The sequence below is a fragment of the Rhinichthys klamathensis genome, unplaced genomic scaffold, assembly GCF_029890125.1.
Source record: "Rhinichthys klamathensis goyatoka isolate OS25496 unplaced genomic scaffold, OSU_Roscu_1.1 h1tg000079l_1, whole genome shotgun sequence".
NCBI classification, from domain to species: domain Eukaryota; kingdom Metazoa; phylum Chordata; class Actinopteri; order Cypriniformes; family Leuciscidae; genus Rhinichthys; species Rhinichthys klamathensis.
The window spans coordinates 4,257,085-4,329,173 of NW_026606621.1; the positions used below are offsets into that span (position 1 = coordinate 4,257,085).

Below are 72,089 nucleotides of genomic sequence, written 5' to 3' on the forward strand. Positions count from 1 at the left end.
ATTATTATGGATATTTTATTATTATATTTATTTTGTTTTTCCATATCAATGTTCAGAAGGTATACATGCAAGAATAACAACGAAAAATGTTCAGGCACAGTGCTCAGGCTATAAATAAAAGATGCACTTTTTGCACTTTGTTACAAAATGGTGTCTTGATTTTTTTTTTCTGTGAAAACAGACCCAGTGTCCACATATGTGGACATCATTTTTTTCAAAAAGTGCTTCATGTTCAAAGATAATATCTGGTTATTATATCTATTGGTCCCTCCTAACCCCAAAAAGCTAGAAGAAAACTAAAATGCACGCCAAACCAAAGCTCAGGTCTGAGGAGGTTATAGAAGTCAGATGGTTCTCTCATACTGAAGATTCTGGTGTGATTTGTAATAGACAATTTTCAATAAGTAGAACCCCTTTCTTTTGTGTAGCCCTTTACCTAGGTATAGAGTGGAGGTGGTTACACCTGGTTCCGGCTGATCTAAACTATGCAGCCTAACATTGAATTATAGAAGTCTATAGTGTGTTATGTGTATGCTAGGCCAAAGAGATGTGTTTTAACTGACAGACTGTGTCTGCTTCCTGGACAATGTTAGGAAGATTGTTCCAAAGTTGTGGTGCTAAATAGGAAAAGGATCTACCGCCAGCAGTCGATTTTGATATTCTAGGTATTATCAACTGGCCGGAATTTTGAGATCGCAAAAGACGTAGAGGACTATAATGCGTTAAGAGCTCGCTCAAGTACTGGGGAGCTAAACCATATAGTGCTTTGTAAGTAATCAGCAATATTTTAAAATTTATACAATGTTTAATAGGGAGCCAATGCAGTGTTGACAGAACCGGGCTAACATGGTCATACTTCCTGGTTCTGGTAAGAACTCTAGCGGCTGCATTTTGGACCAGCTGTAGTTTGTTTATTAAGCGTGCAGGGCAACCACCCAGTAGAGCATTACAATAATCTATCCTTGATGTCATGAACGCATGAACTAATTGTTCTGCATTTTTAATTGAGAGCATATGACATAATTTAGATATATTTTTAAGATTAAAAAATACGGTTTTACAGATACTAGACACGTGACTTTCAAATGAAAGATTGGTATCAAAGAGCACACCCATGTTCTTAACCGACGATGAGGACTTGACAGAGCAGCCATCAAGTGTTAGACAGTATTCTAGGAAATTACGTGAGGAAGTTTTTTGTCCAATAATTAGAATCTTTAAATAGTTGCTAGTCGTCCATTTTTTTTATATCAGCTATGCATTCCGTTAATTTTGTGGATTGGTAAGTTTCGTCAGGGCATGCAGAAATATAGAGCTGAGTATCATCAGCATAACAGTGAAAACTAATACCATGCTTCCTAATGATATCTCCCAAGGGTAGCATGTACAGAGTGAACAGCAACGGTCCTAGTACTGAGCCTTGTGGTACTCCATACTGAACTTTTGACCGATAAGACATCTTTTCATTTACTGCTACAAACTGATAACAGTCAGATAAGTATGATTTAAACCATGCTAGTGCAATTCCACTAATGCCAACATAATTTCCGAGTCTATTTAAAAGAATGTTGTGGTCGATAGTGTCAAATGCAACAACCACGATCGGATGATAAGAGCAAATCATTTGTGACTCTAATGAGAGCTGTCTCAGTACTATGATATGCTCTAAATCCTGATACCATTTCTTTCTAAAAAGGAACATAGTTGTGAAGATACTGCCTTTTCTAGTATCTTTGACAGAAAAGGTAGATTCGAGATCGGCCTGTAATTGAGTAATTCTGTAGCGGTTAACATACATGTTGTCGATTTAGATGATTTAATGAGTTTAGAAAATTCATCCTCTCCTATAGCAATGAATGAATAAAAATTTTCGTCAGGGAGACTACAATGCACTGCCTGATGCAATACTGTAGTAGACGGGGTTGTCTACTACAGTATTGTTATAATTTCATAGTTATAATTTTCATAATTCATAGTAATTCATAGTTATAAATTTCTCCCTGATATTATCAATCTTGTAAGCAAAGAAGTTCATAAAGTCATTACTGCTGTTCTGCTTGGAAACGTCTGGGCTTGAAGCTTTATTTTTCGTTAGTTTAGCCACTGTTTCAAATAAATACCTAGGGTTTTGTTTATTATTTTCTAATAGGGTTGAAAAATAAGCAGATCTAGCAGTTTTTAAGGCCTCTCTGTATGCAACCGTGCTCTCTTTCCATGAAACTCGAAATACCTCTAGCAACTGTGTCTAAAGTGCTGGAAAAGAGAGAGTTAAAAGTTTCTGGCGCAAAATCGAGTTCTTCTAAGCTAACTGGGATGCTGAGATGATGAAACTGATCAGGGCTGCGTTTCCAGATAACGATGGATATTAGCACTTACGAGCGACTTTACGAACGTTCGTGTTCATTTCACTTGCGTTTCACAAAAACGCACTTAGCATGATTGCACGCAGCTGTGCTTTAAGTGATACTTAAGAGTCGCTGTCCGTTTGTCAAGTGCTGAAATGTCACCTTGTAGAATGGCTTGTAATTGTAGCACATGCTTGCATTTTGAAATGTTTAGCCTAATTGTTTTAATCTGATGTGGATTTTCTACGAGGCCAATAATCTGTAAAAGCACAAACCTACGGGTGGAGACACTAACAAAATGGCTGAACCAAAAAACGAAGAAAATAAATTTTTCAAAAAGAGGATTAATGTTATTTTAGTGGAGGTGGAGCTATACAAACATATTATTTTCAGCAGGTTTAAGGGCAGTCATACAAATAAACCAAAACAAAAAATCTGGGAAGATATTGCTACAAAACTGACTGCAACTATAGGGCATTAAAAGATCAGGGAAGGAAGGTCAGGAAGAAGTGGCAAGACTTTGCCAGCCTTGCTAAAAGGAAAAGGGCACTGCAGAGGACAACATTTAATAAAACAGGAGGTGGGACCAATGATTCCCCCCTTCTTACAGCAGAGGAAGAAAAGGCCTTGTCTCTACTTGGCACAAGTGCTTCAGATGGGATTTGTGGTGGTATTGGCATACATGGAGGAGTAGGGATACTCAACCTCAGCCTGAGTCAGGTCCTTCATGCTCAGAGGTACTATCAGTTTAATCTGCCATATCCCAGCACATTTCCTAGTCCTCCAAACAACCCTCCCAGGCCTCAGCCTCTATCTTCAGTTGTCCAGACTGTGGAGAAGTCAAGTCAAGTCAAGTCACCTTTATTTATATAGCGCTTTTTACAATACAGATTGTATCAAAGCGCTTCACAGTGATAACATGAAAACAATATAACAAAGTTTGTTTCTAAAAGAAATTACGTCAACGTCCACCTTAAGTAAGGCAGATCAATAATATTATTGAATATTAAATGTTAAATGTCCCCAACTAAGCAAGCCAAAAGCCAAGGCAACAGTGGCAAGGAACCAAAACTCCATCAGGTGACAGAATGGAGAAAAAAACCTTGGGAGAAACCAGACTCAGTCGGGGGGCCAGTTCTCCTCTGGCCAACGAAGGAACAGTGCATGATTCGGGCAGCATTACAAGTCAGATTGGATCGGAACATTTAGAGTATTTTTTGGAAGTCCAAGTATGCACGCCGGTCTTAAGACGAGTTGTTGAGGATCAGTGCCGTCCACCATAGAGAGTCCATATCGCCCGTGTTGAGTCGTCACTTCATAGGCTTTGTGATTGGAGCATCTGAAGTCTCCGTGAGAGGCTGGATACAAACTGGAGCTGACGAACGCCATTTTCTCGGGACTCGCGTCCCGAGATAACAGCAGAAAAGCAAAGGGAAAATAATTAGCGTAGCTGCTGTTCATAATGATGATTTCCATTACACAGGCGTAAATGACAAAACATGAAGACAGTGACTCTTGCATCCCAAAATCACCCCCCTCCGTCCCCCACTCAACTCAGCCCAGCTTACTGACCTCTACGTCCCTCCTGCTGCTGAGACCTAACCACAATCTCACAATCTCTCCGCAGCCCAACCATACGCGCCAACCCGTTGACTAAGGCTGTCGAGCCCCACTGGTGCGTGAATAGGCAGTTTCAGTGGACAACGGTTCCGTATGGCATACTACCTACCGCAACACAATATCTGCCCAACCACCCGTCATTCACGCAATATACACAGGAACGTAATGACTGCAAATACTATGCAACCTATACAGATAACCTACAGTCTCTTCAAGTTTTATAGTATTAAATGCATTTGATCTGATTCAGCAGTATTATAAAAGGTAAGCATTATGTAAATGCTTGGCTAAAAAGATGCGTCTTTAATCTAGTTTTAAACTGGGACAGCGAGTCAGAGCCTCGAACAGTATCAGGAAGGCTATTCCAGAGTTTAGGAGCTAAATGTGAGAACGCCCTCCCTCCTTTGGTGGACTTAGATATCCTAGGAATGACTAGAAGCCTCGAATTTAGTGATCTTAAAGAACGCGATGGATTGTAGGGCGATAGAAGGTCCATTAAATACACAGGAGCTAAACCATTTAGGGCTTTATAGGTCAGTAATAGTACTTTGTAATTGATACGGAACTTGATAGGTAACCAGTGTAGAGATGATAAAATTGGTGTTAAATGATCATATTTTCTTGACCTAGTAAGAACTCTAGCGGCTGCATTTTGCACTAACTGTAGCTTGTTTATTGAGGATGCAGGACAACCGGCTAATAAAGCATTACAGTAATCTAGTCTCGAGGTCATGAATGCATGAACTAACTTTTCTGCATCGGAAACAGATCGCATGTTACGTAATTTAGCAATGTTTCTAAGATGGAAAAAGGCTGTTCTTGTAACATATGAAATATGATTTTCGAAAGACAAGTTGTGGTCTAGTATAACTCCCAGGTCTTTTACCGTAGAGGATAAAGTAACAGGACATCCTTCTATATTAAAGTTGTATTGTAAGTGGTTTTGTGGATAGTTTTTTGGACCAACAAGTAATACCTCCGTTTTATCTGGATTTAGTAGCAGGAAATTATGCGTCATCCAGCATTTTATATCTTTAAGACACTCAGTCAATTTTGATGAGTTAGTGTTTTCATCTGGCCGTGATGAAATATATAATTGAGTGTCATCAGCATAACAGTGGAAATTAATTCCATGTTTTCTTATAATATTACCAAGTGGCAGCATATACACTCACCGGCCACTTTATTAGGTACCCCATGCTAGTAACGGGTTGGACCCCCTTTTGCCCTCAGAACTGTCTCAATTCTTCGTGGCATAGATTCAACAAGGTGCTGGAAGCATTCCTCAGGGAGTTTGGTCCATATTGACATGATGGCATCACACAGTTGCCGCAGATTTGTCGGCTGCACATCCATGATGCGAATCTCCCGTTCCACCACATCCCAAAGATGCTCTATTGGGTTGAGATCTGGTGACTGTGGAGGCCATTTTAGTACAGTGAACTCATTGTCATGTTCAAGAAACCAATTTGAAATGATTAGAGCTTTGTGACATGGTGGAAGTAGCCATCAGAGGATGGGTACATGGTGGCCATAAAGGGATGGACATGGTCAGAAACAATGCTCAGGTAGGCCGTGGCATTTAAACGATGCCCAATTGGCACTAAGGGGCCTAAAGTGTGCCAGGAAAACATCCCCCACACCATTACACCACCACCACCAGCCTGCACAGTGGTAACAAGGCATGATGGTTCCATGTTCTCATTCTGTTTACGCCAAATTCTGACTCTAACATCTGAATGTCTCAACAGAAATCGAGACTCATCAGACCAGGCAACATTTTTCCAGTCTTCAACTGTTCAATTTTGGTGAGCTCTTGCAAATTGTAGCCTCTTTTTCCTATTTGTAGTGGAGATGAGTGGTACCCGGTGGAGTCTTCTGCTGTTGTAGCCCATCCGCCTCAAGGTTGTGCGTGTTGTGGCTTCACAAATGCTTTGCTGCATACCTCGGTTGTAACGAGTGGTTATTTCAGTCACTGTTGCCCTTCTATCAGCTCGAACCAGTCTGGCCATTCTCCTCTGACCTCTGGCATCAACAAGGCATTTCCGCCCACAGAACTGCCGCTCACTGGATGTTTTTTTCTTTTTCGGACCATTCTCTGTAAACCCTAGAGATGGTTGTGCGTGAAAATCCCAGTAGATTAGCAGTTTCTGAAATACTCAGACCAGCCCTTCTGGCACCAACAATCATGCCACGTTCAAAGTCACTCAAATCACCTTTCTTCCCCATACTGATGCTCGGTTTGAACTGCAGGAGATTGTCTTGACCATGTCTACATGCCTAAATGCACTGAGTTGACGCCATGTGATTGGCTGCTTAGAAATTAAGTGTTAACGAGCAGTTGGACAGGTGTACCTAATAAAGTGGCCGGTGAGTGTATATTGAGAATAGCAGAGGGCCTAACACCGATCCTTGCGGCACTCCATAGTCTACTGACGTTATCTTTGATTTTTCCCCATTTAAACAAACAAAATGGTAACGGTCTGATAAATACGATCTGAACCAGCTTAATGCCTGTCCCTGAACACCAGTGTAGATTTGTAGTCGATCCAAGAGTATTTTATGATCGATAGTGTCAAACGCAGCACTAAGATCGAGTAAAACTAATATTGAGATACAGCCTTGGTCAGAAGCTAAAAGTAAATCATTTGTAATTTTAACTAGCGCAGTTTCTGTGCTATGATGCGGTCTGAATCCTGACTGAAATTTTTCATATATCTCATTTTCTTGCATGAAAGAGCACAATTGAGCGGACACAGTCTTTTCTAGTATTTTAGACATAAATGGAAGATTTGAAATCGGTCGGTAATTTGCTAAGTTATTTGGATCTAATTGCGGTTTCTTAATGAGAGGTTGTATTACTGCCAGCTTGAATATTTTTGGAACATGACCTAAAGATAAAGACGAGTTAATAATATTAAGAAGAGGCTCTTCCACTACAGGTAACACTTCTTTCAGAAATTTAGTTGGTATTGGATCTAATAAACATGTTGTTGGTTTAGATGCAATGATAAGTTTATTTAGCTCTTCCTGTCCTATAGTTGTAAAGCAACTAAAAAGAAGGACAAAGATGGCATGGGACCACATGATGGCCAACCAAGAAATAGGCTACATGGCTGGTTTTCGTGCACGTCAGCAAGTCATTGACAGATTTTTTAGTTCATCCCTATATTTCCCCCATCTTTGAAGCATATTACATCTTTTATTATTTTTTTTGTTCATTCATTTAATTTAGATTAAAATGATTAATTAAATGTATTCCTTTTTTGTTGTTTTCTGCCCTTTTTAGTTATTTTTATTTATAAATTAATTTAAACAAAAAACGAGTAATAAAGTGTACAATAAAGTACAATCAAAACCTTATATTATAATCACAATAATCACATTGGACTTGAATAAAGTTAAAGGTGTAATCTGCCGGTTGTCCTGCAGGTGACCTCATAACTATGTCTTCTTATGATGCACTTGGGGATTTACGATTACTCCAGAGCACTCGTAGATCTACGATGATTTTCAAGTGCTACTTAAGTTACGATGCTTTTGGGAAACAGACCGTAATATTAAGATGAGTCGTACGATCATTTTTACGAACTTTTTAGACTTATGATGTTTTTGAAAAACGCAGCCCAGTAAGATTATTTATAAAGCAATCTTTAGTGGAAGAAGTGATCGGTCTAACATATTTATAACACGGAGTCGGCTTTGCAGCCTTGGCTAAATGAAGTTTACATGAGACTAGATAATGATCTGAGATGTCATCGCTCTGCTGCAGAATTTCAACGGCATCAACATTGATTCCATGTGATAATATTAGAGTATGATTACGACAATGAGTAAGTCCTGACACGTGTTGTCTAACTCCAATAGAGTTAAGAATGTCTTAAAATGACAATCCCAATGCATCTTTTTCATTATCTACATGTATATTAAAATCACCAACAATTAAGACTTTATCTGCAGCGAGTACTCGAAGAAAGTCAGCAAATTCTTTGATAAAGTCTGTATGATGGCCTGTATACAGTAGCCAGCACAAATCTCAAACGTGATTTATCATTTACACTAGACATTGTTACATTTAAGCACCAACAATTCAAAATAATTATATTTGTATCTAGACTTCTCAGTAATTCTGAAAATATTACTATAAATTACAGCAACACCTCCCCCTTTGCCTTTCAGACGAGGCTCATGTTTATAACTGTAATCTTGTGGGGTTGACTCATTTAACGTATTGTAATTGTTTGGTTTTAGCCAGGTTTCTGTCAAACACAGCACGTGTAAGTTATAGTCTGTAATCATATCATTAACAATAAGTGCTTTTGAAGTAAGGGATCGAATATTCAGCAACCCGAGCTTTATCATTTGTTCATTTGTATTATATCTGTTTTTTACATCTGTCAATTTGAACATCAATTAAATTTTTACCCTTAGATGGCTTTGGAAGTTTTTTGTATTTCCTAATTCTGGGAACAGACACAGTCTCTATGTGATGATATCTAGGGGACAGAGTCTCTATGTGATGGGATTTATCTGACCTCAGTAACGTGAGACAGCTAGCAGATGGTCGGTTTAGCCAGTCTTTCTGCTTCCTGACCTGAGCCCCAGATCGTCATGTTTGAGCTCTAAGTCTATGTGCCATATTACTAGAGAGAAGAGCAGCACCATCCCAGGAGGGATGAATACCATCTCTTTTCAACAGGTCAGGTCTGCCCCAAAAACATTTCCAATTGTCTATGAATTCTATAATATTTTGTGGACACCACTTCAACAGCCAGCCATTGAGTGAGGACAGTCTACTAAGTATCTCATCATTCCTGTCCTGCGAACAGGAAGGGGGCCAGAGCAAATTACAGTGCCTGACATCCTACTTGCGATTTCACACACCTCTTTAACGTTAATTTTAGTGATCTCCGACTGGCGAAGTCAAACATCATTAGTGCCGACGTGAATAATAATCTTAGAGAATTTACGATTAGCATTAGCCAGCACTTTTAAATTTGCTTTGATGTCAGGCGCTCTGGCTCCCGGTAAACCTGTGACTATGGTGGCTGGTGTCCCTATTTTCACATTCCGTAGAATCACCAATAACTAGGGCACATTCAACAGGATTCAACAGTGGGTGTTTCACTGAGAAGGGAGATCCTGCTTGATGTTGTAATCGGAACGGAAGAGCAGTGTTTTGTCCCGCGACTACAGGGAATGAAAGTAAATAATGATTCAAAACAGAAAGATATACAAAGCTTACAGACGCAAACCAACTCAGCAGCAGCAGCAGCAATCCTGTCAATAGGGCTGGAGCGGTATGGATTTTTTCTAACCGCGGTTGAAAAGCAAGATATTCCCGCGGTATAGCGGTAAACCGCTTTAAACCCCCCCCCCCCCGATAGACTTCCGCGCACTCACCAGAAGGCGTTTTTTCTAGACAGACTTTGTTAAATATTTTCACCTACATCCGAAAAAAAGTCCGATTTTCATTAAGCTGTAATTTGGCATGAACCAATCACTGAATAGATTTCCTAATTTAAGAATATTCTCAGATACATTCGCATTGAATTCATCATTTTCAGGAGAATTATGATGTTGAACGAAATGAAAGATGAACAGCTTTTCCAACATGTCTTAATTACAAAAATGATATTCCATATTTATGTTAACATAATATAATGTTATTTTTTATTTAATCTATGTCGATTATATGAAAAGTGAACACCATGAGTAAGATAGGATCATATGGGTCAGACATGATTTTGACCACTTTATTAAGTTTTGTTTTGTAGAAAGCCTTTCTTTAAATTAAATTTCGTTTTGTATAAATTGTATCTTAATTTTAATCACTGTTTCATTAACTAATTGCCTGGAATTATACAAATATAGCAGACATATAATCAGGACGGTGGAAGCGACGGTGCGATCTCTTGCGCGTGAACTGGAGCTCGTCTCATAAATGAACCGAAACTTGTGCGCCCATCGGAGACGGAGTTCACTGCTGATATTCTGAGGATACAACATAGCCAATAGGCTATACTAGGGACTTTAGCCTTTAGATATCTTTGCTGCATGCGCAGTCTCCTTTCTAGAACAGCCAAGAGCTTTCTAGCCTCGCGGCAGCAGCGCTTTGCATCGGTCATAGACCTTAAAACTGATCAAAAAATTCAAAAAACGAAAATTGATCAAAAAACGTTGGTGCGGATGGATGGCGGACAGATGATGCGTTTTGTGCTGCGGTTCCGTTGCGGATGAAATAATAATAGCCCATCCGCGCATCTCTAATACGAATGTAATGCTATGTGTCATGGAACATTGCGCTCCCCAACTCGCGAAAGGGATTTGCTCCATCTTTTGATAAGTTTTGTTTAGAAAACCTTGAATCCATGTAAGACACACTATCATTAGAAATAATCCATGTCATTAGAATCAATGAATCCATATCATTAGACACAACGTGCACACATGTGCAGGCCAATGTTTTTTTTTGTTTTTTTTTGCGGTGATGACGGTGACGAGCTCAGACCCGCGGTTGGAGTCACGTGACCGCGGTAATGCGGTAACCGTCCCAGCCCTACCTGTCAATCCAAATTAAAAACACTTACATTTACACAGATTGTATCATGTATATGTGTGTAATGTATGCATTTACACAGCAATTAAAACCTCAATTATTAAGTGAATGAATTGAATGAATCAATCTGCTTTTTATTGAATATTTAAATATGAAATGATAAAAAAGAAACAATTTAAATATAAAATAAAAAAATCCTGTAGGTGGTGGCAAGTGACTGCAAGTGTCCGAATATGACTACTTTAGTAGGCGAAAAGCAGTATGTGTGCAGAGTAGATTTGAATTTGAAATTTTGAATTCACAGTATTCATCAAACAGTAAGCAAAAACTACACGGATGACCCACTACTGTCGGGGAAATTCTGAAGCGTGAATCTGATGAACAAACTTTCCCATGAAAGTTTCTATCCCATGAGGCCACAAGAAGATTTGTGAATGACGGTGAAGCAACGTAACTGATGCCGTAGGTCACATGACTGTGACAACAGATGTATTACATCCAAACATTCATTTATAGAATTAACTATTTTTAACGGTCGCAAAGCAAAATTTAAACCAAATGTAATACTTACTATACAGTAAGTGATTTTGGACACACTGACTGCCTTAATGAGTGAGTTGAGTCATTCATTCAAGTGATTGGTTCCAACAGCTGATTCATATAATATTGAAAATTATTATGAAATTATTGTGACATGTATGCAACATATTTAAAATTCTGATGCATTATTTCTAGGTCATCAAATGTCAGTAAATTTGTACCATTGAGCACTGTAACAGAGCTGGCTGAAACTATTTTATTTTAATATTTTATTTTCTATTCTCAAAAACATACAACTGACATGGAGGAAAAAAAAAGAAACTCAATGGAAACCATGGAAAAATGTCAAACATAGGGTAAACTGAGTACAGTTGTAGCAATTTTTGCTTTTTACTGCACAAAGACTGAATGAACATGATTTTAAATATCATGAGATCAATTTATCAGTCTACCACCAACATGTATGTCAAAAACCTACATAGTTCCTATTTAACACAATTAATGCTTGAAGAAGCACTTTAGTTACACCTGTCAGTTGGAACACCCCAGGACTTTATGCTATTAATCATGTTTTTAAATAATGGAACGACAATCTCAAACAAAACTAAATATCTATACAATTATTTTGTTACTAACTTGGCAAAACAGTGATTACATCATCCTCAAAAGTAAAAAAGATAATGATAGACTGAAAAAGTGTTTTCCAGTTTTGTATGCAATATGCATCAGATTGTTATAGTGAGACGGACTGAGCTGAGACTTCTTCTCCTGTTTCTCTTGCTCCAAATTAAAACGAAAAATTGGACAGAGGTCCGCCTCCACAAAATTGTTGGTGTTTACTGATGATTAGGCTATTATATAATTTGATGAGTTGTAAGTTGAAAAGTAACATTTGCCCCTCTTCTGTTCAGTGAAGACTTTTCAAACTTTTAAAACCCAGACATTTCAGCCATATTCACACAATTCCTCAGCCCATGACATCAAATGTATTTTGGCATTCAATGTGTGGGAAAACCCACTATTCCACAATTGATGAAGCCATCTGGATGAGTGGTGAAATGTCTTTAATAATTAGAAATGTTCGTATAGTCCTATAAATACATTTCTATTCATGGATGACCTGCATAACTGCCAGTCCTTTTTGCAGTCTTGTATACAAGGACACATGACACAAATGTATTCCCCTATAACACAATTGAGTACAGTGTTATTTTAATATGAGCTGTGATTGCCCAATGAATTAAGCTGCTTTCTAAAGATGCGAAAAGAAAAACAACAAATTGTCGATATATTTTAATAGCCATTGCTTTTCGATTAAGCCCATCATATTTATAGATTTAATTTGCAATTAATTGAGAACAAGGTGTATTTTTGGTAAAAGCAGTGTTGTTTTTCATGAGTCTCGTTCTTAATAAACAACTGTCTGACCATCTGATAATTGTATAATGTTATGCTTGTAGGGTTATGATGCTGTAATCATATCTGCTGATTGTCTGTACTCTCCTGACTAACTTGGCCAGTCTTAAAGTCCTTGTGTTTCGTCGTATCATCTCCTCTATGGTCCGCAGCGGCTGCAGGTGGGACGACGGTTTCTTCCGTAGTTCGTACCACCAAAAATCTAGAGCAGTCATTAGAACTATCCCGAACTATCTCTGTTGTGTTTGTACTTAATTTGTCATGCGATTTTACATTTAAAGTCGCTTCATCAGCCTTTTCGTTCTCTAGGCTGGTCTCCTCTAATTTACCTGAACCTTTATTTGCATTTTCATCTAAAGCTGTTTCATCAGTGGGAGACAGTGCAACTGAGCTCAAGCCTTCTCCAAGAGAGACAGATAACTGATCCGCAGTGGTTGACCCCTCCTTGTCCTCCTCAAACACTTCTGCTCCCCCTTTGGTCTCCACAGGATCAGCGCCCTTAAAGAAGCCGAGCAATGTGACGCTCTTCTTCCGTTTGCCTACATTTAGGACTTTGCCGTTGGTTGCTCCAGTGTCTTTGAACATATTGCGGATGTTGTATTCCTCCTGAGGTTTTTTGGAAGCGTCTTTAAATCCCGTCCTGCTATCAGAGAGCGTTGTGTCATTCGACGTGTTTCCTGGCTTAGAGGCAGAAAGATTGATCGAACCTTGCAGGCTGTTTCTCTTCTCCATGTGGGTGACACGAAACCTGTGAATTTAGGTAAGTATTAGTTAAGTTAGCTTGGCTGTATTCTGTACATAATGCAAATAGTGCAAATCTTAATTTTAGTCTACTATTATCTTCCATCCAAAGCAGCTTCACAGTAACTACAGTGTTAATGATGCAGAATTTATCAGCTTTGAAATGACTTTAATTTCAGCTGTAAAGCGGCTCGACAGGAGAGACAATAGTGTCGTTATTCAGTTGACATCAATTCAAATTTTGTTCTCATCTGATGTCAGTACAGTCAGATTGATAATATTGCTGGATATTAAATGTCTTCCCAACTAAACAAGCCAAAGCCTACAGTCGCACGGACCCCAAATTCTATCAAGTAATAGAATGGAGAAAAGAAAAGAAAAAAAACCTTGGGAGAAACCAAGGTCAGTCGGTGGGCCAGTTCTCCTCTGGCCTTTGTAAAGGAAGGGAAATATGTTATTACTTTTGCTAACACTGTAGTTCAGGGTCCAATTCTCACTATTAACTAGTTGCTTATCAGCATGCATATTACTAGGATATTGGCTGTTTATTAGTACTTATAGAGCATATATTAATGCTTTATTCTGCATGACCATATTCTACATCATTTATACCCAATACCTAAATTCAACATTAATGAGTAGTAATTAGGAGTTTATTAAAGCAAAAGTCATAGCTACAGTAATAGTTAGTTAATAGTGAGAACTAGACCCTAAACTAAAGTGTGACCTTAATTTTTGAATTTTACTTAAACCATTTGAAATTATATTTAGGCCTGGTTTCACAGAAAGGGCATAGACTAAGCCAGGATTAGGCCTTAGTTCAATTAGGACATATAAGTCGCTTTTATAAATGTGCCTTTAAAACATTACTTGTGTGCATCTTGAGACAAAACACTGGCACTGACATATCTTAAAGGGTTAGTTCACCCAAAAATTAAAATTCTGTCAGTATTTACTCACCCTCATGTTGTTCCAACCCCGTAAGACCTTCGTTCATCTTCGGAACACGAATTAAGATATTTTTGATGAAATCTGAGAGCTGGATCACTCCTCCATACTAGTCCATAGGCTTCTTCAGGGATTGAACTTGCCGACCTCGAAAAGTTATTAAAGACATCGTTAAAATAGTGACTACAGTGGCTCAATCTTAAGTTTATCAAGCGACGAGAATACTTTTTGTGCGCAAAAACAAACAAAAATAACGACTTTATTTCAACTATTCATTTCCTTCTCTTTGGGCCTCTAGTCAGTTAACGTAGTGTGATTCCGTAGAGCTACGTCACACGTAGGCTCACTATTGGCCGACGCTGGTCATGTGCGTGATGCGTGTGACGTACAACAACAGAAGCTTACGCTATTACACTAGTGAACTGACTCCAGGCCCACAGAGAAGGAAATTAATAGTTGAAATAAAGTCGTTATTTTTGTGGGTTTTTTTGCGCACAAAAAGTATTCTCGTCGCTTGATAAACTTAAGATTGAGCCACTGTAGTCACTTGGACTATTTTAACGATGTCTTTAATAACTTTTCGAGGCCGGCAAGTTCAATCCCTGAAGAAGCCTATGGACTAGTATGGAGGAGTGATCCAGCTCTCAGATTTCATCAAAAATATCTTAATTCGTGTTCCGAAAATGAACGAAGGTCTTACGGGGTTAGAACAACATGAGGAAGAGTAATTACTGACAGAATTTTCATTTTTGGGTGAACTAACCCTTTAAGATATGCTTTCAGTTGCAGCTCAATAATGCTTACGCTTAAGCCTCATCTGTGAAACCGGGAGTTAAAGTTTTTCAAAACCATATAAAACATTAATACAAAGAGTACATGTATATTAAATGAAATATTTTAAAGATCTTTATCGCAGATACTCTTATTTTGTCATACAACTAATATTTACATTTTTTTTTAGTCCCACTGTCCAGCATACATGGGAACTCCTGTAATGATGTTTAAACATGTACAAACCATGCACCTCTATAATCTAGTCAAGAGTCTATTCATTTTTGAAGAAGCTCAAATATACAAATGTTTCGATTCCACATATTTGGTCATGGTCATGGTCATACTTCCATTTGTGGTATTTCATGTTTTTAAGACTTTAGCATTATTCTAAATGTGGAACAGTAATAAAGAATGAGTGTGTCCATTACTGTAACTTTTTGACTGGTATATAATAATATAACAGATCCTCACCTTCCCACAGAAAACACAGTCTGCTCCGCTAGCCGAGCTTTGCTTCTAGCCACACGGCTTTTGCGTCGTGTTTTTAATATACGTTCTTGCATACAGTGGACACAAGAGCTGATTTCACCACCCAGATGAACTGTATGATGGTGAAGGGGAAGACCACCTGCACCATCTTTCTGATGTAACCTGGTTAGAAAACATGTTTGTTTGTAAAACGGTAACATTTGTAGTAAAATTACATTTGGATTAGTTTAGAGGTCATTGGCCCCACATACCTCACAATGATGCGGGACAAGTAAAGCAATGTAAACTAATTTACACATCTACATTACTTTACCTGTCCTGCATCACTGTGAGGTATTTGGGGCCAATGTTGAACTGAGTACTAAAATAAATTAGTTGTTTATACTTTACAAACTAAAATATCTGAAAACAAACTGGAAGATCTTAAATAATCTCAATGTAGGCAGTTCACATCATATCATATAACATATTTATACAAAGTTGATATCTCCCCTTTGAGTCAAATATTATTATATTTAACACACTATAGAACAAAATAAATATTCAAAAATCACAAATGTAATGATTATACCGTGGATCTTGATGTTCACAAACATTTTGCCCAGTAAACATGTCTTTGAAGGCCTCCATATTTGCTGTGACAAAAATAGCAAAACAAGTGGTGAAAATGGTTTAAATACAAGTAAATACTGCAGAACAGAACAGAACGAATTGTCTGTACCTTCATTTTCAATGATGCATTTCAGAATCTGTTCCACAGTGTCTTGGCTGTCTTCTGATTCATCTGGACAAAAACAGTTTTCTAATTTTGTCATATAAACATAATTATGGATGCGGGACAAGTAAAGCAATTGGATGAACTGACCAAAATCTTACTGTGTATTTGTTCAGTTTAAAGGGGCTATTTGTAAGAATTTTCATGTATTAATACCTTTTTGCATTGCCAATGTGAACAGCTTGTTACTGTGTCAAAAAGTATTTATATCCTTACATACTTTATTGTTGTATTAAAGTGTAAAATGAACTGAGTATTATGTGCAATCTTGCTACTCTGTTTGCAATCTCTTGTCTTATGGCAGTGTCTATTTAATGCAATTAAACAGTGCAAATAGCATTGTTGGCAAAGGTAATTTTTACCAACTTTACCCACCATTTCTCATATTTAGTGCAACATGTTCTTGCTATTTATTCTTGTGCAAACAGTATGTACCACTATTTATATAAATAGCATCTACCTTTTTTACACCACCATGTTTTATTAAAGTCAAGAATTGTACTGTGTGTTATTTCTTGAGAGAGTGATCCTCTCTCTTTGCACGGCAAGGGCAGAAATCTTTTTAAATAAGTCTATTATTATAATTTCGCAGTTATGGTTGGCAGAAATTTGTGTGTGTGTCTGGGTGGGTGGGTCATCTATTGAAAAATAATGCTTATTTTTAGACCATATGAGTAGATTATACAAGCAAATAATAATAAAAAAGTGATGGTGAGGGTTTTAAGGATGACTAGGTATTAAGCCAGGAATTTGGAGATAAATAAAACCTCCATGGGATAAAGATACAGAAAATATAAAGATAAGAAACTATATTTAAACAGTATGGATTTTGGATAACACTTTAGTTTAGGGGTCCAATTCTCACTATTAACTAGTTGCATTTTAGCATGCATATTACATATACATATAATAAGGCATTAAAGTACATATTAATGCCTTATTTTGCAATACCATATTCTACATCCCTTAATCCAGCTTAATCTGGTACCTAAACTTAACAACTACCTTACTAAATATTAATAAGCAGTAATTAGGAGTTTACTGAGGAAAAAGTCATAGTTAATACTAAGAATTGGACCCTAATTTAAAGTGTGACCGTATTTTGTATAAAACATATGCATATTTTTGTAAAACAAAGGCTGAAATGACTTGCCATCTTTGTCTGTCCCCGGTTTGTCTTCACAATTTACTTGATCCTCTTCCAGTTCACAGCGGTAGCCCTTCGTCTTCAATAAGTGACAGATTAAGAAACCCAGAAGGCCAGTGATGAAGAAGAAAAAGACAAGGAGGAAGATTATGTATGTTGGAGGGGGATCACCCACATTGGGTATCTCTTCGTCTGTCATCCCACTGTCTTCTTTGCAAAGGCAGTTGGCTGCAAATTGGACAAAAGGATGGCAGTTACATTTATACAGCACGTAATGCTCACACAACCTAAAACTATTTTCTCTCCAGCATTGAGAAAGTTGTCTTTGTCACGCCATCTGACTCTCTTGGCTCAGAGAGATAATCAGCCACTCAGATCCATCAGGGTATATTTCCTGTTAGCGAGTACCTTTATCTTGCCATCCAGGCGTGTGGTGAGAGGAGCTTGGCCCACACCCTCTGTTTTCACTCAGAAACTGATATATGTTCCAACTTCAACAGCCTGCAAAACATTTCTCATTCTGTTGTTTTAACATTCAAGTCAATTTAAATTATTCATGAACGACGATAAAACCAATGGAATAACTTTTTGAGTACAGCATATTTTCCACCCATATTCACATGTCCACTCACCAAAACAACAGTTTAAACGAGGCAACTGGATTGATATTGGGTTTTCCAGTTTATTCCAATTGCAGTTTCTATGTGATGTGTTTGTCAAGTGTATCACCAAATCTCCTTGCATTGTAAAATTCTAGCATGAAAGTTCACCCGTAAACATACCAGTCAGAGGGGTGTAAGGGAGTCGTACAAAAATGCATATGAATTAGCCACCTATTCGCCAAAACGTAACGAACTGCCATGAGGTTGTGTAGGGGTCAACAAATAACAGGCTTGTTTTTCACCGCAGCATACAAGTAGAGCAACAGTATAACTGCAACAGGATTGAAAGAAATTCTTCTGTTGTATTGTGTATTTCCTTTAATAATGGCTATTGTTATTCCTTGTTCGCCCATTGATAATTGTTACACATTTAATCAACATAACAAATATAGCTGCTTAAACGGTTCTAATTCAATCAGATTTACTGAATGCCTGCTTCAAGCCTGACAGACGTCTTTTTACCCCTTTATTTTATGTTTCTCCATTATGGCTACATTGCGAAAGATAAGATAACAAAGAAAACACTGTTAATAACAAAAAGAGTAGTGAATCTATGTGGCACATCTATGTGGCAAAATGTTCAATTAAACAATTTAGTGCTCATAAATCAAAAATATTTGACCACGGAACGCGCGACCATAGATCACAAACAATCAAGCAGAGAGCTGATGAAAATGTTTGAAGTTCTTTTAGTGAACATGAATCAACAGCTGCTTTTCTACCGTCGTGCCGAGTGGTTATAAGAACCGTAAGGAACAGTTCTACTTATATTTCCACTTGAGCCTGGTTCAACATGGCACGATTACAAACCGTTCTCTGCCCAAAACTCTCAGTACGGATGGCTAACCTTGCTGAACCATGCTGGTAGAAAACACAACTGAAGCATTTGTATTACATTCCAAAAGGCTCTGTTATCCGCCCCACAGTGGAAAAAGAAACCAAATAGGTGAAAAAAGAAAAAAAAATCGGCGGTATCCTTTTTCAGATTGCTGAAAGCTACAGAAAATATAAAAAAATGGATCACTGCAATTTGCAGAAAAAGCCAGAATCCAGTTGTCACTTTCAGTGGCTGTAATGAAGCGCTTGACAAAGGAGATACTCAAAATAAATATTTAATCCAAGAATCAAAACTATAAACAAGAGAATTCAGAGGAAACACAACCATGAACACACTTCAAACAACAATAAAACAGAAAAACAAATCAAAAACATTAACAAACAAACTCAAAACGTGACAGTACACGGAAGTACTCCCTCCCGGAAGGAGCGTCCTCGTGCCGTAATAAGTCCAACAGGGGCTGGAGAAGGGGGTGGCCAGGGGTGGGATAGGCAGGACAAGAGGTAGCTGCCGGTAGCTCAGAGAGCCTGGGAGGGGCCAGCAGTGCTGGAACGGGCGTCTCGCGCTTCTGGGTTCTACTTCAGAACGCTGGCTCATTATTGGCCACGTCTCGTGGTGATCACATGAACATCGTTGGCCAATAAGGAGCACGGCGTTCTGGCGTAGAACCCGGAAGCGCTGCACTGTGTTTACAACTTGATCAGCGTAGGAGACTGACACGGAAGAGAAGTTGTTGTTCAATAAAGTCGTTATTTTTGTTTGACTTTTGCGCATAAAAAGTATTCTCGTCGCTTCATAACATTAAGGTTGAACCACTGTAGTCACATGGACTATTAAAATGATGTGTTTCAAGGCCCTTTAAGTGCCTTGAAATTTTCAATGACGTTGCTGCCTATGGTTGTTTCAAGAAACCTCTCAGATTTCATTAAACATATCTTAATTTGTGCTCCGAAGATGAACAAAAGTCTTATGGGTTTGTAATGAGGGTGAGTAATTAATGACAGAAATTTCATTTTTGGGTGAACTAACCCTTTAAAGGGGGGTCAATCCTTTAAATACAATCAGCTTTATAAATCAAGCTTTATAATGGGAGTGAATGGCTGGTGAAAATTTGAAGCCCAAAAACGTGTATCCATCCATTATAAAAAATACCCCACACGGCACTGAGGGTTAATAAAGGCCTTCTGAAGAGAAGCCATGGGTTTTTGTAAGAAAAATACCCATATTTATAACTTTATAATCTAAAATAACTAGCTTCCGCCAGACGACCGTACGCACACTACGCAAGTCGACTTGCGCCACAAGAGTAACCCGTGACGCATGTATGACGTAGGATGTAGTATCGTAGGCTTAGACGCCTCTCGCGGTTTAATCAAATAGGGCTGTGCAACAAACTGAAGCTCCTCTTATTATATAGAAATCCTCCTACATTTCTCTACAAAATTTCTAATTGGCGACCGGTGTTTTGTTTCGCTCTTTCCTCTGAGCTTCCGTGTTCGTCATTACATTGTGCGTCGGGTCAGGGGTTAGTTTTACACCAATGCGTACGGCCATCTGTCAGAACTCGGAAGCCAGTGATTTTATAAAGTTTTAAATATGGGTATTTTTCTTCCACAAATGCATGTCTTCCCTTCAGAAGGCCTTTATTAACCACCTGGAGCCATGGATTACTTTTATAATGGATGGATGCACTTTTTTGGGCTTCACCAGCCATTCACTCCCATTATAAAGCTTGGAGGAGACAGGACATTTTTTAATATAACTCCGATTGTATTCGTCTGAAAGAAGAATGTCATATACACCTAGGATGGCTTCAGGGTGAGTAAATCATGGGCTAGTTTTAATTTTTGGGTGAACTATACCTTTAATCACTCACCCTCTTGTAAGACTTTCGTTCATCTTCGGAACACAAATTAAGATCTTTTTGATGAAATCTGAGAGATTTCTGTCCCTCCATTGACAGCTACGCAACTACCACTTTGATGCTTCAAAAAGTTCATAAAGACATTGTAAAACGAATCCATTGAGCGGTGTAGTCCAAATTTTCCAAAGAGACTGGATCACTTTATATGATGAACAGATTAAATTTAGGCTTTTATTCACACATAAACATTCAGGTGAAGTGATTGACACTATTGTCCAGAGGTGTGTGAGTCGCACTCACAATCATGTCAGTTTTATGTTTTGTGTCTAAATGATTGCACGGTTTTCAGTCATTTTGTGCAGTTCAAAGCACAGTCGTGAGTCAAAAGATCACATTTTATTTAGTGTCAAAATGATTGCAATATTGTTATTATTTTGTGCGCTTGATCGCGGGATTATGATGAATATTCATGTTTAACCAAGAGGTAAAAACGTGACGTCCCGTGGGGGAAGTGTCCTATGAGACACAATGCTCTTCTGTAAGTTGTACTGTATCATAAACCTTCTGATGTTCATATTTCATCCTGTAACTGGCAAAGAGGAAGAGAAGATGCTCCACGTGCTCTTGATCCGCCGCTTACACTGAGGTGCTACAGAAATCTATCTAATCTAATCAGAAAAACTTTATTTTTTCATGGTAAGGATGACTTTTGCAATGAATTGGCCTTATCATATAACGTAAAGACGAAAGTCTTATGGGTTTGGAACGACATTAGGGTGAGTAATTAATGACAGAATTTTCAGTTTTGTGTGAACTATTCCTTTAAGCACGTAATCATTTGTTTTACTCTAGTTCTTGCAGTTTTCCCTACTAGCGCCAGCCAAGTTGCCACTCAGTTCTAAGAGGGCATGTTCTGGCGGGAAAGTGATGTCAGTGCATAACCTATTAATGACTTTAGCATCAGGTAAATAAAAAATAACGTTATACCAGTAACCATCTCGTCTGGCTCAAAGTCATTCTGTGGAAATTGCTGAATTAGTCATGACATTGGATTAACTTACAAAGCGTGGCCACTGTTCAATACAGAGGAAAGCTAAGCATGAGAGAGCTACTCTGCAGTATGACTCAGCATTCTCATGACCTCCACATCCAAACACACACACTGATGACACTGCATGGGTTATTCTCATCCTCACATCATTGAAACCTGATCTATAATATGTAGCCTTTATACCCAAATGTAATTCAAATATATTCAAATGCAATGCATTCAGTCTTTTCACACTGGTTTACTTAGAACAGTTGTAAACAAAATATGTACATATCCTGCCTACATGAATCTAATTTATCAAAAATATTGTTTAACATAAGACAACTGCTCAGCTACTGATGGCAAAACGTACTTATCATATGCATGCAACAACAAGAATAGAACATTTCATGAAATGCATGGAAATGAAAATAGAGCAGAGACACTCTATAGACCTGCCTGCATACATGAATAATTCAACTTTATGATCAACTACTGAATTAATTTATGAACACTGTGGACAATTAAAATACTGTATAAGAGAAGAGTCTGAACTAAACTTGTGCAGCCAATAAATTTCCATATTAACATTATCATGCAATTTATTATAATACTAGCCTATATTAAACTGTACAGTTATAATAAAACAGACAAATAAAACAGACGAAAGGAGAATAGCCTATTAATGCACTCAGGTAATACTTTAAGGAAATAATGTGTAACATGTCTTTCGTGTTGAGCTCTTTGTCAAAGCTTTCTAGATGCGCAGAGGAGGATCCCACATATCAGCTACTTTGACTATCAAGAAATAGCGAAACTATTATTTTGAGGATCAAACCAAATGGGTTGCTCGATTCACTGCAAGTGTAAGGTTTAGAAGTGGAGTTCATATTTCATATTGGAAATGAAAGGTTGTTAAAGGAAGTGTTGTTGTTGTGACGGTGTTCAGTAAAAGTGCCGCTTGAGAAAGTCTTCTGTCTCCATTCTGCTGTTTATTATCATAAAGAGTGATCTACCACCACATACCGAACCCTCACGTTACACAAGTAGTGAATATACCGACAAAGACTGTCAAATGCGTCATTGTCAACCATTCTGTTTATTATTATTTTTTTATTAATGTTATTAATAGTTACCACGTTTTTTTTTTTTTTTTTGCTTGCTTACGCGGATTTTCGAAGATGCGTGCCAAGTTAAAAATAGTTCAGACAAGAGTCTCGGGAGCTTTGAGTTCTGTTACATTCCGTTGTCTTCATCTTCATCTGTTAGACGTAGGCTAAGCACGGGTCCCCTGTGAACTGATGCTCACACAAAATAAATGCGGCGGTTTTGATTTATTTGTTTCCTGATTACTTGAACAGATTATTGTCGCCTATATATTTCATATAACAACCTTCAAAACTGAGAAAGTCAGAGACCACATGACATAGCTACTGCTACCTTTAAAATCGCGATATTTTCGAAACAAGAACATTATACTCAGGTAGGCTACTCACCAAAGCTTTTGACGGGCAAGGGATGCGCTTATGATGCCTCCTCCAGCATGACACTGAAGCTGAAACAGCAGCAGCTGGACTCAAGAGCTGCAGTCCACATATTTAAAGGAAGACGACACGTGAAATGCTCTCTATAGTGGATTCAGCTCTCTGGAGCAGGTCTTTAACGTTTGCAGGGGATTATTACATTAAAGGGATACTCCACCCACAACTTGAAAATTCTCTCATAATTCTCTTACCCTCATGCCGTCCCAGATATAGCGATATGACTTTATTTCTTCATGAACAAAGATTTTTTTTTTTTTTTTTTTTTTTAAACAGTAATATCTAATCTATCTATCTAATTCAACACTCGCAACAAATAGTCAAGTCACCTTTATTTATATAGCGCTTTTTTAAATAAAGATTGTATCAAAGCAGCTTCACAGTGATAACATGAAAATAATACAACAAAGTTTGTTTCTAGAAGAAAATTGCGTCATCGTCCACCAGCAAGGCAGATCAATAATATAGTTGAATATTGAATGTTCCCAACTAAGCAAGCTAAAAGCCAAGACAACAGTGGCAAGGAACCAAAACTCCATCCAAAAATCCGAAAATTCAGAGCTTATACTGCACATTAATGTTTTTGCTGCACAGTAATGTTTTTACTGCAGAGTTTCCTTTATAGTGAAATTACTTCTGGTCAAATGCTTTAGACTTTAGACTTTAACCTTTTATTGTTCTCTCTATATAGGGACAATTTGTTCTGCAGCATGGAAATAACCACCACATACAAAACAAACAGATACACAACATCAATAATGAATTAAGAAAGAAATAAAAAAGATTTAATGCTGTACACCTCCATGCTTCTGTTTTTGGAACCAAACGTTGAGGTTATCCGTTTACTTATGTCGCATAACCTGCTTTCTGGAATACACAAGTAAAGGATTCAATCATTTAAGAAACAACAGAGGATGATGAAAAAAAAACCACAGTTTTGCTCTGAATAAATAACTGTAGGCTATGTCATCCATAGCAGGCTAGTTAAAGGTGTATAAACATGTAGTTTATTCATTAAGTTGCTTGAACATCATATTTATATTTTGGTCACATCGAATTGCTCGGTAAATGTGTGTAATCTTTTTGATTATCAGATAGCAGCAACGTTAATACATTTCTGAGAGCCTCGTTGCTTAAGAAAGCTTTATATTACAAATAATCCTGCCGTAGGCCTACCCGAGGCAGCACAGCAGTGTCAGGATTGGCCTTGGTTTTCTGTGACAGAGCCATTTTTTCTCTAATAGAGGAGACCTGAAACAAACACGTGCAAAGAGTAGACCTACGGAAATTGTGCAATTATTTATTTTTATTAACTTTTTACATTATTTTTTAACATAAGAGTGGGCATGGTCATTTTAAAATAGAATGTGTAAGGCTTTCGCTTGCACAGCTGTCTTTTAGCCTTGTAAAAGTCATTCCTTATGTCGCTTGCTATTGCAAACTGGTATTTGTTATATTATTTTAATTTATTATCATAATCATAAACAGAATAGTTTGTAGAAAAAATTGTTTTAACATTTTCTGCACTTAATTCTTCTAATTATTTTCCTATTGCAAATAATGAAACGGTCTCTCACAAATACAAAAAATAGTTTACTTGCATATTGAAAACTGAATGGTAAGTGCTCTAAAATAGTATAGTCCTAATATATAAAAAAAGGTAGAAATGTGGTCCTAGGAGGTTCTAGGAGGTCCAAGATGTCTGCAAGCTGAGACACAGACACTGCTGTTACATGTGGCTCTACAATTGGATATTGCTTTCCTAATGTGCATTATGCCATATTATTCTTAGTTCCACTAAATACCACAAATACCACTAAATGCCCTAACCTATTATTAGATTATATTACAACATATTACAAACAGATTTACTTTTACCTTCAGTAACAATACTTCGCCACTCAATTGTCACATAATCATCATAGTTTTTTTTTATTATTATTAATTAATGGCATCATCTAGGCTAGGGATAGGTTTCAAACAGCAACCTACACCATGCATATGATGAAGAAAAACAATTGTACCATCAAAAATTAAATCAGGGTATGCAAATGTGCAATCAACAACAGAAAGAATACAATCAGCAATCAACTGAGTTTAGTACTGTCAAGTTTACTACCCAAGTGTTCAGTGTGTGGTAATATCTTATCTGCATCCATAACCTCATGATGCATCAAGACGTTGAAATACACTCCATAGGGTGATGTACAGTACTATGACATCTGTGCAAATATGCTGGATCACTGTTCGATCATCCAAGGTTAACTCATCTCAATGGAAGAAAATCAACAATCAACAACCTGCTCAAAAAGTTATCTAATTACGTTACTCGAATTACTTGTAATGCGTTACCACCAAAACTGGATTTTGCTTGTAAAAATGTAATTACAGAGATCTCTAATTGGAATGCTCACTAGTAAACATTACTGAGAACATCAAAAGATAATTTGGCCTTCCATAGTCATGTAGCTTTTCAGTCACAGGGCAGCGCTGAAGTGTTTTTCTCCATATCTTTATGTGTGTGGGAGAAAGAGCAGGATACAGAGAAAGTATATTTATGAAGAAAAAAAAGGAACTTGTCATTTTTATCCTATTGTCAAATTTACTTTACTTTACAAATTAAATTTACCAGTGTTTGAATGTGTGTGTGTGTGTGTGATCAAGCTTTATTGAGCTCATGACAGGTATGCAAGCTGTCACAGTAATGAATCCCTTTTTTATTTTTGTTTTTATACTCTCTTTCCTGTCTCTTCTTAAAAGTCATTAAAATCTACATTACAAACACAAACAGTGCTCAGTTATTAATAAATAGTCTGTCACAATTTGAGCATCCCATTTTAAGATTCTTACTTTTTGTATGTCTTTCTTTTTGACACATTTCACACAGTATTTTGGCTGTTTGTGATATTCAAACTGTAGAATTTTTTAAAATATGTTATAGTATATTAATCTTGGCTGTTGATATCCTGCTGCTCCATTATCTCTGGTTCTTCTTCAAATGCTTGGTTCTCATAAATGTGTTGTGTCTGGATATCCGGGCCATAATACACACGGTCTGATGTATGTCCAAGAGCCGCTGTCATAAAGAAAAATCAATAACCATGAGCCATCAGTATGCACCATATACAGATTAATCCAGCATGACATTGATAATGACAAAGGGCATAGGATACTGCTGAATTTATGTATTCATATATTGTGTTTAATTTATTCATTATTCAGATACAGTATATTACCTTTACCTTTACAAATCAATGTTTTTAGTGTTACTGCTGAATTTTATGTTTCTCTGGAATTGTAATTTCTTATTTTATTGTCTTTTTCTATAATTGGTTACTGTTTGGTATCGCACACAGTCCTTGGTTTCAAGCATCAGTACTCAATAGTAAGTGTTGATGAGTCTCCAGCTGAGTAGATAAGACAGACAGGGCTTTGATTAAGCCAGGATTAGATCGATTAGGACATTTAAGTGGCTTTTATAAACAATGGCAAGATGCTTTCAGTTAAAACAGCTCAAACATGCATTTTAGTCTGGGAATAGGCTTAAGCCTCATCTGTGAAACCAGGGGTCAAAGTCCTTTGTTAAGATTAGAACACTGCACTATTTGATGAGAACTGAACTGAGCTGGACGATAACATCACTATTCCCTTTCAAAGGCATGGTTTTGACACTATAGGAATGCTCCTCGTGAACCAGTGTCTTAAGGAAGTGTGCCAAACGCCTTTCTTGATTGGCTACTGGCCCGCCGGCTGGCTATATAAGGGCTGCTAGAGAACACGTCATCAGCATCTTTGTCTTCAGGAATCCGCTTGTTTGTGTGTGTGTGTGTATCTCAAAGAAAAATAAAGGAAACAAAATGAGTGAACGCAGGTTTTAAAAATGTGTGCCTCCATGTGAGAGATATATCACGCCAAACGACATGCATGATTTATATGTGATATGTCTAAGAACATAGCATGCATGGTCAGACCTGGTGGTGGCTTCGTTCCCGACTGGCTCTATTTACGGGTAGCGCCCCGTGGTTCAGGACCCACTGCTGTCGAGGCAGTGCAGTGTTTAGGATAATGGGGCTCGCAGATTCCCTTTCCCAATCCTCTGTCAGCAGTTTTGAGGCTCTTACGCCAAATCCGAAAGCTCTCCGGCTTATGGTTTGGCGGAGAGTATGCTGCATGGCCGCTCTAGTTCAGAGAAATTAGACATGATGGGAATTGAGGCGGATGTATTATATGAGCCAGCCTCCTCATCGTCAACCGCGTACAGGGAATCCCAGGATGTCTTTCGAAAGAGTAGGGGTGTAACCCCGGCATCCTGGCCAAATTTGCCCAGTGGCCTCTGTCCATCATGGCCTCCTAATAATCCCCATATATATATATACACTGATTGGCTTCATCACTCTGTCTGCTCTCCACCAGTAAGCTGGTGTGTGGTGGGCGTTCTGGCGCACTATGGCTGCCGTCGCACCATCCAAGTGGATGCTGCACATTGGTGGTGGTTGAGGAGATTCCCCCTTCCATGTGAAGCGCTTTGAGTGCCTAGAAAAGCGCTATATAAATGTAATGAATTATTATTATTATTATTATTACTACACGTGATAATTTCTACCCGCTATGCCACTGGCTGCTCGCTTGCTGCTTTTGCCGCAAATGTTGGCATTTATGGCTTAACCTATCGGGGCTAAAGGAGAAGGAGAGATCATTCCTCCTTGACGCCCCGGTGGCGCCTTCCAAATTTTTGGGCACCGCTGTTGAGACTGTGTCCCGCCACAGGCAATGTCCTTAAGTTCCCCCTTCTGAGCCTGTCGCTGGGTCCAGTTGGTGACAGGAGCAGAAAGTGAGTGTGGCCGCTAGAGCTCCGCCTTAGAGAGGTCGGGGATCCAGGTGGCAACCTAGCTCAAGAACAAGTAAGGACAGATAATCGACTCCAAGAAGCAAGAGAGGTCTAAATGCTGGGAGTCCTTTTCGGCCTTTTTCTTATCCTCTTTTTCTTTTAATCCCCTTTTTTTTTTTTTTTTCTCCCCACCCCTTTCTGGGTTTTGGGGTTCAAGAGGTTGTTTAAAAAAAGAGAAAGAGTGTAAGGGAAAGCATTTTTATTCCCTTAAAAGGAAAGAGATTAAAAGACAGGGGTGTCTGTGTTGGTTCTGAGTACAGTTAAAAATGTTTTCTTCTAAAATGAATGATGGATGATATCGCTGTATCTTCACGAATAAAGAGTACATGTACAGCTTTATTTTGCATTATGTTCAGGGGAACGATACAAGGTTATTGGCGACGGTAATCTTTTTGCTGTCACTTCCCAGTAGGGGGTCGGATGCTATTTCATGTACAATAGACACCCGATGGAGCTTATGATGCAGTGACGAGGTTGTTTGCTTCCCCTACACTTTTACTATAATGATTAATGATTACTGATCGATCCCTAACAGTATCTCGCTCCGTGGCACTAATGACTGTGCAATGCTAGACGAAGAGATCTGGGCACTCTTTTTCAGGCAGCTGGGAATGAAACCGTTTTTCCGAGATTATACAGTGATAAGAAGCATGTTTACTCCTTCTGCACATAGGCTAGTGCACATAGGCTTAGATAACATCAGATGAGAAGATGGGAAATATCGCTTCTCGTATGGCACTTCTTCATTTACTGCCTTCTGGAAATGTGCGTGCACCGTGCGCAAGTGAAAGTGATATACTTTTGTAACAGCATTGACAGGAGAGGACGAGAATGCCTTGCATGCAGCTCTTTTTGCACAAAATGCTCAGTTTACATGTGAAAACGTTGAATATGGGCTATTCCGCTTCTAGAGTCCTACATCATGATCTGGTATCTCCCTAGTTCTGTGAATGCAGAAATAGAAGTAACATCTGTGGATGGGATCAGGAAGATGGGCAATGCCACCTCTAGTGTCCCACCTCCTTTCCTACTACTTGTTAGGGATGAACACAGAATGATATACTCTTTATGCATTCATATATATGTAATAGTGAAGTAATATAGAAGTATTATGTTCTAGGCCTAGGGCATAGTTGGGGAAGATGGGCTAATCCGCTTTTCGCGTCCCACTTCCTCACGTCACCTTTCCTTTTATATCACGGAGATGAAAGCACTGGTTCGCATATGCAGGGTTGCCAGACGCAGCTGAAAGAAAATGGGCTATTCTGCTTCTTGCGTGCCATTTCTTTAGTCATTGTCTGCTCACTGGGGCCAATCGGAAGAAGAAGCATTTATTTCATAGCGACTGATTCACTAGCGGATATTGGTGAGAAGTATGGGAAATTCCACTTCTTGCATCCCACTTCTTCACATGCCGCTTCTCTGTAAAGAAAAAATAAAAAATAAAAAAATCTGGAGATAGAAGTGTATGCTCCTTTCATATTCGCATAGGAGGGTAGTTAGACATAGCTGAAGGAGGATGGGCTATTCCGTTTCCGTTTCATCAGCCATTGTGTCCCCAGTGTTGCAAATTGCTAATTTATCAAATTCTATATCTTTGACGGACTTAGAGGGGAAGATGGGCTATTCCGCCTCTCACGTCCCACTTTTTTACTGACCACTGTTACAGAAGGTATGCTGGTATAGGCTGGGTAAGAAGTTGGTAGCGCTTCTCGAGTCCGACCTCTCCACCTATCACCACCTCATCGGTTGTCTCTCCGGGTTGAGCTCCCTTATTAGGGAAAGGTCAAGTTAACCCTTCACATGGTTAGAAGGCCCTTATGTGCTCACTGGGGAAGAGAAGGAGGATGTGTAAGCTACAGAGGCACTCCATCCTCTCACCATATATTTCAGGAAGTACTTGCGAGCTCTCTCTATCGCCATCAGTGCTCCTCCCCCTCTTCCCCCACCAAGGGTGGCGAGGGGTAATATTGGAGGGGTCGACTTGAGTGCACCAGGGGCGATCAGCTCTCTGGTCAGCAGGTGCGTTGTGTGGCAGCATCTTGGCCACTGCTAAGAGCTCGCTGAGAGACTTACAGCACAGTGGGCAGGCGTTTTGTCAGTATGGAGCAGTGGGTATTTTTTTCCCATAGTGTCAAGACCATGACGCAGTGCGAGTTCCCTGAGAAGGGGAACGAGACACTGTGTCGCGTTGCCATACTTCCGGCATTACTACTCATCTTCCTTCAGACAACATGAAGCTGATGACATGTTCTCTAGGCACCCCTTATATAGCAAGCCTGTGACATAACCTGACGGCAGTAGTCAATCAAGATTGGCGTTTAACACACGTGCTTCAGACACTGGTTCACAAGAAGCATTCCCAGAGCAAAAACACCATTTCACAGTGTCGCGTTCCCCTTCCCCCAGTCATAAACCAAGACGTTTTCTGCAGAGCTGCTTTACAGCTGAACTGAACTCATTTAATAATTGATTATCTTTATAACAGAACTGAATCAACTCTAAACTGACTTCAACTGAACAATGATTTTTTTTTTTCGGTTTCACTTTATTTTGATATTCCCTTTAACACATTTTGTTGACTATAAGTAACGTTACAAGTACATGTAGAAGTACAACTCTCATTTGAGTGTTAGTAGATTATTAGTAGAGTTACTTATAGTCAGTATAATGTCGGTTGGAGAACCATCACAATAAAGAGCTAGCGGACATTAAACAGACAATCTACTAATACTCTAATGAGAGTTAGTTGGCATGTAGTTGCAAAGTTACTTATAGTCAACAGAATGTTTAAAAGGGACCATCAAAATAAAGTGTTACCATTTTTTATTTTTAGAGCTGCTTTACAGCCAAATTGAACTGTGTTTGCATCATTTCCTGTTCATGACTAAAGCTGCATTGAAACAATCTGTATTGTATAAAGCGCTATAAAAATAAAGGTGATTTGACTTAAAGGTGACTTATTATAAACTGAGTAAATTAACCTTTTACATCTGTAAGTTATTGCTATCTTATAAAGTAATAAAAAATGCATTAATACAAGCCAGCAAGCGGTGGAAGGCTATTCACAACAATGTTAATTTTGAATTACAAATCAGCAGGTAAAAATATACAAGAGACCAATGAAACACCATTATGTATTTTTCCCATTAATTAAATATGTAAAATCTATAAATCATAAACATGTAGGCTATGTAAATATATTATCTGACATAATAATCACTAAAAACTAAATATTTGCTGTAAAAAATAAGTAACATTAATGTGCATATGAAAAAAAAAACTTTTGTCAACTTTTAGGAGTATGTTGTCTGTAAGTGCTGAGCTGCAATCTGATAAAAGTCAAGTCAAGTCACCTTCATGTATAAAACATCAGCAATGCAATGAAAAGTGTTTTGTTGTTCATTTCTAACACCTACATCATAGAGGAACACAATTTAAAGGACAGCAAATGTTTTTGTGGTAGCCTTTACTCACTTTCTGCAGTTTGAATGTGTGAGTCTAATGTGTTGTGTTGGTCTGCTGATGTGACTGTCATTACTGTAGCTAAACAGAATGAGTTGTTTGATGGTGCTGATGAGGGCTGCTCATCTATCTCCTCATCAATCTAAACACATACAACAATAAAGAATCTCATGTTAGTAAATGCAACATCATCTGTCTGAATAAAGATGGTTCTGTGTGTATTGGCAAACCGACCTTGGATTTGAGGATATTATATTTACACATGGGACAGGTGGGGTGTTCCAGGAGCCATGGCTCAATGCATTTCTTATGGTATAAATGTCTTTAAAAACAGAATGTATTTCATATTAGGCATTTCTTTCATATTTACAAAAAATTAAAACAACTATGTTAAGTGTGTATTTCTTAAAGGGTTAGTTCACCCAAAAATGAAAATTATGTCATTAATGACTCACCCTCATGTCGTTCCAAGCCCGTAAGACCTCCGTTCATCTTCGGAACACAGTTTAAGATATTTTAGATTTAGTCCGAGAGTTTTCTGTCCCTCCATTGAAAATGTATACATGGTAGACTGTCCTTGTCCAGAAAGGAAATAAAGACATCATCAAAGTAGTCCATGTGACACCAGTGGGTTAGTTAAAATGTTTTGAAGCATCAAAAATACATTTTGGTCCAAAAATAACAAAAACTACAACTTTATTCAGCATTGTATTGTCTTCCGGTTCTGTTGTGGATCCGCGTTCAGTGCCGCCGCTGACGTAAGACGCTGCTGACGTGTGTCTGGTGCACCCGAGCTTCGTTTACAGTCTGAGGGAGACGCACGCTGGAAACAAAACAATCTTCGCAAACATGTCTAAGGATTTCGACACAGAAGAAGACTTGCATTTTTTTGCCCAGCCATATTTATTTGAACCCGAATACACGGACGCACCAGACACACGTCAGCAGCGTCTTACGTCAGCAGCGGCACTGAACGCGGATCCACAACAGAACCGGAAGAGAATACAATGCTGAATAAAGTCGTAGTTTTTGTTATTTTTGGATCAAAATGTATTTTCGATGCTTCAAAAAATTCTAACTAACCCACTGATGTCACATGGACTACTTTGATGATGTCTTTATTTCCTTTCTGGACAAGGACAGTATACCGTACATACATTTTCAATGGAGGGACAGAAAGCTCTCGGACTAAATCTAAAATATCTTAAACTGTGTTTCGAAGATGAACGGAGGTCTTACGGGCTTGGAATGACATGAGGGTGAGTCATTAATGACATCATTTTCATTTTTGGGTGAACTAACCCTTTAATATTATGTTCTACTGTTTTCTCTGAATGAACCTCAAAAAATTTTAATACATATAACATGACAACATATTTTATGTTTTATGTCTTCTCTAAAATATGCTTTGTATGTGCAGGGCACAAAAATCAGACCTTTCATTCAACAGAATCTCTGCTTGATATAATATTCAATGCTCTAAGATAAGGAAGTTACAATAGATAAAATAAATAAGGATGAATAAAATCTTTCAAAATAGTCTCATCCAATGCATCGAAATTAACATACTATACTGACACTATTCTGAATTTAGAAACGTCTGTAATGTTGAACTAAAATCATATGTGGATTTCCTCATACTGCACCTGCAGGGTAGAACTGTGACCTGTTCATTATGTGTGAATGAGTCAGTGCACACCACACAGCTCGTGTCCTCTGTTCCAACCTCCTACAGACACATATGATGCTTTTACTCACTGCAGTTTAAATGCTCTCTGAATTTATTTTACCGTACACATTTATTTATTTTAGGATTTAGCAATGGGACAATACCGGGTCACCTGTCCGCAGAGTCCGCACTTGTAACTTTGCTATTGCTTTTTCAGTCACTTTTTTCATCTCCCTCTGCACAGAAATGGATGACAGAGCAGAATTAGCAATAGAAAAAAACCCTTAAGAGATTTTAGAATATCTGGAATATATCTGAGTTTTTTATATTGAATATACTAAATATTTGAGTAGATTTGACTCCTACAGTGAACTTAACCTTAACTGAATACTTTACCTGTTGCATACGAAGTTGTCGGTTTATGTACATGTGTTTGGTAAACAGGAAAGCGAAGTAGAACAAAGTGATGGCTGTTATTCCAATGAAGGTGAAAGACAGGGCATATGCCCATGTAGCATTGAGCCACAGGCCATGTGCATTGGCTACAGCAATCACCATATAGACGTCTGAGCCATTCTTGATCAGGTTAGTGATTTCTGTGCCTAGAATATTGCCAACCATTATGGCAACTATGTCATCAGCATCTGTGGAAATAAAATATTATCATTAACCATGACTGGTTATTTTTGAGATCAACAGCATAGCATCCCAAAATATTACTGGATTACAGGGAATATAGTTATCCATCGCTTGGACAAATTTCCATCAGTTGGATTGCAGCAATGCCATTTTGATTACTTACATGACTAAAAAGTGTGTCAAGCATTGCAAAAAGTATAAAATGATCCTTGAAATCAAGTGTAGGTTGTTGTAAAACATCTTCCCTTAAAATTCTACTGGTCTAGAGTATTTTAATAAAGTGTCAATTAAAGGAATAGGAATAGTCAGCCAGAAGATTTTTTTTAAATTTCTGGTTTTAATTACAATTAATGGCATTAAACGAAAGATACAAATATAGTCTTAAACATGTTTAATTCCCACCCAGAAGCTTCCCACATGACTGCGTTCACCAGGCATCAAAATGCAAGATAACAAGTAATTTATGATGTAAGAAAAAAAAGAGCCACAGTGTGTTTTTGTCTTACCCTGATTCACTATGGTAAGTCAATTATAATTGTTTATAGCCTATTTTAGACCTGATGGAATAGTTTTCACGGGAAATTGCGAACATAGGCTACTATGTCACTCACCCCTGGGTGTCTCATCATACATAAATAGAGAGAAGGTGCTACTTTGTGTATGGTGTGGGAGTGGCAGAGTTTAGTTGTCACAATGAGAGAAAAAGGTTGACATGGAGCAGCTAAATTTTCAACTTCCAGGGAATCAGCCATTTAAAAGAATTGGCAAACAGAGGAGAGTGCTGGCAAAATGAGAACATGACAGAGCTTGTAATAAAATGAGAATCAACATTGGCTTGGCTTTTTTTTTATTGTTGTAAAAGCAACGTGGAGATGGTGTTTTTATTACTCAACTGGTGAGTGAATTATTTCTGTCAGGACCACTATCGTCAAATACGATTGGCAATTGCGTACAGTTAGGATTGGCGGTATGGTTCGTTCTGGGCAAGAACTCCCTGCAGATCCATGCAGCCTAGCATAGATAAGAGCAGGGAGATCAGCAATAACCCGCCTAAGGGTAAACAGAACAGAACCAACATGAATGTATTGCAGATATCATTAATTCAAGATTTTAAAGTACAACATAATTCGAGAATTCATTCTGATTCAAAGGGGATCCGGATGCCAAACGGACTGGCGAGAGGAGGAGCTGGGGATGGAGGAGGGTAATTAGCTCCTGAGAAACACGATAGCTGCTGATAATACTGAAGGAGCTTATATATACAGTGATAGGTGTCGTATTCCTATAGGTAGACGTGGATCAGCTGAGTGTCAGCTGATGCGAGCTTGACTAACGTGACCTGCCAGAACAGATGATACGCTTAATTTTATTGAACAGATAAATTGCCAATGTAACTCTCTAAAAGAGTTCATTGTAAAGCATTACCTATTGTGAAGGGTCGTTTCCTTATGGGTTGTGTTAACGCTGTGCTGATATTTATTTTCAAAGAAGTACATTGTCTATTAATGGGTAGACCTATAGCTACAGTAACGTCTTCTGCTAGTCAACTTGAGATCCTTTCCATCTTAACTGGTTATATCTCTTAAAGTCCCTGTAAAGGGAATTCTAAAAAAAAATTCTAAACCCATTATAAATGCTAGAAATGTATTGCTAAAACATATTACAAAGACTGTGAACTGTGAATTACTGAATTGTGGAGTTAGACCGTTAAACAGTTTTTCACCATTGCTATTTTCCGGATTTTTTGGGCGGGGCTAAAACGGGGCTCGATGACGCACTGGAGCCCCTGACCTCGTGGACACGCCCCTACTTGATGACGCACTGAGGCCACTGCGCTCAATCGCGAGTTACTGTACTATTAGTTACTAGGGGTGTAAATCGGACAGTTAATCACTATACGATACGATATCGATTCTCTCAGCCAGCGATACGATATTTGCCGATACCTCAAAAAATTCTACGATTCGATTACGATTCGATTCGATTCAGGGCTATATCGATCGATTAATCGATATTTAGATATTATGTGCTAAGTGTACACAACCGGTTACGTTTATTAACTCACAATACATCCAAATATATAACATGAATGTTTAATTAAACTCTTTGAAAATTGCACACCCTCTTCCAATTGGGACATTTACAAGTTAAAAAAAACATGATAGCCTATATGAAAATGAACAAGAACGCAGTTATCTGTTTTTGCAAATGAACTCTTCTGTTATATTAAAGTTCATTGAAAGGATGTATATATATATATATATATATATTGTGTGGCAAAAGCAGATAACTCCACATTTCATGTTTCAGAGTTAAACAAAGCCAAGTATTTGCTATGATACATAATAAAACACTTGGTTAATCTTTGTAACGCTAATCTCCTCAGCTGATATAGACGCCTGTCAAACTTTGTTGTTGTGATTAACGTACACAAAATACAGGGAGCTGTTCACTCACCACTAAATGTGCTGTTTTAGCAAGATTCCGTGACAAAGTTTCAGCTTTTATTTTACTTTTACGCCCCGAATATCACGGGTTCATCAAGTTCGCTGAAATCCATCTTTGATCACTTTTAGTCAGCTTGACGAAACTCCTCTCAGCTAGCGCGTATTTTCAAAGTGACAAGCAGCCTTGTCACCTGACCTGAATACTGCGCACTGATTTGCTAAAACAGACTTTTCGGGGCTTGTTGTTTCTGCTGTAAAACATGAACTCGCGATGATTGTGGAAAATACCGGCTTCTGTGACAAAAGGTTCAGTCAATCTTGTCAGGCGTCTATTTCAGCGGAGAAAAGTTACGTGAGGATGTGGAGTGTGTCAAAATAAAGGTACCGTACATCGATATTTTATGTGTGGTATCGATGCATCGTATCGTTAGACGTTTGATCGATACATCGATCCATATCGATGTATTGTTACACCCCTATTAGTTACTACAGCCTACAGTTTGCTAGCTAGCTATGCCTTCGACACGGAAATGCGTAGGCTACTACCTGGATGCGATCATGTACAAAACAGATCGGTGTCTTTATTTAAATTTCCTAAAAACGATCACATCAAGAAGAGTTGGATTAATTTTGTGAAGAGCCAACCTTGATGGAGAGCTGAGGATCACCGCCAACACCCGCCTCTGTAGCGATCATTTTACACGGATAGTTTTATAAACTTTCGTCGGAGACAACTGGGATTCACTGATAATTCGCTGTTACTGGTGAATGGGGCCGAACCGACTATCTCCCGCCTCGGCCTTCATCTCCCCGTCCCGAAAGCAGTATCACCTAACATCAGCGTCGGCAGCTTTCCCGTGAGTGGGCGTGGTTTCAGCGCAGCCAGCGGACACGCCCCCAGCGTTTGAGAGCAGAGAATACTGCTCATTTTTTCAAGATTTTGATAGCTTATTTTATATACTTGCCGGCTTTTTTTATCATTCAAATTTGGCTGGGTGGCTAATAACACATTTTTCTGTGGTGTGACAAACTCAGAACACATACTTAAAGGGATAGTTCGGCCAAAAATGATATTTAACACATGCATTGCTCACCCTCAAGCCGTTCGAGATGCATATGTCAATCTTGTTTCAGACGAACACATTTTCAGTTATTTTAGAAAATGTCTTAGACCCTTCAGTGGATATAATGTGAAGCAATGGGGTCCACCTCCTTCAAGTCCCAAAATGTGCATACATCCTTCACAAAAGTAATCCATCCGGCTCCAGGGGGATAAACGAAGGTCTTCTGAGGGTAATCCGTGCGGTTTTGTCGTAAGAATATACATATTTAAAACTTTATAAATGAAAATATCTGACTTCCGGCAACGATCGACGCGCGTTCACGGGTGATGGAAGTCGGCGTACGAGGTAGGCGGGAGGTAGGACGTAGCGTAGGAACCGTCGTGACGTAGAACGAACGCGCCTGCGCAGCCAGAGAGCAGAGCAAAACAACGTCTACGTCACGACGGTTCCTACGCTACGTCCTACCTCGTACGCCGACTTCCATCACCCGTGAACGCGCGTCGATCGTTGCCGGAAGTCAGATATTTTCATTTATAAAGTTTTAAATATGTATATTCTTACGACAAAACCGCACGGATTACCCTCAGAAGGCCTTCGTTTATCCCCCTGGAGCCGGATGGATTACTTTTGTGAAGGATGTATGCACATTTTGGGACTTGAAGGAGGTGGACCCCATTGCTTCACATTATATCCACTGAAGGGTCTAAGACATTTTCTAAAATAACTGAAAATGTGTTCGTCTGAAACAAGATTGACATATGCATCTCGAACGGCTTGAGGGTGAGTAATGCATGTGTTAAATATCATTTTTGGCCGAACTATCCCTTTAATTTTGACTTTACAGGGACTTTAAGTCTAGAATGTTTTATGAACAGAGGGATAATATTTATCCACACAGTCACGCAGAGCCGAAGCACAACCAAAACAATGTTCTTCCCCAGAATGCATGCAGTTCTATTCCATAGTTCCAGACTGCCAAAGACGGATAAACATAAAAAGTCGAAAAGGGTCATACACTCGTGTATAATAAGAGAATCCCATATTGATTCAGTCACACGTGACCTTGACCAATGACATAGCAGAGTCCATATAAGCTTCCATTTACATCAGGGTCTGTCTCTTTGACTTTCTCGCGGAGAGATCTTGTACGAGTGTGCACAGATTGTTTGGGCTGGTATTAGCTCCCTTCTATAACTGTGTCTCGACACCTTTAAAACTTTAAAGCTTAACTTTTGAATGAATATATCAATTGGTTTGTAAGCGATCCCGACGGGGGTTCAGGTAAGGATTTTATCTGACTTGAGGGCACATTGGTTATCCAAGGTTATCAAAAGGATCTCCAGTGATATTCAGGTGAGTAGTATAGAACTCATTGGTTAACCAGGTTTCTGATAATCATTCTACTGCAGGGTTCCTCAAATCCAGCCCTAGAGAGCCTGCAGAGTTTAGTTCAAACCCTAATCAACAAGCTAATCAATGTCTTCAGAGTTACAAGAAAATTGCAGATAGGAGAGTTTGATTAGGGTCTGAACTAAACTCTGCTGGACAGTGGCCATCTAGGGCTGGATTTAAGGAACCCTGTTCTACTGTGTTTAGCCGTCTTTAATGTGTTTAAATCTAAGAGCACTCATTGGTTTCCAGAGTGTTTGGTGACTGATGAAGAGCTTGTTAGCTAAACGTCCCCATTAAATGCTGTTTACCCCCTTGGCTGACCAGGGGTCACAGTTTATTATTAATCTGTCTGCTCTGGGCCCATGAACTTGATTGATTCAAACACCCAATGTTCTACCTGTTTGGTTATTGACCACGTCTAGGAGGCTCTAACAGATCCTTGTCCTGCATGTAGCATTATGCCAAGAGAATTGAGAAAAAAAGGACTCATAGGATTGGACCTTGAATTTCGGGGTGTTTCCCCTCAAACTGCTTTCTCAGCTCAGCCGCGCAACAGCAAGCAATCAGCAGGAAGGACCGAGGAACTTCCAAAAAAGAAGAATGCTTCTTTGGCTCTTCTAGCCCACCAGGTGGCTAAGCTTACAAGTACAGTCCTAAATCTCTCGGCTTAACTAGTGGGTGATGTTCCAGCCTCCAGAAAAGGAGTTGATGACAGTAATGTATGCATGTATTATATGTATGCCTACCTCGCTATGAACCATCAATTAGCTTTTCTCAAGAGGATCTGGATACTGTCTCACTGGCTGCTTCTCAATCATTGGTTGAGCCTGAACAAGGTCACTATTCCTTATTGGAAGATACATAATCTCCATTGGCAGTCTCAGCTGTGACATAGTGATGAGGACTCGGACCTTCGGGGTGCTGAGCAATCAGTAATTGAAGATATGCTGAAGATGACACTAGCCAGATTGAATCTGCTCCCACAGTCCTCAGTCCTGGGTTGCTTCAAACCTTCTGTGTCATCCAGTTTCTCAGCTAGAGAATTTCTTGAAGCTGGTTCGTCCCGACTTTACAGATGTATTTTCTTCTGCTTTTCGTTCAGCCCCAGCAGATATACCGGACCGGGTGGCATGTACGTTGGTGGTGACGGCTGATGCACAGGGGAAGGGTCTTGGTAACACACGGCCAGTGGAGACATTTATATCTTTCTTGGTAGTGTCCCCTGATGAGGTCCTCAAACAGAATCTTTGATGTCTTAACCCAGAATGCAGAAGAACTGATCACACGCCAAAACAATCTGTTACCTTAAATTATATGTTTATCTCTGTAAAGCTGCTTTGAAACAATCCATTGTTAAAAGCGCTATATAAATGAAGATGACTTGACATGTTGGTCAGGGTTTATAATACAGTTTCAGGATTGAGCTGGGGAACTCTTTAGTCACTTGATGCTTGCATTTAATTTATCTATGACTAATGACACAGGCTAAAGGTCAGGTATGGCTGGTGCAATCTAGAAATGAAATAAAGAGCGTGTGCAGTAGAGTCTCATTCCCAACATCTCGGCCAGCAGGGGGTGCTCCCCCTGTGGTCTGTGTGGGTCCTAACACCCCAGTATAGTGATGGGGACACTATACTGTCAAAAAGCACCATCCTTCAGATGAGACTTTAAATCCTTATCTGAATCTCTGTGGTCATTAAAAATCCCAGGATGTTCTTCGAATAAAGAGTAGGGGTTTAACCCCGGCATCCTGGCCAAATTTGCCCATTTGCCTCTGTACATCATTGTGGCCTTCTAATCATCCCCATATATACTGATTGGCTTCATCACTCTGTCTCCTCTCCACCAATAAGGCCCTGTGTGGTGGGCGTTCTGGTGCAATATGGCTGCCGTCGAATCATCCAGGTAGTGCTGCACACTGGTGGTGGTTGAGGAGACCCCCCCCCCCCCCCCCGCCCCGCTATGTAAATCGCTATGTAAAGCGTAAAGAGAGTGCCAAGAAAACCGCTATATAAATGTAACAAATTATTATTATTAATTATATCTTGAGCACAAGGGAGGTTATTCTGATTGCCCGGCTGGCTGCTGTTACATGTGTCTGTGTTTAATACATTTTTGAGTCCTTAGGTGGTGTTGAGAGAGGGAATTGCCAATCAACGGGAGAGGAGTGACTGCATCAATGGCGTGCTCTCCTTCTCTTTGTTCCTCATGGCAGGATCGCTGGTCACCTCTCTCCATTTCTCTGGAGTGATCCAGTTTTTCATTCTAGTTTTATTTGGATTTTTGGTAATTTATATTTAATGCTCTTCATTGTTATTTTTGTCAGTAACGGGTAGTGGATTTATTTTCAGTTCACATTTTTTGTTATTTAGTAAGCACAGAGAGGAAAGCAGAGGCCTGGAAGAAACGCCTGTTTTTTCTTATCGAGAGTTAGGTATATGAGAACAGGTTTAGTCAGGCACTTTCCACAGCTACCCTACCTTTTTATTGTTATTTTTTCTTTGTCTTTATTTGTTAATATATATATTTTGTAAACATCTTTTGTGAATTATTTTGTATTGATTTTTGTTGTTGGATAAAAGCAGTGTTTGACGTCTTAAGTTTAAAGTGTCTGCGATAGATTTATATGTTCGACCCATATCCATTACTAATTTCAATAAAATCAAATGAGCTATATGATTTGGTTATGGGCAGTAACAGCTGCTATCAGACAGCTTCGCTGCAGCACGTACAAGGGCAATCTTATAGATCACCACGTCAGCCGATGCATTCCAAAGCCCCCCTGTCAAGAGCTGCAGGGGCTAGTTCTCATTTCCGGCCACCCCCACGTCCTTCTTATACATATCTCAGTGAATCCTCAATGCCTTAGCTGGGGTCCTGAGGATTATGACGTTACGCTTTGGCCAAACCCAGCTTTTCAGCCTAAGGTGTTATCAACACAACACAGTTTGATAACCATCCTATTCGAATTTCAGTGTTTCGGACAACTCCCCTACAGAACTGTGTCCAGGACGAGTGGTGCAGCAATATTTGTCGACAAGGGCATTGTGGTGTACCAATAAGCAAGGGCATTGTGGTGTGTCTATAAGCAGCGGCTATCTCACTGAGTGGTAGACACCATTTCCAATGCTTATCGCTTGGTAGGTAGTCCAGCTCCAATATCCATGAAATAAGCTATTAAAGGGATAGTTCGGCCAAAAATGATATTTAAACCATGCATTACTCACCCTCAAGCCGTTCGAGATGCATATGTCAATCTTGTTTCAGACGAACACATTTTCAGTTATTTTAGAAAATGTCTTAGACCCTTCAGTGGATATAATGTGAAGCAATGGGGTCCACCTCCTTCAAGTCCCAAAATGTGCATATATCCTTCACAGAAGTAATCCATCCGGCTCCGGGGGGATAAACGAAGGCCTTATGAGGGTAATCCGTGCAGTTTTGTCGTAAAAATATACATATTTAAAACTTTATAAATGAAAATATCTGACTTCCGGCAACGATCGACGCGCGTCCACGGGTGATGGAAGTCGGCGTACGAGGTAGGACGTAGCGTCGTGACGTAGAACGAACGTGCCCGCGCAGCCAGAGAGCAGAGCAAAACATCACCCGTGAACGTGCGTCGATCGTTGCCGGTTTAAATATCATTTTTGGCCGAACTATCCCTTTAAGACTTCTTTAGTTGGCTCTGCTGTGTTTACGGACAGTGATCAGAGCTCAGTCCTTGTAACTTGGTGGTATACATCTTCCACTATGTTAAACCGCATCTGGAGGTCTGGAACTATAAATTAGAACGTTGAATGTAAACGTGGTTCCAAGGGTGTAGATTTGGTTTGAACATTGGGGGGGTTGAAGTTTGGGTATGCCTCCTGATATTGTGATCATGGTATAAATAATGGGGGGGTTGTAATGCATAGATTTAAATATTGGGGGGGTTATATCCCCCCCACAAATTACGCCCCTGCGTGGTTCTATGAATAGTGGCAGACCGCCAGAGTCTCTGGTCACTCAGACTGACGAGAATGACTGCAGAGTCGGAAGCTTATATGGACTCCGATACGTCATTGGTCAAGATTCACGTATCATTCGCGAGCATCCATCATACGCGAGAACCACCCTTTTCCACTTTGTTTAACTGAGTGAGTCATAAAAACATTCTTATGATCTCTACTCAACATAAAATTTTACAGTGCCATATATGTACTGTACAAATAAAAAGTTAAGTCAGTGACCATTTAAAACCCTTTCATAACTTATGGCAAGACCTGAGAAACAGTTGGGTACAAACACTGACTGTATTTAAATGACATGCTTCCAAAGGGTTCACTTGACTGTATATGGTCAGGTTATGATCACCTTAACAGGTTTTAGTCATGCAATATATGCCACACACTAAAGCTTGCTGCAAAGCACTGACAATGAATATGAATGTGACTAAAAAAATAGCAAGGATACATTTTGGGAAATGCACCTTTCATATGGATTATATAATCAGAGAGTATTTGTTTTTTACTCGAATTGGTTCGTTTTAAAGTAGACATTTCAAGCTTAGATATAAGTAGCCTATACACTGAGTTTCAGTTCATTTATGTGACGCTCTGCAGTTCAGAGAGACAGTAGAAAGTCATTTTTCAAGCGCCAACGCAGGTGACAGCTAGTTACATCTCTTTAGATGTAGATGGCTCTTTACAAAATCACAACTTGTTTCTTAAAGTATAAAAAGTTTTAAATTAGCATCAAACTGCTTAATGCACTTTTAAGACGATAAAGGTATCCGTAAACATTGCTATATCGACTATATCAGAATTTTATCGTCATGTAACTGTATATTGGTGTATATTTTGTCATTATGACATAGGCGGGTTTTTTTACAAAGTGACCACAAACTACTGGCCTGGTAGCAGAATACAGTTTTTTCAGCCATTTTCACAGATTTGTGTGAACGGGATCATTTTGACAATGTTGTCGTCTATATTCAAAACACAAAGGAAAAACATTTCCATTTTTTAGTACATCTTTGTCGTGTAAACGTGCCTTTAGGTATTCCATAGATGGAATAGCGAATTTGAGTGTGACCCGGACGCACCAGTAAGTGTTGAGATTTATTTTGCTAATAAAATTATCATGCCAGAACTATACTATCTCTGGTCTCTCGGTATGATCAATGAACTTTTTATTACATTTTACATTTGTGCAGTAAGATGATTTAAGCGTGGACAAGAACCTTTCTTTGGACAGAAAATGCTAGTGTGGATGGAGAGCATTTTGAAACACCATTTTCATGTATTAATGTTCATGGGGAGAACATACAAACTCAACAAAACATTAATGTGTCCACAAAGGCAGTGTAATACAATAATACAATGTCACAGTTAGACTAAATTAGATCAATTAACCCTTTCCCCCAGAGAACATCTTACCCCATTTTACCTTTTAGGTTGGGGTATGATTATCAATTTGAACAGCCCAAATAATTTGATTTTCATTACAATATTTAGACATTTTTAAGCACCTTTTTGCAATAACTGTATTTTATCTGCCTGTTATGTGTTTCATATTGTTGAAAAGTGGTTAGGTTTAGGGTAGTGTTGGGGTTATGTGCTCAAAAAAAAAAAATTCTATAAAATTATAAAGATACACTATTGTTTATAAAGATAAGGCAAGCAATTAAAAGCAAAGACACCTAGAGGTACTTTTCGCGGCTTAATAGTCACACGCAATGTTTTGACACCTTGGGAGTGGGAACGGGTTGTTTTTTATCATATATATATATATATAATTTAGAATATAACTTTTATATAATTAAATATATAATTTTTTACTGTTGTACTGTTTTTACTTCTATTAATAATATAGGCTAATAGTAGCATTAACATTAAAAACCTTTCTTTTTCTTAATCACTGGCATAATGGCAGGTTTATAACTTAGTCATTTTGTATTTTGTTTGTCAACATCTTGACTATCATAAACAGATTTTAATATGAACTCAAACGTGTATCAAATATTTTCTTATTGTATGTAAGCAATGCCATTTTTTAAATATTTTTATTTTATATCTCCTAAGAGATTCTACAAAGTTGATTGTTTTAGGCAATACAATTTTACTCTAGGATGAAGTCAGTTTTATAATGGCATGGAGAAAACAATTCAGTAAGTTTAGCACTTTTTTAAGATTTTACCCTCCACTATACCTAAACTTCTTATGAAGTTGTTTCCTTGTCACAATTACATTTGCCTTGCTCAGTGTGTATTTTCTATAAAGCTGCTTTGAAATAAATTGAATTGTCTTGGTTTGCCAATTAGAGAAACTGTCATACCTGAATGTGCCATAAGGTTAGTCGCATTTCCTGTCCCATCTATATTGTAAATAACTACAGCAGAGGCTCCTTCTTGCTTGGCAGCCTGTACCTTCTGTGAATAGGTACAGTTTCCTTTTTTTATCAGGGCAATCCATGGCTGGTGACTTGCGGTGAAAGTAGTGTTCCCTGAGCATGCCAGAGGATCCCCATTTGGAAGCACTATTAGTCCAGAAGCTGATTCCAAGGGTGAGTGCGCTCCGAACACACCACACTCACATAGACTGCTTATAGTTTCATTAGATCCTCTGTCAAAGTATCTAACTTCCACATTGGCAGTCCAGTAAATAAAGGAAGCACTTTGTTGGAAACAGTACTGGAAAACCAATACTGTCAACCAGATCCATGAATGGCCATGTCCATGCATTGCTCTAAGCCTCGCTTTCATTGCCTCAGGTAAACACTCTGTCACTGTCTTGGCATACTCTGTGGTCATCAATAGTAATCAGATGCCTTCTAGGTGGTAATATAAGATGGTTTTTACGTCAAGGGAGGTGTTCTTATCACAGTGGACCTTGGACATTGGTTGAGATAATATTCACTTGAAAGGGTTAGGCTTAAGTATTTTCTTTTCAGGAAACAGCTGTGACTTTAAGCCCTCTGTGACTCATGGTCAGTTTTACCCTTTTGAATTTGTAACACTAATTTACATTAGCTTACTTAGTGTTTGATCTGAATTTCATTTTATCCAGGTGATCTGAATGTGGCAATTTTAAATTATTTTTAATTCTTAAAAAAAAAAAAAAAAAATGGAAGCAAACATGAGGGGAAAAAAACTTTTTTCTCTAGTCAAGTCAAGTCATCTTCATTTATATAGCGCTTTTAACAATGGATTGTTTCAAAGCAGCTTTGCAGAGATAAACATATAATTTAAGGTAACAGATTGTTTTGGCGTTATAGCGGTTCTTGAATAATGTTACTTCCAGCTAAAGTTAACTTTGATTGATTCACCTCCGTCGAAATGATCAGACTTTAAACGCGAACCTGTGATTAACGCTGACGGCGTTCACATGCTCATTCAGAATTCTATAGTTATGTGCTTTTTAAAATATGTGCGCAGGTTTGTAATTCATACAACCCAGCCTAAACAAACTACTTTTCTTGCCTATAAATTTTGATACAAAATTTTGTTTTATTTTATCACTTCGGGGTACGCGAACCGAAAATCACAACGCTTTATCTGTAGAGTGGGAAAGGGATCCTCCATAGGGAGAGGATAGTGGATACTTCAGCACTGCATTGTCATCGGGTCCAGGCAAAGCTCCCTCGTCAGATCTGGACACTGCCTGGATCCGGCAGGCTGCGGGAAAACCTCGGGATAAACAAAGACACTAATATTAGCGTAGATGCCATTCTTCTTATGATGTAGCGAGTACATCAAGATTTAAGGGAAGTGTTCCCAGTTCCGGCTGACCTAATCTATGCAGCCTAACATTGAATTTATAGAAGTCTAAAATGTATTATGTGTATGCTAGGTCAAAGAGATGTGTTTTTAGTCTAGCTTTGAACTGACAGAGTGTGTCTGCTTCCTGGACAATGGTAGGAAGACTGTTCAAAAGTTTTGGTGCTAAATAGGAAAAGGATCTACTCTAACACCTTCTATCAAGAAAGGCAGGGGCTACAATGATGTGTTTTGTGAAAATGTATTAAAACGGCCCTGTCTTTCCGTTACATATACCCTACATTTACATTTATTCATTTAGCAGACGGTTTTATCCAAAGCGACTTACAAATGAGAACAATAGAAGCAGTTAAACTAACAGTAGGACAACAATATGCAATATGACCCCTCTCAGTTTAATCTAACGCAGTACATGTAATATATATATTTTTTAAATAAAAAAATAGAATAGAAGAGAAAGTGTTAGTATTACTGGATCAAGTGCTGCCGAAAAAGATGCGTTTTGGTTTTGATCTGTTTTCATTTAACTCCACTTCTGCATTTAGATACGTCCTCCCTGTAATTCACTAACCATTGTGTACTAAAGTCAGAGTGACCACTGTTAACATATCTCTCACAGTTACAAATCTCCATGACTCTGGCTTCGCCAGCAGCGTCTCCAGGAAGATCCACCACGAGCTCCACCTTCCCTCAATCCGTTGTTCGAGCCACAATCCCCTGTACCAGCTCCACCTTCCCTCAATCCCCTGTTCGAGCCAAAACCCCCTGTACCAGCTCCACCTTCCCTCAATCCCCTATTCAAGCCACGCTCCTGATTCAGTCTATAGTGGGCAGGCCACTTGGGAAGGGTATCATCACTGGTCATACCAATCAAGTCAGTCTTCGCATAGGATTCACTCATCACAAATTCCCAAGTTGATTTACCATCTGACTATCAGGCATTCAAAGATGTGTTTAGCCCCAAATGTGCATCTCACCTTCTTCCACACCATGTGGACTGTGGGCAGATCTATGCTCTGTCACTTCTGGAGCAGAAGACCATGGAGGAATATGTGGAGGAGGCATTGAACCAGGGATGCATCCGTCCTTCTACTTCCCCTACTGCTTCGAGTTTCTTTGTGGCCAAGAAAGAAGGACATTTGAGTCCCTGCATTGACTTTAGAGCTTTTAACAAGGTACCCAACAAGGTATCCATCAAGTACCAATATCATCTTCCTCTAGTCACCGTAGTTATGGAGCTACATTGAGGAATGACAGTGTTCATAAAGCTGGACTTGTGCAGTGCCTAAAACCTTGTCCGGACTGCTTTTGTGACCCTCACTGGCCATTATGAATATACACTCACCTAAAGGATTATTAGGAACACCATACTAATACTGTGTTTGACCCCCTTTCGCCTTCAGAACTACCTTAATTCTACGTGGCATTGATTCAACAAGGTGCTGAAAGCATTCTTTAGAAATGTTGGCCCATATTGATAGGATAGCATCTTGCAGTTGATGGAGATTTGTGGGATGCACATCCAGGGCACGAAGCTCCCGTTCCACCACATCCCAAAGATGCTCTATTGGGTTGAGATCTGGTGACTGTGGGGGCCATTTTAGTACAGTGAACTCATTGTCATGTTCAAGAAACCAATTTGAAATGATTCGAGCTTTGTGACATGGTGCATTATCCTGCTGGAAGTAGCCATCAGAGGATGGGTACATGGTGGCCATAAAGGGATGGACATGGTCAGAAACAATGCTCAGGTAGGCCGTGGCATTTAAACGATGCCCAATTGGCACTAAGGGGCCTAAAGTGTGCCAAGAAAACATCCCCCACACCATTACACCACCACCACCAGCCTGCACAGTGGTAACAAGGCATGATGAATCCATGTTCTCATTCTGTTTACGCCAAATTCTGACTCTACCATCTGAATGTTTCAACAGAAATCGAGACTCATCAGACCAGGCAACATTTTTCCAGTCTTCAACTGTCCAATTTTGGTGAGCTCTTGCAAATTGTAGCCTCTTTTTCCTATTTGTAGTGGAGATGAGTGGTACCCGGTGGGGTCTTCTGCTGTTGTAGCCCATCCGCCTCAAGGTTGTGCGTGTTGTGGCTTCACAAATTCTTTGCTGCATACCTCGGTTGTAACGAGTGGTTATTTCAGTCAAAGTTGCTCTTCTATCAGCTTGAATCAGTCGGTCCATTCTCCTCTGACCTCTAGCATCAACAAGGCATTTTCGCCCACATGACTGCCGCATACTTGATGTTTTTCCCTTTTCACACCATTCTTTGTAAACCCTAGAAATGGTTGTGCGTCAAAATCCCAGTAACTGAGCAGATTGTGAAATACTCAGAATGTGAAATTGGGTAACACTTTATAATAACTGCATGCTATTAATCATTTGTTAAGCATGAGTAAACAGTTAATTCATCATTTATAAAGCATTAATAGACATTAATAAGCAGTTTATAAATACAGCTATAAACGCTTTTTTTCTTGATTTATGAGCATATAATGCGTTTAATAATTGTATTTTCATACTTTGTTAATGATCAATTAATAATTTCTAAATGAAGTATAGCATTATTTACAAACAAGAGTTGTCAGTCATTCATAAGATCACTTAGAAAGTGTAAGTAAATGTAGGAAATACAGGTAGTTATAAAGCATTTAGTAGTGGTCAGTTAACTATTTTGTGAGCTAATCTAAAGTGAGGACTATTCATGCCTTGTAAAGCATTTATAAAGGAGATTTGAAGGCGCATCAATCTTCTAAACAGTAAAATGTAACAAACACAACACAGTGATACAGAACATAGAAATATTTAACAGCCTTTAAATCTCCTTTATAAATGCTTTACAAGGCATGAATAGTCCTCACTTTAGATGAGCTCACAAACATAGTTAACTGACCACTACTAAATGCTTTATAACTACCCGAATTAACCCTGAATTACAGCATAAATACATGTTAATAAAGCATTTATTAACACACTAAGTAACCATCACTATATGTCTGAATAATAAGATGTATGAATGTACATTTAAATAGTTTATTAATCATTTACTTACTAATAAGTAATCTTATTTACTAAGTAATCTTATGAACCACTGAAAACTCCTAAATAACTGGTTTATAAAAAATGCAATTATTCATTTAGAAATAATAAATTGATCATTAATAAAGGATGAAAATACAATTATTAAATGAATTATAGATATGCTTGTAAATCAGGAAGAAAGCATTTATAGCTGTATTTATAAACTGCTTATTAATGTCTATTAATGCTTTATGAATGATGAATTAACTGTTTACTCATGCTTAACTAATGATTATTAGCGTGTAGTTATTATAAAGTGTTACCGATAATTGCATTAATGAGAAATTGAACAGGTGTTCCTAATAATCCTTTAGGTGAGTGTAATTTTGTCATAATTTACATTGACAACATTCTCATCTATTCCCAGAACAAGACCAAACATTAGCAGCCGGAACATTGTCTGTTCCTCAAACTGGAGAACTGTGAGTTCCACCTGTAATCAATTTTTTACATATAACATCAGTCCTGAGGGGGTGAAAATGAAAGAGCTGCAATGTTTAGATGCCTCTGCCTCAGGCATTGTAGTCATCCTCACTCAGCAGCATCGGAGCCCGTCCAAGTTAAACCCATGTGCCTTCTTCACTGGTAAATTCTCCATGGTGGAGCAAAACTATGACATCAGGAAGCAGGAGTTCATTGTGATCAAGCTGGCGCTAGTGGAGTGGCATCACTGGATTAAAGGTTCCACTTTCTGTTTGTCCTAGTCCTGACTGCGCCATCTCCAAGTCTCCTCGCCACCTTCCACCAAGCAAACACCTTTCGCTGCCGTTCCTCATCAACCCTGGTCACACCAGGAGGTGGACTTCTTCTTGGATATCCGCTTTTTGCCCTCCATTGTTTGTTCTCCCTTTGTGTTTCCTCGTGTGGCTCTCCTTCAGATGATGTCCTGCAAAGACATCTCAGTAACTCACAAGTTAAGTACTCTCCTTGAAATATCTGTTGATCTACTACTCACCTGTTTTCATTGTAGGTCTACAACAAATCAACAAATATCCCTGCAATTGAGTTCAGTAACATCTGTTATTCCGTAACAATAATATTTACCATTTCAAATTAGCAGACTTAAAGGTGCTCTAAGCGATGTCACGCGTTTTCTAGGCCAAAACATTTTTTGTCACATACAGCAAACATCTCCTCACTAACCGCTGGCTGCTTGTCCCCTGAACACACTGTAAAGAAACGCGATCTCTGTAGACAGCCCAGGCTCCACAAACAGCAACAAAAACAAACTGCGTGACCCGCTCCACAAAACATGACAAACAGTTCCAGCCAATCACTGACAAGAAGGACTTGGGGGCGGGGTTTTGGGGGATAGTGCCGGATGAGGAGGAGGGAGGGTCTAGCTAGCCTCCGTTTTGTTTGACAATACTTTAAACGTCAACAAGAAGTGACGTCACCCGACATCGCTTAGAGAACCTTTAATATGTGGGATAAAATTAACAAAATACTTTCCTTCTCCTTTTTTTTGTCACTAATATGCATGATCAAATATTCTGAAACTTACCACAGGCTTTGTTTGACCTGTCCCAAGAGACAGAACTTTTGATTGACTCAGAATAAAAGGTAAAATGACAGTAACAAACAAAATAATTTATCTCATGCTTTTTTAAATATCGAAAATTAAACAAATATTCAGTTGTTCAATCAATGCCATCAATAACACACATTTTTTAACATTAAAAACGGAATGGTCCTACACATTGGTTCTCATTGCTCAGAAAAGGTTTCCCAATCTCTTAAGCAGAGTTTCCCAAACAGGAGTTTGTGGGGGGACTGTTGATGAAAAGCTAGTATAGATTATAAAGTCGCAAAAGGCTGTGATTTGGACAGATGTGATGTGTTTCAGAATAAAACTTGGCACTGATCATTTACATGCAAGCAGCTCATGAATGGAAAGTGCAACAGGATCAATTCCAGCAAACACAAATCTTTTTTTTTTTTTACAAATTTTTGCGATGTTATATTGTGGTTACAGTTAGGTAATGTTTCAGCACAATGTTTTAATTTTTTTTTAGAAACCTCACTTAAAGGTAAAATGGGTTATACAATATGGAAAAAACGAAATAAAACAAAAAATGACTTCATTCAACAATTTCTTCTCTTCCGTGTCGGTCTCTGACGCTGTTCACGTTGTAAACACAGTGCAGCGCTTCCGGGTTCTACATCAGAACTTCGGCTCAGTATTGGCCAGCTCCTGCGACAGAACCACACGCATGTGTCGTGGTGCTCACGTCAACAGCGTCAGAGACTGACACGGAAGAGAAGAAATTGTTGTTGTTTTTTGGCGCACAAAAAGTATTCTCGTCTCTTCATAAAGTTAAAGTTGAACAACTGTTGTCACATGTAGTCATATTTTAACAATGTCTTAACCACCTTTCTGGGCCTTGAAAGTGGCAATTACGTTGCAGTCTATGTGGGGTCAGAAAGTTCTAGGATTTCATCAAAAATAACGTAAATAAAAAAAAAATTAAATAAAAGATGAACGAAGGTCTTACAGGTTTGGAACGAGGGTGAGTAATTAATGACAGAAATTTCAATTTGGGTGAACTAAACCTTTAAAACATTAACATCCACTCTGTCATCTACTTCACATAAAGATATCATATGGCTTCAGAAGACTTGGAATGCAACATGAGTTATTACTTTAATACTGTATTTGGTCAGTTTTTGCAATTCATACTATGACTGTACTTTTATTTGCCTGTTACTTGTTTTATATTGTTTAGAAGTGGGTATGAGTGGGGTTTGTTGCTCCAAAATATAAAAGTAGCTTATAAATATTTATAAAATCATGTCTACTTTTACAAATGCAAAGAATTATGCATCTTGATCTGACACATAAGGCAAACAATTGAAAACAATAGAGTACCCTGCATGTAAACCTGTTGTAGGAGACCAAAACATGAACAGTGTAGCGTTAGACATTTCTGCAGCAGTCTTTCACGTGTCACAGTCACCAAAATGATTAACTTATTCACGGGAGAAAAATCAGATAGACCACCATTGTCTCTTTGGTCTGGGAAAAACTCAAGGCAACAGATTTATTTTGCGCATGCTCATAACATACACAGTGCACGCAGGCACGCACGTTTTAATGACATCACTGCGTAGACTATTTAACATGACTTTGCCACTTATACTGAGAAATATGCTAAACACTCCCACTCAAAGATATGTTTATAGCTTTCTATAGTGGCAAACAAAAACAAGCAATACATAAATCCAAAATAAAACATTTGGTATACTGGCAGTAATCTCAAAAAAAAAAAAAAAAACTTCAACAAAAAAAACAACAACATTTACATCTGCCAGTTCACATTATTCTCCAAACAAATACCCCTTGAAATTCTCAAACTTATTGTCACTGGCTTGGTAAGGACATCAGCTACCATGTTTGCAGTAGGGCAGTATTCTATAGATATTTTCCCTTCTGTGTGTGCAGATCGTACAAAGTGATATTTTATATCTACGTGTTTACTTATCTGTCTGCATACTGGGTTCTTATACAAAGCTATCGCCCCCTGGTTGTCCTCATATATCTTAACTGGTACATGCTAGTTACTACTATCAATTCCTTTAAGTAGTTGTACAAGATACATACTCTCTTGAGTAGTGGCTGCTAGTGCCATATACTCGGCTTCACAGGTGGATAATGCCACCGTTGGCTGTTTCCTACTCTTCCACGATATGACTGGACCATTCTCAGTTAAGCTGAAACAATATCCAGTTGTGCTCCTCCTATCATTTTTATCGGCTGCCCAATCAGCATCACTGTAGCCCTCAAGCTGTAGGGTTTCCTCACATTGCTGGTAGTGTAGTTCACATTTCTGGTAGTGTACCCTTTAAGTACCTCAATAGGTGTTTTGCTATAGCCCAATGCTGTTGCTTTGGTTCTGCTAGGTGTTGTGATAGTTTGCTAACAACCCAGCTCAGGTCAGGTCGAGTACATGTCATAATGTATATCAAACTACCTACTATCTCTCTATATCCTGTTGAGTCAATAACTTCACCCTCACTGTCAAAGTTTAACTTTTTGCTCACATGGGGTGGATCTCGGTTTGCAAATTCCACTAACATCTTCTCTATGTGTCTCTTTTGAGTCATTTTGATCTCTCCCTCACTCTGTACAAAATCAATACCCAGGAAGTGTTTAAGTGGACCCATATCTTTCATCTTAAACCTTCTCTTCAACATTTCTTTTACATCACTGAGTAAGATGTTGTTACTCGCTGCTATGATTAAGTCATCTACCCATACTAACAAAATTACTTTCTCGTTCTCAGATTCTCTGCTGTAGACATAATGATCAGCATCATTTTGTACAAAACCATTCTCTGTAAGGTGATCATGCAGTAACATGTTCCAGTTACGCCCGGACTGTTTTAACCCATATAATGACTTTACCCATATAATGAGTTTACACACTAAGTGTTCTCCTGTTTTTGATTTGATCTCAAAACCTTCCGGTTGCTCCATATATACCTCACAGTCCATCGGAGCATGGAGGTAAGCAGTCTTTACATCCATTTGGTGTAGGGTAAGATCTTCCTGTATAGCCACCTGCATTAATGCTCGGACAGAGGTCATGTTGGCTGTCGGTGAAAAGGTCTCTTTATAGTCAATCCCTTCCACTTGACCATACCCCTTTGCAACATATCTGGCTTTACAAGTCTCAGATCCATCTGGGCTCTCTTTCACTGCATATACACAGCGACCTCCCACTGCGTGTTTGCCTCTTGGTAGTGGCGTCAGAGTGAAAGTCTCATTTTCTGTCAAAGAGTTCATCTCCTCTTTCATCGCATCAGTCCACATTTTTGACTTCTCAGAGTCCATAGCATTTCTAAATGTTTTAGGTACATCATAAGCCACTCTGTAGAAATAATCTACATTTTCACTTTCATCAGTATTACACTCAGCTTTACACTGGTACTCATTAAGGTATTCTGGAGCTTTTCCCTGTCTTGTAGGATACCTTCTTTCTCTCTGAGTACTATCTGTCTGGGTCAGACCTTCCTCAGTACTGGACTCTTTACTCTCCTTAGGCTGTCCCTGACCTTGGTTGACTATCTTTGGTGATGTATCTCCATAACTCTCAATGTCGTCCCCCATGTCGCAATCTGTCTGAGTCTGGCTATCTGCGCTACCTTTGGTGATGAATTTTACCAGCCTATGTTTTAGGATTTTTCCTGTCTCAGGATAAAACGCATTATATGCTGGACTATATTTATCATGGCCGACAAAGATCCCCTTTTCACATCTAGAATCCAGCTTCTTCTTATCCTGCTTATCCACGTAGCATTCAGAGCCAAATATTCTCATGTTAGATAGGTTAGGTGTTTTTCCTGTGAAAACATGGAAAGGTGTCTACTCTAGCCGCTTACTGTAACACCTGTTGGGGATTTGAGCTGCTGTCTGTACAGCATATGTCCATAATTGCTTTGGGAGGTTACTCTCCAATAGCATGCATCGTGACATCTCAAATAAGGTTCTCCAACCTCTTTCGGCAGTTCCATTCTGATGAGGTGAGTAGGGTGCACTGGTCTCGTGCCTTATCCCGTTACTCCTAATTAGGGACTGGAATTCCTGCCCGGTAAATTCTGTACCGTTATCAGATCTTATACACTTTATCTTTTCATATGGAGCTACGTCTGCTATGAATTTTTCTGTAGCTTTTGTCGTGTCACTCTTTACTTTGATAAAGTATAAAAAAATCATTCCACTGTAATCATCAGTAAATGCTATCGCATACCTGTATCCATCTTTATCTGCTGGTTCTATAGGGCCACATAGGTCTGTGTGTATAGCTCTAGTATGGTTGTAGCTTTAGCGTCTGCATGTCTGTTTCTACTTTGTGTAAATTTGCCCTGCGTGCATATTTCACAGTTTTGATTGGACTTGTCATGTTTCCCTTTTATCTTCATCCCTTTAACTACTTTTTATAATTTTAAAACATCATCAAAATTACAATGACCAAGTATCCTATGCCACGTTTGAATGTCATGACAACCACACACTTCATCAAAATTTCCCTTTTCTACAGTGTTAAGGTAATACAGCCTACCATACACATCCATTTTGAATTTGGTACCGTTCTTGTGAATCAGCCAGTTATCACCGTCCTTGAAGTGCATCCGAAGGGCTCCGTTACCTAGCTGATTTGACTGAAAAGATGTTTTGTGGAAATGATGGGATGTATAGTGCTTGCTTTAGCCTCGTTTTCACTTGTTGTCCCTCGCTGTCCAGCAAGTAGACTTCGGTGTCTCCTCTCATCTTCGCCATCCCGCTCACCTTGGTTCCGTCGGTAAGCTCGATCATGTGATCCTCGGGCCTAAAGCTCTTGTCAACTGTTTTGAACTTTGTGGCGTCGTTGATCATGTGTGTTGTGGCGCCGCAGTCGACCATGAGACCCTTCTTGTTTCCTCTTTGAATAGGACAGTCACTCATCTTGAAGAAACAGAAAGATGTAGGCTCTGCCTCTGTCTCTCCATCTGCTTTCTTCACGTGGTCATCCTCATACCCGACGGCATCCCTTTCCTCGCTGTGGTGTGTCCCATTTTCTATCATCTCTTCTCGCCTGGGATTCGTCGGGACATGTCCTGGCCATATGTCCCTTTTTACCATTTCGTATCGATTTTCTTTCCTCTCCCTCTTCCACGTGACCTTGTTGTCCCGCTAGTCTTCATCACGTTGTCTTCTTCGACATTCCCGTCACTTTTCCCGTATTTTTCAGTACTCTCGTAACTTCGCAGTTTTGTTTTTAACTCGCCGAACGTTACAATTTCGTTAGTCTGGGTGATGTGCACAACAAATGGCTTGTATGAAACAGGTAGCCCCTTTACTACCATGGCTATCTGAAGTCCATCACTAATATTCTCGTCTGCTCTTCTCAATGACGTTAATATAGTCTCTGCTCAAATAATATAGTCAGTGACCGTTTCATTGCTAGCCTTATGGAGGGAGGAAAGTTCACAATACAAACTCACAACGCGGGGTTTGTCCTTTCTGGCGTAATGCTCGCGAAGAATCTCCAGTGCTCTTCTTCCATCTCGTTTCGCGTCCCTCATTATCAACGACAAACTCTTGTTATCTAGGCATTGTACTAGCTCTGCATATGCCTCTCCATTCTTTGCCTCATCTTCCGCGAGAGCTCCTTCGTCTCCCTTGTCTATCTGCAGGTCCTCCAAAATAACTTCTCTGCAACTCCATGTGCGCGGGGAATCTCGTTTCCCAGAGTTCGTAATTTTTCTCATTACCGTCGAATAAAAGTCTGAACCACCTTTGGCCTAAATGACTCGGCCCATAACCTGTAGCGTTAGACATTTCTGCAGCAGTCTTTCGCGTGTCACAGTCACCAAAATGATTAACTTATTCACGGGAGAAAAATCAGATAGACCACCATTGTCTCTTTGGTCTGGGAAAACTCAAGGCAACAGATTTATTTTGCACATGCTCATAACATACACAGTGCACACACGTTTTAATGACGTCACTGCGTAGACTATTTAACATGACTTTGCCACTTATACTGAGAAATATGCTTAAAAAACAGGAATGATGGGTAAATGTTTAGAAAATATGACTAATTCTTTCTTTTAATGCCTTTCAAACACTAAACTTTAAAGAGGCGGAAGGTTAGGAATTCTAGGGGGCCGAGGGCCCTAGACACAACTATCGTTTCACTTCAGAAGACATTGATTAATTTACTGGGATCGTATGGACTAATGTCAGGTTCACTTTGTGTGGTTTTTGAAGCGTCAACTTTGGCGTCCCATAATAGGCTTACATGATATGAAATCACAAATGTGGATTATTTTTCTAAAAATCTTTGTTTGTGTTCATCTGAAGAAAGTAAGTCATGCCCTAGTGAAAAATAGATATACTAAAATGCATTTAAAATACATTTATGTTATGCTAACTATACTACAAATACATTTAAATATTCATGTATTCATAAATACCCTGCAATTGTAGTTTTGACATACTAAATTAGTATACTTAAAGTATGCTAAATTGGAACAACTAATTTTGTACTTAACTTTAGTTATCCAAAAATAGTGCTGAGGTCCAACTAAAGATACACTTAAGTATATTTGACTGTGCTAAAGTGGAACTATTGCTAACATACTTCAGGTACACTTTAAAGCTGCTGTCCGTAACTTTTTTGGGTTAAAAATTATCCAAAATAATAATAATTAAAAAAAACATAACCAGCCAGTGTTAAAAAATATCTGCTTGCTTTTGCCCGATTCAAAACGGTTAGCTTGTAATAATGATTTTAATTCCAGTGGTACTGGTGGATTTCCGCGGGAAATTCGAGCATGTCTTTGCGTCATTACGTCACACCCGTACACATAAAGAAGGCGTCCCGGCTAGTCGGCTATATTGCGTGAGGATGTTGGAGGTGGACATTTTTAGCCTTTTCTCACAGCATTAAATAATTAAACTTATGGCGGATCCAGAAAGGTTCAAACGACAATTACCAGTGACAACTGGACATTCACCACTTGTAAAACCCCAAATAATTCGGACTTCGGAGTGGGTAACGTTAGAGAAAAAAGAGACTGCAACTGGCCCACGCGAAAACAAGGATAAACATCGGTTCAAAACGGACGCAGAGACGGCTTTTTTTCTTTTAGGACAGGTAAGACATTTCAATAGTTCAATCGTGTAACAGTAGCACACTTGTTCGCTTAATTCACACAGTTACGGAGTTTCCTGTCTTTATTCGTTTAGCTATTATGGTAAATATTTTGTGCTTAGCTATGAGAGGGAGCAATTCACCTCTACTCCAAGCAAACCAAACCGGCCTCCTCCGAAATTATATATAGTTTTAAATATGCATCGGATTACAGATACGTGTTTTTTTTTTCTTTTCTTTTTTCTGAAAAAGAAAACCAGTAAAGAAACATTAATTTATTGGTATGACAATTAGAAATTAGACTGCACAGAAATAGAAACTGAACTACAGGGTAATCATAATACACATTAAATGTAGTCACAATGCTGATAATTTGAGAACAAAGTATAATTTGAAAGGTTTGACGCGATCGTTATATTTAATCAGCACGATTTACTGCAAGGCTTTCCCCCCTTAGTTGATGTGGATGTTACTTACTTGTTCAGATGACATTTTCCGATGAAAATTCGTATGTTGTCATGGTCATACTGCAGGCCTACTTCCAAAAGTAGAATGTGTGATTCTGAATGCCAGTTTCCACATCGGCGCGGTGACTGACAGACTCGCAGTCTCAAAACATTGTGTTCATCCGCGCTGTTTCATGCCGATGTGCAACTCACGCAAATTCCGCGAATAACTGCAATTACAGATTTCAAACAGAGATGGCGACAAAGAGGAAAAATTCCGGACTGCAGCTTTAAAGGGGTCATATAATGCCATTTTTGTACAAGCTAATATGATTCTTTAGGGTCTAAATTAAAAGTTTGTAATATACTTTAATTAAAAATTCTCATTAGTATTGTAAGAAAACACTTATTTTACCTGGTCAAAAACAGCTCTGTTTTCAGCACGCCGTTTCAGTGCATATGACTTTAAATGATCATGAGCTTTGCTGACTCCGCCCCTCTGTTCTATGCGTACACCAGAGCTCTGGCGTACACCATTTGTAACTCAATAACCATAACGCGTTGTTCAGTATAAACGTGGGATTATGAATTATATTGAGAACGTCATACATAGAAAACATGCCGTAATGTACCCTGAGTGTAAACCTTAGACGCATTCATTGTGAAGCGTGCAGCTAGCGATTAGCAAAGATTAATATATTAATATAAAGTTTAATAAAACGTTACACTCACTTCCGTTCTTCCGGAGATTCAGCAGGAACAGGAATATCTGGTAGCAGCTACCGATCCATTTTTCATGAGCAGCAGCTTAGCAAATCCAGCTTTATACTGATCCTCGTCTATAAAGCAGTCTGGTGAGAAATGATTCGCGCAAACATGAACGCATTGACGTTGCTCGTGGGGAATATTCCCTTCGAAAACAAACACAGCCACTGCGTCTTCAGCGGTTCGGATTTAGGAACATTAAAATGACTGCTGTGTTCGTTATTACACCCAAGAACAGAACACCACAATCGCTTAGACGCCATTCTGCTCATAGACAGTGCTCCAGCATGTCAACAATGACCGCGCCGGTCCGCGCAGACTATGATTGACAGCTCTCTCATGGAGCTGATCTCACCCGCGAGGGCGGGTCTGTGTTGAGACGCTCCTGTCAATCAACAATCGTGGGAGGGGCTTCCGAGCGTGTGACGTCACACGGTCGAACGGCTCGATTTGAGGCAGGGGAAAACATATAAGGAGATTAAAACAAAACCACTGGATGGATTTTTATCATTATATGATGGTTGTGTACAGGCACTGCCAACACACATTTCAGTACAATCAACTTGTAAAAGTGCATGCACCATTATATGACCCCTTTAAATATCTTGCATGATATTACACAGACATAATACTATCCTTAACTAATAGGCATATTAAACACATTTTAGGCTTAATATAAAGAAATGTGCATTGTGCAATAAATAGGTACTCCAAATAAAGTTTAATTATAATATTTATATAAGTAAGTCTCAAGCGATATGTCAGTAAACATGTTAATGGATTTGTAGTACACTTAATATGAATTTAATGTATTTTAAATGCATTTTGGTGTAGTTTTTTTCACTAGGGTATACATCTTGGACAACATGAGGTTGATTAAATAATGAGAGAATTTCAGTTTTGGGTGGAATATCCCTAATGTTATTATCTACTTGTACTTTATGAATCCTTTTACACATCCACCCTGCATGTTTGAGAGTGTATCAGCACGATCAGGTGTCTGGGAATGCATGTGTTGAAGTACTGAGCGGATCAGTGATGAGCGGCTCATAGCTGAGTCTTTTAGTACTACATTCACCATGTTATCATTGTCGTGTGGCCTGTCACAGTGAGGCTCTGTGACTAGAGACTCTTATTGTGTAAAGGGACTCTTATTCTGACACTGGACTGAGAACATACTTGCATACATTTACTTTTCATTCTAACATCATAACACATGATCTGTTTTGCGAAAATTTGATCACCAGTTAACAACACAGATATGTGTGTGTCACTGATTGTATTGTTTAGTGTTATTCCTGTCCTCAGCACGCCTTTTTTTCTTCAGTTTAACATTTAGTGAGTCATCAATTTCACTGTGTTGATTTATGTATCGTGTTAAGAAGTCAAACAAGAACGGTTTATGTTAAATGCTTATTGTTTCCATATAACCACTTACATATTATAAATATTCATACTTTCGCACTAGAAATGTTTCCTGTCCCAAAAAGACAAAACCCAGTCACAGTAGGCTAAATGCCACCATTTTTGAAGATCTCATTCCCGCCAATAGAAGGCACAGTTAATTGTTTTTAATGTATGAGGGGGAGATTGGTGTTCTGTTTAAATCTCAGTTAAACATTAATAATTGAGTTTGTTTTGTTCACAATGTTTATAGATTTTTGTATTATTATAACTGTTTATCTCTTTGTTACTGTTAAATCACTTTTTTTTGTCTTTCTTAAATTTCTTTATTACCTTTCATTTCGAAATGGTTTAGTCCAAGCAAAAGGGGCTTGGCTTTTTAAGAGGGCCTCTCAGAATTGTTTGGAATCTCATAGAGTGAATAGGATTATAGCTGTTGCTGTGTTTTGGGTCAATTTATTGGCATAGCCAAAAATTTGTTTGCAAATAACATTGAACATTTTATTTTAGTTTTTGTTTGTTTTGTCTTTTTTTTTGGATTTTCACTGTAAATAACATTTGCACTCTATTGGAAAACCTTTTTTTTTTTTTTTTTTTGGAATAAACACTGAACTTTTTGACGTCATCATCACGTCACTTCATTTTTAGCCTCCACCTGCCGGTACATCAAGAGCAGTGGTGCTGCAGCTGCTACTGTTTGAAACATCTTTGGGGCCCTTTTTGTTGCAATTGGCACACCCCTGTCTCTGTTACATGGCCTATATGACTATGAGTAATACAAAACAACACTGGTTGAAGAAAGAAATTATACATACATCACAGCACAGGAAGGTTACATGAGCATGTTTTAGAGGCAGTTCGTTGCAGGCAGTGCAGTTGCATAGATCACACCAGTTTTTGGACGAGTGTAGAACATTTTCTGTGCTTCTGTTAAAGCAGTGAAGCAATAGCACGCGTTCGAGTTCCAGGCCAGTCATCTCTCTCAGTAAGAATCGTCAAAAGGTAGTTTTCTAACATTTGTGTAGGTTCCAAACAGAATTAATTTCACATGGACCAGTTTTTTTTTTTTTTTTTTTTCATTAAACATAAATCAGGATATCACACACACAGGTGATGCATATGATGAAGAACACGTTTTACTCACGCACCTAAACAAAACTTTCTCCTCCTTGCATAGACGTTTATCCTCCCACATAATACAACAGCTCCCTCTAGTGGGGATTTCCCATTCGGCGATGTACTGTACTTGACTGAACACAATAATGATTCCAGCTCTGACTCAGACACCAAGGTTGGCAAGGATTTACACTCTGTGCATACATACATCCCCAATAAATGCCTCTTTACATGGTTAAGAGAATGAACAGGCAAACAGCAAAGTCTGCCACTTCGAAGAGCAAAGTACTATTGAAAAGTTTCCCTTACAAAAAACGAGTATACTTCAAGTTAATTTTATTAAGTATACTTAAGTAAAGTTCAAGTATATTTTTAAGTTTACTTTATGAAGTAAGTATACTAATATCAAGAAGTATATGTTAGAAGTATACTTATAAGTGTACTGTTTCAATACTACTTTGGACTAAATTGGCCCACTTTTTAGTGTAAAAAGTAGGCTATACTATTAAGTATATTTTAAGTGTAACAGTAGAAAACTTTGAGTACACAACTAGTTTACAACTAAGTTTTTCGTTTGTACTGCAACTATACTACAATTGAACTTATAAGTATACGGATAGTTTAATAGTCAAATACTTGTAGCACATTTTTTAGTATATGAAAGTACAATTTGAAGTATACTCTCAGTGACCTACTAGTTTAATAGTTTATACTGCAAGTATACTTGTAAGTTTTCTTTTAGTGAACAAAACATCATAGTTATTGTTTACTATTTGTATATTATTTTATTTGCATTTTAAGTAGGCTATACTACTACTACTGTTCCTATTTAGGTATTCATTTTTTAAAATACTTAAAATATACCTTTGTCTGTATTTGAATTGTTTCCATTTAAAAAATATTTTATTGTAGCTTCACACAAGCCTACACAAAAATTCATAATAAGAAACATATGTTTTCTTTATAAATCAATATTTTTATAAGTCAGTAGCCTATGTAAAACTACATAAAATAATAATAATAATAGGCAACTCAATCATAAGAGCAAACACAACTACAAGCCAAGAATACTTAAAAGTATATAATTTTAAGTATATCTTGATCAAAATATTGAGCTCAAGCACAGGTCAAATATCCTTACCTTTCTGACAGCAAGTGAAGTATCCTTAAGTGCAATTTCTGAGAAATACATAAAAAGTAGACTGAAAGTATACTTTCTTATTTTTAGTTTTAAAAAAGCACAATGCGCTCACTGCTGCAAATGACCTAAACAGTGACGTCAACTCCAAATCTATAGGTCTATAGCTAACTTGAATAAACTTTTCGTAAGTGAAGTGACACTAACATATCTAGCGTGATCAATAAAGCTTCCAGCTCCTTTGAGCATTCTCATGCACATCAATTTAGTGTCAAACTTATTGCTGTACGGTTCATCATTTTGAAGAAGAAAGTAAGAGGCAAAAGTGAGGAAAATTCCACCGTTTTTTATTAGCAGACACTGCAACATCAGAGAGTACATAACAACCTGCGGACTTCAATAAATGTCGGAATCACATAGTAAAAAAATTACAATTTGCATGAAAACATTATGATCTTTAATAAGCTGCCATTTTTAATTATCAGTTTGTTTTTGGGCCCATCAGGGGTCCGTTTCAATAAGGAGGTTCAACCAACTCTGAGTCAAAACGTGAACTCTTGAGTTGATTTACCCTGAGATGGGAATCCCAGAGTTCATTTCAGGGTTAACATACTCAGAGTTTTCACTAAACCTCCTTTCTGAAACGGGCCTCAGCTCTCTGTTTTTTTTTTTCTGTTTAATTATTATTCCACTAATGAATAATACATCAAAATCTAGGGCAAATGGATAAACAGCGAGGAAAGAATGCATGAGGTTAAAAAGTCAATTTCCCCCAGCCATGTAGAATCGCTTGGAAAAACTTAAAAACAAGTGTGAGGAAGAAGAATGGAGAGCATGTGGAAACAATTTAAGAAAACACTCACTGCATTCTCGCAGAAACAATCACTGCAAATCTACAAGGTGCTCAGTATTTAGCTTCAGTTTGTGCTAAAGATTTGTACTGATACTTATAAAACCATTGATAAAAATATTTCTTTGTTAACAATATGCCTTGGAGGTTGGACAATGACACAACACTTAGGAGTGACGAGGAGTTGCAACGAGAGTGTTGGCGGGATGCAATAGTGCTACTCGGACTTTGCTTCCTTTGTTTCTTTGTGAGTCTTTGCGACCTGAGGATGGGTTGAGAAAAATAAAGGGAGAATGATGAATTTTGCATGTCATAGGATAGCCATAACATATCCCAGAGTAACAGCATTTCATTTCATTACACAGAATCAAAAGGCTCATTAAAAAAGTGCTGTGACTATACAGTTCTGTGTTGAATGTGTGATATGCAGCAGTGAAATTATAACACCGCCCTGACCTTCGCATCTCCATTCTCAGAGTGGTTTTCCTCGTTGGCTGCAGACTCTGAGGACTCCTTGGCCTTCATCTTGGTCTTTTTGTCCTCCTTTTTGACATTGACTGCTTTGTCTTTCTACAGGGGAAGTAAATGATTGGCAGCACATTGTTTTAACTGAATCCATAAACAGAACTTATCCACTGAACATTTGCACGCGTGTAAACTCGCTCGCATACATTAACAGTACTTTGTTAATGTACTGAAACATTGTTCTAATGTTACAGTTTTATTGTTGGTTTGTTAGGTTTCTGTTTCTATATACCTTAGCTGTCCTTTTTGATTTGGGTTCAGCCATCACAGGATCTGGTCTCTATAAATAAAAAAAATAAAAAAAATGAAAAAACAGCTAAGAAGTGCTCATGTATAAAAAAGAAAACAGGCACATTCACCATATTTGAGGCATTGTTCAAACTGAAATTATAAAACAAAGTTTGAAACAAAACTGTTGTAAAATGTATTTTTTTTAAACATTTTACATGTAACACTTTAAATAGAACATATTTAACAAATTAAACTGTTAAATATTTTACATGAAGCCATATTCCATTATTGAGTAAGTACAATAATAAAATCACTGTTAAAAATGTGTCCTTGCCTTAACATGATTCCCTACGGCAAGATATTTAAGTTTAGAGTCATATATTGATTAATGATTTATATATTTGTATTGGATTTGGCAGGAAATTTTACATTTACATCATCCACAAAACCGAGAAAAGAAGGTCTGGCTACTATGGTGGCAGTTAAAGTATGCTACTTATTTGCTCAAATTACATAATGTTTAGATATATGCCTTTTTTACGTGTTTTATTGTATTGCCATTGGTGGAGAATGACAAATCTGTTCTGATATGGTGATAGATAGACAACTAGTATATCAGCAAATGACCACAGAGAGGTCAAAACTCAGTAGTGCACCTTTAACCAGTCTAGTTGGCATTTTTAAGCATAAACATATCACACACAAACAACATCTGATAATGGCAACATACGTACTGTCGATAACCGTGCAGATCTCCTCTTAGGCTGAAAAGAGTACAAAGATAATATTCATACAACTATTAATAAAGGAACACCTTTCAATAAACAATCATATAAAACAAGTGGCATAAAAAGTTTAAATATACAAAAATTAATTCACCTCATCCTTTGCAACACCGTCTGCTCTCTGTGGATGACAAAAAAACAAAAACATGAGCTCAACAAAACCTTTATGTAGAATTAAATGAAAATAATACTACTAATAATATATATTTAAAAAAAAACTTACATTACTTTTATTATAATTTTACATTTGCACACATCCAAATGTAAGACCAATAATAAACATATCCAGTGGCCAGTATAAGTAAACTCATTAGTTCAGCTCAACCATCCCTTATTAATAGCACAACCAACCCCTATATGTGAGCTGCGAGAGGAGGAGCTGACGACAGCGCCATCTTTCGGTACTTTAGCGCCATTACAGCCATCTGCTCACAAGAACAAAGACTATAAAATAATAACACTGTTATTGTCCATTTCAGTGCGTTCTCAATCTTTAGTAGCTATTGCACAAGTCATTTTTAGTAGAAGTGGATGTTTCGTGATGGGTTTTTGTAAGAGTTTCTTCTTACACAGCATGGCTGACCCCACAGGAAACCAGAAAAACATAGCCTTCTTCAGCACGAAATCGCAGATACTGTGTAAAATGTAGATATATTCTGTGCGGATTTCAGTGTTGAATATTTTAAAAATATGCATATAAAGATATATATTTAGCAAAACAAAGAATAAATAAACCACATAAATATGGCTATATCGATGCCGAACAATGCCTCCATGATGTAGGTGTGTGTGTGTGTGTGCGCGCGCGAACGAACGAACAAAAGGATAACGTTACGTACCTTTCTTTTAGGCATGTTGGATTCCTAAAGAGATTCAGTAAAACACAAGGAAAACTGCTGCTTTAGAGGAGAACTCGGCATATACGTGCTCAGCTCAGTACACTTAACACAATAGTAAACAGAGAAACATTAGCGAGGGACTGAATGGGATAAGGGGGAGCTTAGGCGGGACTGATGTGTAGTTAAACCAATCAGCGCTGAGAGCCAAACATGACAAAGATCCGAGCCGGTATCTCTGAAAAATGTCGACAGCAAGAAAGAAAGACTGAGAATATATGCATTACTCCAAGACTCAAATGTGCCTCTTCATTAGTTTACTTTTTAACGAGGAAAACGACCCTTGTGCTTTTGCAATTTCATAGCAGCTTTGCCATTTAGGTATAGTTCAAAATGGCGCCCTGGAATTGTGTCGGGTTAGAGTTACTTTCTCAAGCCTGCAGATGACAAATTTGCTACAAGCAAAAAAAAAAAAAAAAAAAAAAAAAAAACAGGGAGAGAGAGAGATAGAGAAAACTGCGTTCGCGCTTACTTAGTGTAGACAGTCAGTTTAGTTGGTTAACAGGGCGTTAGTTTGTTCTGTCGCACTGTGATAAAATAGCATGTTAAAACTGCGAAGCAACCAAACAGAACTTTTATTCGGTGGAAATTGCTGCACAGTTCATACGTGTCACCGCTACTTATTTTGCAGCATATACATGAACTCAGAATAATGTGTTTTTTCCACTAAACACCAGTATGATAGAACTCTTTAAATGTGTTCTCGATAACATGATTCATATAACATAAGCAGAGGTAACGCTCTGAAATTCTTCAAACCGCACACAGGCAGCACGGCGATGGCTTTGTTGTTTAGTCATTCATGGCTGCTATAACTTTCTCACATTCAGTGTTCGTTTCTCAGCTGAACATTTCACACCAGTTTTCATTTGTATACTCCATGGAAAACACATTCTAGTTCTTAAATCACTGATAAAGATTACTGATAAAGCAGAACGAGCTCTGCAAGCCATGTTTTGCTGTAGGCTAGAGGCGGAGAACGAGGAGGGGTAAAAGAAAGAGAGAAGGGCAATAATGAGCACACAGCACAGATCTTAACCGGAATGAACAGATTCTCATCGAGACAGACGGGAGTGAATGTGGATTTTTACACCGCTGTTGTGCCGTTAACCTTCCCCCGGAGATTGTTGTTTGCATCCTGTTAGATTTAAGGAATTTGTGATTATGGTGATTAAAGTTTACATCGCATCATCCTCCGGATCAACATCGGTAAGAACTTAAGACACAAGTTTAATTGAGAACATGCGACATTACAAATTTTTACCACAACAAATACGCCAAAATACAACACCAATTGTTACCACAGTGAAGTCAATAAATTAATGAGGGATCAAACAGTGTAAGAAAAGTCCACAATCTTTGTCCTTTTTTTTCTTCTTTTTTTTCTTCTTTTTTATGATGTCGTTGATGACGCATTCAATTTGTTTTACATAGTGACAATAACGAGTGTGACACGAATAATACATTTGGGTGGAAATGATGTTTACCACGAAAATTATTCTATATTATTTTATTAAGTAGGCTATAGCTTATTATTATTATTATTATTGTTATTATTAGTCAGACTGAAAACATGTTTATTGATTACTGAAACATCAACATAAATACTGCTCTAAACTATTATTTTGTTTTCAAGCAAGTTCAACAGAGAAAAACACAACAGTCTAAATATGGTGTTGAAGTTGATAGTTAACCACTTCCTTATTAGTGTGCTGGTAATAATCACTCCTGCTCGACTACTCAAAATACAATGTGCATAACTAGACTAGAGACTGGACCCAATGACCCTGCCAGTTTCAATGAGTATGTTTTATTTGCATCTTAACTGTCGAAAAGTTTTAAATAACAGTATTCACACTGTGAAATGAGCACGCTAGAGGGGGCTATTCCTCCAGCAGGTGATTTGGCTGAAGCACTTCCTAATTTGGTGAGTTAGCGAAAACTTGTGCTCTAGATACGCTAAGTTATGTAACATTGGAATGACAGTGACACATCTCATGGTCTCGACTAGCTCATGCTCCAGCCACCAGTGGCATGTGGTTTTTTTCTTAAATGAGGAGGCAAATGCCACTGTTTTTTTTTTCTTCAGTCCATTGCCAAATAATATACCAATTTATTTTGATGTTGACACAGGTTAAGTGTTACATTTATCTTAGACTAACAGCAAGCAGTTTGTGTAAATCCACTTTCAGAGAAGCTCAGGTTCTGAGTATTTCTTTTTTCCCAACATTAATTTCCCACATGTCAAGTACAATTATGTGGTTTTGTTTCATAAAACAGTGTATACTTTTTTCTTGATTTACCCTGAAAGAATGGAAGGGAAATGTTACAACACGCCCCATAGTGGGAACATTGTAACATGGCCATATGCCAGCATAAAATGTTATCCGATCTTATATATATATATATATATATATATATATATATATATAAAAAGACAAACTAAAATAATCTCTCAATAAAATACAATTATAAACTTTTTCATATAAAATAATGGCATTGTTTTAATAATGAAAATAAACTCATTTTTGAGTTTGACAACAAACGCACTGCAAAAAAACAGCTATACAGCATAGTTCAAATCAATGATAATGAACAATTTCTGAACATTGACTGTCAGTCTTTATTCATCTTTTTCTCATGGTTTCTCAATAGAATTCATAAAAGTATAGAATAGAATGGCATAGTTCTAATACCTGCACAATTGGGATTTAAACCTGGCTAGTGTCTTTTGCTAGTTAGCGAAGCATTAAAGAACTATAGATTTGTCTAATTTTAAATTAACACAAAACTATAGATGAAAAATTTACATAAGAGATTTACTTTTGCTATGGTTAAATAAATGTTCAGTGATATCTTTCAAAGATTTATGAATTTTGGCGCAATTTTTTCTCTCTATATAGTGTTGAAATGGCAGCTAGTAAATAAACTAAGTTTCGTCATGCTAGCATGTGTGGAAATATTTAAAACAAGTGTGTAACAACTAGCCCCACGTTAGGTTGTGGCCCGCTGACCCCTATACCACAATGTCATGATGTATTTTTAAAATCACCAAGGGAAGCTGAGTGCATTACTTTCAGATCATCAAAGTTAAAATAAGATATGAAAGACAGCGATGATACTGTATTTGATTCCAATCATCAGCTCATAAGTAGGGATTCCATGACCTGATATGTATGGGTCAGATAAGGGAGACATCCAAAATGTGTACTGTTGGTGTGTTTCCTGGGACAGGGTTGGAAAACAATGGTTGACATTCAGGCTGATTTGTGAAGCGTAATAAGCAAATCATATTGCAATAGAAACTATCATGGGACTTAAAGGTGCAATAGGTGGTCTGGAAAATACTAACTTTTGCCTGGTACCATTGAAAGCATACAATCCCACCCTCCCTGCAAATCACCGTCCAAAGCATGCCTGCTCCAAAATACATGAATGCGCACAGACCAGAAGCAACACGACCAGAGACAACGTTATCGGATTACATCATTTGTCATTCACCGATGAGAAAACTTTACAGTTTGAGTGAAGGAAGAAACAGAAGCGTTTGATTGCATACATAAGTATGTGATTGTTAAATTACTCCAGTTCAGAGGTTGACCTGTGGACATAAAGTAAAGAATGCTCTGTATTTCAGCTTTATTCATATGTGATATCAGGACATAGTGGCAACACAGTCAAATCTCACTGAATTATCTGCATAGGGCAAAGTACATAGAACTGTACTCTCAAACCTGAAATGTAGATACTTGCCACTTGTTGTCGGTTCAGATTCAGAAGGAAAGTTAGGTTGTTTGCCTGCCATTCTCACTCTGTCTGCACAGCGTTCGTGAAACACGCTGATGGCGAATGATGTCTGCAGTGGTTCGCAAACACACGTTGACTGACAAGAAACACATGGTATCATTTCATTCGGCCCTTGGGGTGGTGTTGATTGTCCGAAATGCGTATAGAATCACGTCAATTCATTGGCTCAATTCAGCGGTGCTCATCACTCACTCTTAATACTGTGAACGCGTCGTCTGCTCCTCAGATTTTCTTCTTCTTCAGAAGTGGTTTATCTGGCCCGTGCTAGTTAAGTGATTTTGTTTTGGATATTCTCTTTTTGTGCAACCGCATTTAGTGGAACTTGCTTCGTTCTCCTCTCGGTGAAGCACAATGGAGCTGCGTCATTGCCAGCCACCGTCTTCTCATTTCATTGCAAGAGACGACCCGCATGATGTGTGAAATGCATGCACGGGAGGCTATTTATGGAAGTTTTGCCAGAATTTCAAGCTTAAAACATTCCAAGCTAGACTATGCTTGCTTTGAGAAGGATTCATCCGCTCTTACCCGTCGCTCTGTGACAAATGAAGCAGCTGAGGCCCTTCATGAATCCGAGGCCTGGGGTTCGGCTTCTGATTTGAAGGTTTTTGAGCTCCCTAGCGACCAGAAAGGAAGCTGCCATTTTCAGCGATCTTCATTACGATATCTCAAGACCCTGGAAGCAGCCTTTGTCCGCTCATTTGACTAACGCGGCAACCCAACCAGGCTGGTTCTGTGGATCAGGGCTATACTTGCATTCCAGCAGTTGAGAACATGCCAGCCACTCACCTTCACAGATGCTCTTCGAATCAAAATCTGTTAAACCCGCCGCCATGCACGCTTCAAGATACAGAGTTAAGTGACCAACACCATCTTCCTGTATTGAGGGACGGAGACGCTTCGGGCTATCTCCCCTCAATACCTCTTCTCGCTCGAGCTGCTTCACCCCCGATCTGGCTTTCTCCCCGAGTCGGATGCTCCAACCTCTACACCAGACCCCAAAATGAGGAAAACCTCCTCATTAGTCCTCATGGGCCTCTCTTCGCTGTCAGAGGATGCCTTAGGTCCTCCTCCAGTAACTTTAGCTTTCTTCCCACCAACTCTCGCTGGCAGCCACACAGAAAGTCTGGCGGCCGAGCTCCTACTAGAGCCCATTCCTATGCAACGCTTGTCTTATCACCTGGCAGCATGGAGGCTTCTGCCAGGTGTGTCGCGCTGGGTTCTCTACACGATTCAATTCGGATACACCCTCCATTTCCATCGGCATCCTTCTTGCTTCGACCGGGTTCTTCCCACTGTTACGAACAGCATCCTCGAGGCTTCTGGTTTTCAGCAGGAAGTGACATCGATCCTCCTGAAGGGAGCGATAGAGGAGGTTCCTCCTTCTGACTTGAACCGTGGCTTTTTCAGCCACTACTTCCTCGTCCCAAAGAAGGAAGGGGTCTGCGCCCTATATTGGACCCATGTCATCCAATTCTTCCCTCTACAAAGGAAAATTCAAGATGCTGACGTTAAAAACTCTCCTGGGGCAGATCTGAACAGGGGACTGGTTTGTTACCGTGGACCTGAAGTTGTACCAATTTCAGGTCCTTTCATTTGGTCTGGCTTTTACAGACGTTCTCCAAGTGCATGGATGCAGCCATGGTGCCGTCCAGTCTCGTCATCTCCTCGTCATACGCCTGGGTCTATTGCTCTACTGGCTCCATCGCTAGTGGTTGGACCCCTGTATCCACCCTGACTCCTCCCACTATCAGTTCCACTGTGGTGTTTCTTCTCTATCTGGGTTC

At 38.6% G+C, this 72,089-nt stretch overlaps 4 protein-coding genes across 5 annotated transcripts in view; 1 reads left to right on the forward strand and 3 right to left on the reverse strand.

Annotated features, from left to right (window-relative positions):
• Positions 1 to 12,342: 12,342 nt before the first annotated feature.
• Positions 12,343 to 23,430, reverse strand: rell2 (RELT like 2). 2 transcript variants are annotated; one of them, XM_056251246.1, is made up of 6 exons: positions 23,245 to 23,430; positions 17,361 to 17,582; positions 16,154 to 16,216; positions 16,004 to 16,067; positions 15,415 to 15,594; positions 12,343 to 13,228 (listed from the first exon to the last, which is right to left on the reverse strand). In XM_056251246.1, exons 2-6 carry the CDS (start codon positions 17,551 to 17,553, stop codon positions 12,541 to 12,543), a joined length of 1,188 nt encoding a protein of 395 aa, XP_056107221.1. In that variant the 5' UTR covers positions 17,554 to 17,582; positions 23,245 to 23,430; the 3' UTR covers positions 12,343 to 12,540. The 2 variants fall into 2 exon arrangements, with proteins under 2 accessions (XP_056107221.1, XP_056107220.1); XM_056251245.1 differs by lacking the exon at positions 23,245 to 23,430 and having other exon boundaries at positions 17,361 to 17,867.
• Positions 23,431 to 26,080: 2,650 nt separating this feature from the next.
• Positions 26,081 to 45,660, reverse strand: LOC130085475 (RING finger protein 148). Its single transcript, XM_056251248.1, has 7 exons — positions 45,172 to 45,660; positions 33,708 to 33,955; positions 33,476 to 33,547; positions 33,289 to 33,371; positions 31,877 to 31,964; positions 31,655 to 31,784; positions 26,081 to 26,365 (listed from the first exon to the last, which is right to left on the reverse strand). The coding sequence occupies exons 1-7, from the start codon at positions 45,644 to 45,646 to the stop codon at positions 26,235 to 26,237; spliced, it is 1,227 nt and encodes a 408-aa protein (XP_056107223.1). The 5' UTR covers positions 45,647 to 45,660; the 3' UTR covers positions 26,081 to 26,234.
• A 17,877-nt stretch (positions 45,661 to 63,537) lies between these two features.
• hmgn6 (high mobility group nucleosome binding domain 6) lies at positions 63,538 to 66,613 on the reverse strand. Its single transcript, XM_056251249.1, has 6 exons — positions 66,442 to 66,613; positions 65,697 to 65,723; positions 65,552 to 65,581; positions 64,819 to 64,866; positions 64,518 to 64,631; positions 63,538 to 64,323 (listed from the first exon to the last, which is right to left on the reverse strand). Exons 1-6 carry the CDS (start codon positions 66,454 to 66,456, stop codon positions 64,279 to 64,281), a joined length of 279 nt encoding a protein of 92 aa, XP_056107224.1. The 5' UTR covers positions 66,457 to 66,613; the 3' UTR covers positions 63,538 to 64,278.
• Positions 66,614 to 67,536: 923 nt separating this feature from the next.
• The window catches only part of sh3bgrl (SH3 domain binding glutamate-rich protein like), a 6,738-nt gene continuing 2,185 nt past the window's right edge, over positions 67,537 to 72,089 (forward strand). The window contains exon 1 of the mRNA XM_056251250.1: positions 67,537 to 67,707. Coding sequence (XP_056107225.1) covers positions 67,663 to 67,707 — 45 coding nt within the window. The 5' untranslated portion in view covers positions 67,537 to 67,662. The remainder of the gene's footprint in view (positions 67,708 to 72,089) is intronic.

Bases quoted from the DNA above. Each gene is read 5' to 3' on its own strand.
- LOC130085475 (XM_056251248.1), bottom strand. From the start codon at position 45,646: ATGACCACAGAGTATGCCAAGACAGTGACAGAGTGTTTACCTGAGGCA. The intron at 33,956-45,171 runs GTATGACAGTTT...TTATTTCCACAG, and splicing joins TAACCTTATGGCACATTCAG to ATGCTGATGACATAGTTGCC. The intron at 33,548-33,707 runs GTAAAGTATTCA...ATTTCTGTGCAG, and splicing joins GACAACTTCGTATGCAACAG to AGGGAGATGAAAAAAGTGAC.
- rell2 (XM_056251246.1), bottom strand. From the start codon at position 17,553: ATGACAGACGAAGAGATACCCAATGTGGGTGATCCCCCTCCAACATAC. The intron at 16,217-17,360 runs GCAAGTCATTTC...GTTTTTGTCCAG, and splicing joins ACCGGGGACAGACAAAGATG to ATGAATCAGAAGACAGCCAA. The intron at 13,229-15,414 runs GTGAGGATCTGT...CTAAATTCACAG, and splicing joins ACTGTGTTTTCTGTGGGAAG to GTTTCGTGTCACCCACATGG.
- hmgn6 (XM_056251249.1), bottom strand. The intron at 64,867-65,551 runs GTACGTATGTTG...TTTTATTTATAG, and splicing joins GATCTGCACGGTTATCGACA to AGACCAGATCCTGTGATGGC. The intron at 64,632-64,818 runs GTATATAGAAAC...CTTCCCCTGTAG, and splicing joins AATCAAAAAGGACAGCTAAG to AAAGACAAAGCAGTCAATGT.